Source organism: Fukomys damarensis, unplaced genomic scaffold (assembly GCF_012274545.1).
Source record: "Fukomys damarensis isolate Sample0158 unplaced genomic scaffold, DMR_v1.0_HiC HiC_scaffold_17, whole genome shotgun sequence".
In the NCBI taxonomy this organism is placed as follows: Eukaryota; Metazoa; Chordata; class Mammalia; order Rodentia; family Bathyergidae; genus Fukomys; species Fukomys damarensis.
The window spans coordinates 76,042,966-76,115,054 of record NW_022900929.1 but is presented as its reverse complement, the minus strand read 5'-3'; the positions used below and the strand labels follow the sequence as shown (position 1 = coordinate 76,115,054).

The following is a 72,089-nucleotide window of genomic DNA, read 5'->3' as shown; positions in this document are numbered from 1 at the left end:
ATTGAGCAAATGAAGCCAGACAGAGTAACTAAGCCCATTTATGGAAAGTCTCTAAGGCAGGTAAAAAGCACCTACAGTTTTCACTGGCAGTAGACTGGCATTCCCGAAGTGAGCAGAGTGCACTCTAGGTAAGGGTGCCATGACCACGAGGAATCTGTGACACGCTGACCCGGTTATTATGTCAGAACTAGCCAGTGCCCTGTCTTCCGGGAAAATGTGCACATGCGGTGCGAACAGGGCGCCTGGGTCCCAGAGTCCCGCGGGCAGCAGTGACTCCTCCCTGGAGGGCATTTCTCTGGCAGCAATGCCCTGGAGAGAGGAAGGGTGCCATGTTAACCACCCTGGTCAAACCACAATTCTGCTGCACAATAGTTATGTCACTGGGGCAACCTCCTGCGATTTCACAAAATGTAAAACGGGAATAGAAATGTCTGCCATAGAGCGCTCTAGTGAAATTTAACAAAATGAGCAGCAGTAGGCACTGTGACTGCTAAATGCATTCGTTCCTGGCTTCTCGCTTTCCCAGGCCGTGTGTTGCTGGCCTACCCTCGAGACGTGACAGCTCGATTTCCAAGGCTGGCACAGTTCCTGGTCCCAGCAAGGGTGGGTCGGTGGTAAACAGGCGCTGTTACTCGTTCCTGCAACGTGAGATGCACCAGTGCTGCTGCTTCTCCCTGGACGGCCCTGCCAGTGCCCGCGGTTGGATGTCAGTGGCTCCATTCCTGTTTCCTTTGCCTATTTTGCTTGTAGTCAGCCAACCGCGCACAGCACCATTATGTGACCTCCTTCATTCCTGCTCACTCTACAAATCTCGTCACTCTCCGCCAGGGGTCCAAACAGCAAGGCACGGCAGGCCTAGATGTGAGACCTGCTCTCCCCTAGAAACTAGTGCGGTTCAGTGAATGAGTCCCCATCTTCACAGAAAGATTCACCTACTGGAGGATATGAGAACCTTCAAATATTCTGGTTGACTGAAAGGTTCAGGGTCAGAGGTGAAAACCCCTGGGGTGGTGACGGAAACTAGGGAACTCAGTTGTGCACAGCTGGGGAAGCAGAGATAAAAGGGATGAAGTAGAAAAGACAAGTGTAGTGATGCACATCTGCCCTCCAGGCATTCTGGAAGGCTGAGGCAGGAGAATCACAGTTCCTCTGAGCTTAGCCTGGGAAACATAGCAAATTGGTGAGACCCTCATCTTAGAATTTAACAAGAAAGAAAGGCCAGCCGAGGACATAGCTCAGTGGTAAAGCACTTGCCTAGTTTGTGCAAGGCTCTGAGTTCTGTGCCCAGGACAAGAGAAGAAATGAGGCAGAGTGTGAACGTAACTTCTATAATCCTTCCCTTTGCCCAGAAGCTTCTCTGCAACTCCTGAAGTCTTTTCCAAATTCTCTCATTTCATTTTCACACATTTTACTCTTCTGTCCTATTCTCTGATTCTGATTCCTTTTCAACTTTTCTTAGCTTCATGTTTGTATTTCTCTATCAATTCAGATGTGTTATTATGTATTCACTGAGCTCATAAATAGAACTATACCCTGGAGAAACATCCAGAGGAATTAAATACATTGTATTCAATTTATTTTGAAATTAATATTACAGCAAGTGAACCAAGTTCTCATTTCTTTATATACTGGTTAATGAACCTACATCTTGGCAGACGCGAAAGCTCCTATTAAAGCTTTTCCCTTGTCTTCTCGCAAAGGCTTTCTGAGAAGTAGCTTTGCAGGGAGATTTCAGGTGGGGCGAGGATGGGAGCTGGATACTGCAGACCTCTCCTTTTCTCTCACATCCCAAGCTTCCCTTCTTTTGCTGACCATCTTCAACAAGCAGACGGATGTTTTTCCTCTTTTATTTTTTAATTGCTTCTGTTGATGTGCAAGACAACATTTTCAATGCAATGCCAAGGGAGCTGCCCACACAGCAATAAAGGGGGCTTTGTGGCCTGCCCAGCATGAGCTGTGCTTCTCCAAGCCTCTGGGTCCACACCACAACTCCACAAAGGGTCAGTGAGTGCATTTCTGCCTCGCTCTCTCCCATAGCAGAGACCCTGGTCTGTGAGAAAAACAGCAGGTAGAAGAGCCAGTCCAGAGCACCCCTTCCCCTGCCAAGCCCATGGCTCCCTTTCCTGGGCTGGTTTGGTATTACATTTTAAATAACAGCTGTACTCTATGAGGGTTTAATGAAATGCTGCCGTGATAGGGGAAACCAGAGCTGACTGAAAGCCATCTCACTTACAGATTTTTTGCTACTCAATTAGCTTTCCCTGTTAATACATCCAGATAGCAACTGTGATTAGAAAAAATAACATTCATTAATTTACACCTGAATGACATATAAAAGGTTGCTAAGTGCTTTGGAGGTATAACAGGCTTATTTTTTATGTAGGGAGTAATATATTTCCTGACTAAGGAGAGAATTCTAGCTAAAGTCCTCAGGAAGTGAACAAGCTAGAATTACCTATGTTAATTTAGGATCATTCTCAAGACTAACTTCATTTAAGTAAGAGTTCTACTCTGCAAAGAGCTACTAGAACTTTCAAAGGCTTTTATTTCTTCGACAATAACAGCACAAACCACAGGGTTTTGTTTTTTTTTTAATCCTTCCTGAAGTCTTTTTAACATAAGGTCTAAGTTCCAAAACCCAGGTCATCCTGGCAACTTCCACAGATGTTAGTTACTCTCTGGGTAATAAACTTCCTGTGAGTGCAAGATTTCTGTAGGACAAAGGAGAATCCCCAGTTCAGAAGAATTAGCTCACACTAGAAGTATTAAAACTGGAAATGAAGGGTGAAACTCAGAACCTATCTCCCTGAGGGCTCTGCAGAAGACCCACAGCAAATGTTGCACGTACACACCAGTGAACAAACAAGAGTGCAAAGCAGGATGAGTGTACAGGACTCTCTGCCTTGGGTAAGCACGTTAGACTTGAGGGGAATCAGCTTTGAAGGAGGAAGGGTCCATTTGGGCTCTGCAGTTAGAGGTTTGAGCCCATGGGTGGCTGACTCCGTTGACCAAGAGTCAACTAGGGAGACTCAGACATAGTCAAGACCCAAACTAGATCAGTGAGCGAGAAGAGTGAAGCATCTTAGGGTATGGTGGAGACTGTGAGAAGGGGAAATACACCCAAATTTACAGGTCGCACAGATGCAGTGAGGCAGTGAATTCCTGGCTTGGTTTCTCTTTAAGAAGCTTTCAAGAGTCTAAGTTAAGATTCCTTATGAAAATTTCCAGCAGAGCAAACGTAAGAATATCTACATGGTAAACCACCGTTCTTATGGCACCCACATAAATAATTAATGGGACGAGTTTTATTTTGTGATCAAAAGTCACTTTTCTCTGAGAATAATTTTGTTCAAAGTGACCAGAGTGACTAGAGAGAAAAGTGAGGCCTTGAGATGAATCATCGACCGCACACTTTTTGTACTTGTCAGTCTAGCCCTGTTCAGTGTTCTACAACCTCCTTGCAACTCTTTAGACTGCAAATAACTGATGGATATGCAAGCCCGGTGTTGTCTGGTAGAAAAGTTAATTGCCTTGCTCCCCCACAGTGAAAAGCAAACAAGTTTTGCTTCTTGGTCATAAATTGGCTTGGATTCTGCTACTTGCACAAATTAACAATCCTTACCACATTTTCAATTCTTTCAATTTTCTTCTGGCTTCAATTCTCCAGTTTAACTTTTCAGTGCTTCTCCCCTCTGCCTGACCAGGCTTCAAGGAAAGCTCACTGCCCTAATCCTTACCTGGGCTCGAGGTGGCTTTGCAGTTGGCCACTGACTCAGGATCTGAAGAGGTCCGGCGAGCTGCAGCCTGACAGCTCTACAGAAGCCTGGCAGAGATTCACCATCACAGAAGATTGTGCGTGCATTACACACGGCCCAAGTCCTCCCGAAAAATAAACTACAATGAGCCACTGAGGTCACAGTGCCTCTGCAGAAGAATGTGGACACCACTAACAGAAGTGTGGACATCCTGGCTCAGGAGCTGTGAGAGACACCATGAGCCGCTGCACAGCTAAAGATTTTCCTCCACCGATTCCTTCAAATGGATCAGGAACCCTTTGGTTATTCATTTAAATGCCACCTTTTACAGAACTAGTTTCTCTTATTCATTTCAGGCACCCAGTTTTCAAAAATGTCTGATCTCTAGCACTCTCAAAAAGCCTTTACCACCACCTCTCAAAAGATGATTTATCCGATTAGGTAGGACCGCCAACGAAAGCCCTTGTGACACTACATTCCACACCCCCTTTGTGCCTATTATGGTATTTATTGTGTCTCAGTTATACAGGAATAAATACCATTGTTAATGAACAAAACGGGAGATTGATAGTATTAGATCCATGGTCCCCAAACAGAGAAGAGGTTAAAAAGTTCCACGGCACCTCTCCTCACCTGCTGACTGTCACTGTCGCCTGCCCATGTAGGACCCATCTGGATTCTCCCTCATGATTCTGGAAGCCTGGCAGATAGCTCCCTGTAAAAGCTACCTCTGTGAGACTCGAAGCTCACTTCCTTTTTTTCGAGGTGGTCCTTACTAATTAATGTTTTTCCTACTGTAGTAGCATGAATAAGTGTCCTTGTCCAGTAAACTCTGTCTTTTACAGTAAAGTTTGGATTGCACAGCTGTGTGCATTACTCAAAAGTCATGAGATGATACGATTCATGTTTGACTATTTCATTAAAAATAGACTTCATGTCAAAAGAAAAATATTGGCACCAAAAATGAGCTAGGAACCGTATTAATGATGATTCCACTTAAGTGCTCAGGGATGAAATGAAAGGATGCCTCCTGCTTCGTTTCAAGGACATCTGCATATTTTTAAAGATGGACTGATACGTACAGGGGTGGACGGCTAAGTAATCTGTTATAAAGCAAATGCAGGGAAAGTAAAAAGTTCACTAAGAATCTAAGTGACAAGCTTATTAGTGTTCACACCAAAGTCAATGGCAAAATACAAATTCTTTCTCCCTATGCTTGAGAAGAAGGCAAGGATACTCTTGCCATTGTTTCTAATGACATTAGGTCTAGGGGACTTAGCCAGGAACTAAGGAAGGTAACGGAATAGCGACGTGAAGATTTATATACAGTAAGTTAATATAATTTAACTTATTAGATAGTAATACATGAATTGAATATGTAAATTTTTACATGAAATCAAATTTGTTTTGCCTTGTAAAAATCAAAAGGAGGTTTAGCACTCATATCTTACATTTATCTCTATCCATAATTTTGAAGATTTTTCTGTCAATGAGCTACTTTAATTCAGGTTTTAAATCAGACTTGTACATGCTTGGCTAGTTCTTTTTTATTGGAACATTTTAGGTATGCAGTACAGTTACACTCATCATTAGGGTCTTGTACCTTTATATAATGTATCTTGATTCTTATTTTTTCCCTATTCCCCTGGTCTCCCTTAACCCACTCCACCCTTCCCTATTTACAAAGACTCTGTTTCCATTTTTCCCTTTTCTCATATTTTTTCTTTTCCCTTTTTACCTTTCCCCTAACCCTCCCACTTCCCCTACATCTTTAGACCCTTTCTTCCTATTACACAATATCAACTATACATTTTGATCCTTATTTACACTCTTAGTTTATCACACCAGAGAAACTATTCAGCATTTACATGTGTGTCCTATTAATTTCACTTAAGAGTTATGTGCTCAATGTGCATCCACTTAGTTATAAATATCTCTAGTTTCTCATTGTTTATGGCCAAGTAGTTCTCCATTTTATAAAAACCAAACAAAATACCACATCTTCTTTATCCAGTCTCCAGCTGATGGGCAAATGGGCTCTTTCCAAGTTTTAGCTATTACAAACTGCACCGCTATAAATATGAGTGCACATATATCACTGAGGTATGATTGTTTTAATTCTTTTGGGAAGATACCCAGAAGAAAAATTGCTGGGTCAAATGGGACTTCTAATTGAGGTATTTCCATACTGATTTCCACAGTGGTTTCACCAGTCTGCACTCTCACCAAAAATGAACAAGCATGGCTAGTTCTTACCTGTGCACTGACAAAGGTATTGAAAGAAGCACTAAGGAATTTACAGGTAATTTTTTTTAAAATAAGTATTGTAGTGTATACACAGGGACACATATTCATAGAACTGGGAAATAAGCCTATCTTTCTTGAAAAAAAAACTAGCTTTCTAGAAACATATTAAAAAACATAACATGGGTTGATTATTCATAATCAAAAAATCTTGAAACCTGAAATCTGAAATTCTCTAAAGCCCCAAACTATGGCAGACAGAATCCCATTGGGGAAAATTCTATGCCTAATCTCAAGTGATCGATCACAGTCAAAACACAAAATAGTATTTAAAATTACCTTCGGCCTTTATATACAATGTATATGCTACACAAATGAAACTCTTGTTTAGACCTGGGTCCAAGATTTCTCATCAAGGAAGTGCAAATGTTCCAAAGTCCAAAAAATGTCCAGTCTGAAGCATTTCAGTTAAGTGGTACACAATTTCTATAGAGTATGTGTAAAAATCAAACATAAAAGATTTGACTTAAAGAAATTCTGACCAGAGTTAACTGTTTACTATCTAAAGTAGGCCCCAAATATCAACTATCTTTTACTTGAAACACTAATGCAAATTTAATTCATACAAATGGCCACATAGCATCTAGATGAATGGCTAAATTAAGCAGGGACTCTCCAGTTTACTAATTAAATGAAGGGGAAAAAGAGCATAGAAATCCACCAGTGGAAAAGGAGTTGAGTTAAGACAGAAATTCTAAAAACATTACAGAAAATTCAGTTAGGAAATGGCTAAAAATAATTTTTAACCTCAACATGAACCTGCCAAAGTAGTGGTAAGCAAAGAAGGTAAGTCGACAGATCCTAAGAATCATTTACTACTTTCTCCAGTACGGAAAGAAGCAGGTCCAGAAGTTGTGCGGGCATCCTAGATGACAAGAAGGACAACCCTTCCATAGTAAAGTCGGGTGTTCCGTGGAGGGCCCGAAGGGCTGCCAGTTTTCCAGGACGGTGCTCCCAGGAAGGCGACACATCCCTGGCTGCTAAAATGAGATGGGACCTCAGAAGAAAGAGCTGAGCCCAGAGCCACCATCCACAGCCCAACTTCCCCTTTCCTGCCACGGCCACCCTTAGACTGCATAAGAGCCAGAGGGAGTATCCACTCCACTGAGTGTGCCAAGGGGAAGGCAGAGTAGACACAAAATAGTATTTAAAATAGAGAGGTGGCAAACTAAAGGAGCTGAGAAGAATGTCTAAAGGAAATGACCCATTTCATGTCAGAAATAGACAAATGGCAGGTCTGGGTCAGTGGTTCTCAGTTTCTGCTGCATTTCAGAATAACTCTCATGGCTGGGCCATGTCCCACACCAATTAAGGCAGAATCCCGGGCATTAGTATTCATTAACTTCCTGTAGGCTATTTCTCTGTGCAGCAAAGTCTGAGCAGCCACCTCTGCACCATTAATGTGCAGTAGGATCACCTGGGGATCTTGTTAAGATGCAAGTTCTGTGCCAGGAGGTCCTGGGTGGGACCTTAGATTTTGTGTTTCTAATCAGTTTTCAGGTGTTTCTTGTCTGCAGCTCACACTGTGGGTAACCAGAACTGCTGTAGACAGATCTGAGGATGCAAAGTTGAGAAAAATCAAAGAAAGATAAGGAAAATGATGCACATGTATTTTATTTAAAAGAAAAAAGGCAAACCATGAAAGACAAGGGACTAGGAAACCGAAGCAGCACAGTAAGTCATGTGGCAAGAAAATACAACCCAAGAAAAAAAAATAGCAAAATCTGAAGATGTACTAATGTGTGCTCCGGAATTTAAGAAATCTGAATGGAGCAAAACATCAGCTAAAATTCCATAAGAGAGTAGACAAAGAATGCCAATATGAAAAATAAAATAGAAAACCAAAATAGTATCAGGTATCCAAACCTTTAGAAAAAAACAGATACGAACTGTGAAATAATAAGAGTAAACAACAAAGGTCAAAAAGATTTTTTAAAATACTGAAAAAAATGCTAGGTATAAATAAAGTGGGGACTTCAGTAAGACAAACTTGATCTCTGCACATTAAAGAATCCATTCAGTGGATCAGAAAAATATACTCACAGACTTCTGGGGAATATCCTCTTACATGAAGAAAAAAATAGATAAATAGATTAAAGGGACGTCATAGACATCAGGATATAAAAGAGTCAAGTTCAAATACATCCTCAATAAATTACTGAAATTCAGGAATAAAGAAAAAAGTCTGTGGGAAAAAAAGTTACTTCCAAGAAAGAAAAGAAAAAGAAGGGGAAAAAAACTTGGCCTGAACATTTCCATGACATCCTTGAATGCCAAAAGACAAAGGAGTAAAGGTTACAAAGTTCGACAGAAAACAAGCATACACGCCAAGTATACTTTAAGTGCCTAATCTTAGTCAAGTACAAATGAACGCATGCATATTCTTGATCACAAAAGAACTCAGACTACACTCATGAAGCCCTCTTGCTAAATCCTATGACTTAGTACCGGTAAGCAGCATCCCAAGTATTGCACCCAGCCAGAAAGCAGGAATAGCGAAACCATGCTAAATATCCAGGACCTGGTTCTGCTTCTGTAAGACACAGAGGAGAACTCTACAAAGCATGCGAAAATAATAATTTTAAAACACTTTAAATCTCCGGAAACTGTCTTATGTGCATAGAGAAAATAAGGAAACATTTATTCAAAAAGTCTGTTTGAAGTTCGTAAGCACACTGAGTCTGCAGTGTTTGAAAAGGACCCACACCTTCCCCTTGCCCTCCCAGGAAAGCAGGGTAGACACTCCAATCCCGATGGGGTGGTGCTGTAATGCCAGGGCTCCATCTCTCCCCTGCTCATGGTTACAGAGTAGTCTTGGGGAAGGGGCAGGACACCAGCATCCCTTGTCCTGGGCCAGCCCCTGTTGCTGAACAAAGGTGGATGGGAAGTGGGTGCACCCTCCTTCCGGCCACGCCAGCTTGTCTCGGGATTGGTGCCCAGCTCTCCTTACCACGGCTCCTACAATAGCGGTTTCACTCTGGCTGAGACAAATCAGAAAGACTCACGGTGCTGCCACACCACCAAGTACCCAGCTTCACACACAGCAGTGACAATCAGAGAGAACCGCACAGCTGTCTCCACCTGAGAATTCCTGAGCCACAGATTAGAAACTTCACCAAAGAAGAAAACAGTCCTAAAACAGAGAGCTCCTAATTTCCTTCACAAAGAATGGACTTCATTTTCAACAGAGTAGAAAGGTGTAAGACTAAGAAACACTGGAGGGAAAAACAAAAAACAAAGGAGTTGGGGTAAAAGGTAACTGGAAGAAAATCAATAGATTCATTGGTGACCCTGGAAAAACTGGGCTGCATTGTTTGCTAGAAGAGAAAGTGGAAGAAAGGACAGCTGGGAGGGGCTCTGGGTGTCAGAGTCTTAGAAACTGACTTCAAGAATGAAGCCCCAAAAAGGCCAAATTTGATTGGATCCATTTGTAGAGAATGTATGCCCCGGGGCATTGCTGAAAATAATGAAAGGATGAGCCGGCAAGGATTGGCACTTGACAGCTGGGTGTGCTCAGGCAATGACAGGCAGTGACAGAGAACACCGCTGCAGCCATTGTCACCCAGCGCAGAGCTGTGGGTATACCCTGTGAGGCTCTCCTAAGTAGCAATCGCAGGGTTCAGCACTGTGTGTGGCACACGGGCTTTGCTAAGTGGATCCAGCCACTCAATGAATAAGTAAACCAACCAGCAAGTAAAAATAGTAAGCCACACACTAGGGGACTGGGAACCAGAGGGACTACAATGTATCATCCAAAACAAAGAAAAATTAGCAGGCATGCAAAGAAACAGAAAAGTGCCATGCACAGACTAAAAAACAACCAAAAAAAAAAAAAAAAAAAAAAGGAACTATAACAAGGGGGCATTCCTCATAAAAACAGAAGACAGGCAAAAATATCCACTCTTGCCATTTTCTTCAAAGTTGTCATGGAAATTCTAGCTAAAGAAACTAGGCAAAGAAAAAAAATGTGTCTATATTGGACAGGAAGACCTAAAACTATTCACAGCAGACTTGATCTTATATGTACAAAATCTAAAGGAATCCACTAAAAATTATTCGTCCTAATAAACAAATTTGACAAGATTGTAACATATCATTACACAAAGTTATATTTCTGTCATTCCAATGAATAATTTGAAATGAAATTAAGATAAAAACTTCATTTGCCATAGCATGAAACAGAATAAAGTGCTTAGGGATTAATTTAACAAAAATACAATAAACTTGTACCCTGAAAAATATAAAATATTGGAGATTTTATGCTTGTGTGTTGTGGATTCTTCTTTTTTTTTTTTTTTTGCCGTGGTAGGGATCAAATCCAGGGCTTTGTGCATGCAAAAATACATATTCAACCACTGACCTACATCTCCAGTCTACAAAACATTATTAAATACAATTAGAGAAGATCAAAATCAATGAACAAATCTCATGTTCATGTTTTGCACTAAGTATGGTATTATTAAAATGATAATCTACAGATTCCACAAATCCCTAACAGAATCTCAATAATAAACTGCTTTTGTAGAAATTGAGAAGCAGATTCTAAGAAGCATATGGAATTGCAAGAGACCTATGATAGACCAAAAAAGTTGAAAAAATGGAACAGTTGAAAGATTTACGTTTCTGGATCCCAAAATTTAAGACAGTATACTAATGCAATGGGTAAACACAAAGCTCAAAGGAACAGAATTGAGACTAGAAGTAAACCCATTTGCCTATGATCAACTGCTGTTTTGATAAGGGTGGTGTGTGTGTGTGTGTGTGTGTGTGTGTGTGTGTAAACCCTTCAAAACCTCATGCACTCATATGTAAGTCTTTTAGGAGGTGACTGTGTCACGGGATGTGATACTTATCATAGATGGGTCCACAGATAAATTTACATCTAAATGTGATTTGGAAGGTAAAGCCTGCTTGGAAGAGATGGTCACTGGGGGCGTGGCCTGGAAGCTCCGTCTCCCTCCTTCCTCTCTTGTTCTCACTCTGCTTCCTGCCTGCCAAGCCATGAGCTGTTTCTCCTCTACCATGGCTGCCCTTCTGCCATGACGCCCTGCCTTGGACCCAGCCAACTATGGACTGAAACCTCTACAAACTGTGAGCCAAAATAGACCTTTGCTCCTTTAATTTGTGGATGTTAGGTATCATGCTGCACTGAATAGAAAGTAACTAAGATGGGTAACAAGACTAGTTAATGAGGAAAAATGGTATTTTCAATAACCAGTGCTGGAAAAATTAAATGTTCACACGCAAAAGAATAATATTGGACTCTTGCATATATCTCACACAAAAATTAATGGAGATCTAACTCTAAGAGCAAAAACTATAAAACTCTCAGAAGGAAATGCAGTGATAAATCTTTAAGACCTTAGGTCTTTAAGAACTTGCATTTGGCAGTAGCTTCTTATATATGACATCACAAGGATAAAGAGCAAGGAATAAAATAAATAAATTAGACTCCATCAAAATTTAAAAATTTTGTTCTTCACGGGCCTTTGTCAAGAAAGTAACAAGATAACCTAGAGAATGAGATAAAAATTTTTTTCAAAACTGTATTTATAAGAACAGGCAACATATTAAAAAAAGACTAACAGCCCAATTGAATAATGGACTAATAATTTGAATAGACATTTCTCCAAAGAGGTCCAAGCAGATAATATGTACATGAAAAAATGTTCAATATCATTCATCATCAGGGAAACAGGAATCCAATCCACAATCAGATGCCACTTTGCACCCACTATGATGTTATGTTAAAATGTGTACACCCAAAGTGAACAGGCACACACACAATGACAAATGTTGCAGAACAGGTGGAAAAATAAAATCCTAACACACTGTTGGTAGCAATGTAAGAGGACACAGCCACTCTGAAAATAATTTATTGGCTTCTTTCATGGTTAACCAGCATTACCACATGGTCCCACAATTCTACTGCTAGCTCCATAACCAAAAGAAATGAAAACATATTCCCACAAGAAACTCATACAAGGATAATTAGAGTAGCATCATGATGGAATAATGCTGAAAATAGCTCAAATATCTTTCAAAATGAATGGATACACAATAAAGTGCAGTATGGTCATACGACGGACTATCATTTGGCCATAAAAATGAATGAAGTATTGATACTTCCTCTGTAGTACCTACTATGAAATGACTGAATCTTAAAAACGCTACGCCAAATAAAAGTAGCTAGTCTGAAAACTATTATATACTTCCACTTAAATGAAAAGTCACAATACAGAAATCTTATAGAGACAGAAAACAGTTTCTCGGAGCTGGACATGAGATGATATGTAGGAAAACAAGTGATCAATACAGGTCATGGGATTTTTTTTTTTTTTTTGGCCTCCTGAAAAACTGATTGTACTGTTGTTTGCTCTTATTTGTAAAAACATGAAAAATCTACTGAAGTGGGCACTTCACATGGGTTAAAAATAAAAATAAAATTGAGCAAAGATCAAATACATTTAAATACTAAAAAATCCCTTAGAAGATTATAGTTTCCAAAGAAAAGGGAAAACAAAGTAAAGACAATGCAAGACATTTTGAAGAAAAAGAAGCAAAAGGAGACGAGGAGTCTAGGCAGGGTTACAGAAAGCACCAACACATCAGTGAGCAAGAGGGACAGGGCTCCTCCTGCCACAGGATCTTAGTAACACAGGAGGCCCCAGACTTCAGATAATTACAAAACAAAGTAACACCACCAAGATACTAGGATAACGAAAGTGCCATGTCTCCTGCAAATCAAAAACAGCATTGTGAACTCGTGATCAGTCTCATTTTTCTTTCTTCCTCCTTGCTTTACATAACCATAAACCCTCGAAATGATGCCAAAGGCCACAAAAGCTGTTAAGTGAATAGGTGTGAGGCACCAGAACTGAGTGGACAAAACAGCAATAAGGTATCTTAGGACCTTCCCCACAACAGAAACCCACGAATGCCCAGCATTTCCTGTCAAACTTGGAATAAAAGGTTCGTTTCTCCCATCTGTCCAAAAGCAGTTCTGCTAACACCAGCTGAGGCTGGCAGCAAAAGCTGGGGGATCCGTCAGGAACCTTGCTAGTAAGTGGCCAGGAAAATACCATCTTCTCTTTCCCCTACGAGCTACTAAGTAGAACTGTCCACCAACACAAGATAGGGACTCTTCCACTCTGAGCAGCTGGTTGGGGACTGGCTCCAATAAGGATGAGTCTGAGAAAATGCCACCATCTGCACTGTGTGCCGCCCGCAAACTGAAGAACTGTGAGAGGCACAGGGTTGAAGGGCACTCCCAGATTCCACAACCCTAACATCAAATGCTTACATTAGGGCTGGGGAATTAGCTCAGTGGCACCGTGCCTGCCTTGCAAACACAGGGTCATGAGTTCGATCCCCAGGATGATATCTGCCTATGTAAGGGAAGATTTTTATTGTCTTTGCTCAGACTACTGACTCAAATACTAACTTCTTCCAGAGACATCTCATGGACACATCTGAGAGCAAGGCTTCACCAGCTACCAGGCCATTCCTAGCCTGATCACACTGACACATGAAATTAACTACCAGAGTATATTAGATGCTAATACACAAATAAGTACCATAAAAGCCTGGTCTAAACCCTATCAAAAGAAAGAGACTGGCATTTGAATAAACTAATCCAACTATATACTACTAAGAAGAAACTCTTCCAAAGTTAAAATTAAACACTTTTGGTGAAGTGTGAAAATCCAACTTCAAACCAAAACTTAAAAGATGTCAAAAAAAAAAATCTACAAACACTGATTTTTAAACACTGATCAAGTGGTTAGGTTACTATCTGATAAAGTGGACTTGAGAGAAAGGAAAGCCATTAGAGATAAATGTAGTGATAAAATAGTTAATCAACAAGAAGATATAATGATCCTGAAAAACATTATGCACTGAAGGGCAGTGAGGCACAAGCTACTAAGCTGAAAGGAGAAATAGGCAAATCCACAAGTACAGCTGGAGGCTTCAACACTCATCTGAGTAAAAACAGAGGTGATCAGAGCAACACAACTGACAGATTCTAACTGATACCTACAAGTCAACTAACACCACAAGGGCGGAGTGCTCACTTTCCTTCAGGTTCTTTCGTAGCATTCACTATAAAGCACACCTCACAAATTTAAAAGAACTGAAATTACCACATTCCCTCCCCTCAAGAGTCAAAACAGAAAGACAATAGAGATATCTAAAGAACATACCTCCGAAGAATCCACAAGTCAAACAAGAAATCTGTGCAAAACACATACAACTGAGTAAAACTAACACTGCGGTGTGTCAAAATATGTGGTAGTCATCTGACACAGTGCTGAGAGGAAAGTTTATAACATCAAATGCTTACATTAGGGCTGGGGAATTAGCTCAGTGGCACCGTGCCTGCCTTGCAAACACAGGGTCATGAGTTCGATCCCCAGGAACCCCCCAAAAAAACTTACATTAGATAATGAATGTTCACAAATCAATAATCTAACTCCTATCTTTAGATATGAATCTTAAGTATGAATACTAGATATCTTTAGATATGAATCCTAGTTTCTTTAGGAACCAAAAGAACAAAACAAATGCAACGCAAGCAGAAAAAGGAATAAATAAAAATAGGAACAGAACCTATAGTTATTGACAATATAAAAACAATACAGAAAACCAATAAACCAATAGCAGGCTTTTAGAAAAAATGTGAAAAGTCCTGTAACAGAATTCATAATTAAAAGCCCTAGAAAAATAAATCCTTACACTCAGGAGATTTCACTTGAGACTTGCACAAAATATATACAGAACAATTAAACCAATTTTACCAATGTCTCCCAAAAAATAAGAGAATACTTTCCAACTCATGTAATGAGGCCAGACTTTTCCTGATATTAAAAAATAAACATAGAAGGGAAAGTATACACTGATACCTCTCATGAAATTAAACAGAAAAGATTTCAACAAAATTTGGAAAATTGAATTCAACAATATGAAAATAATTGTTATTACTAAGTAGGGTTTATTCCAGATATGCAAGTCTAGTTCAATTAGAAAGTTAAATAGTAATGTATCATTTCAAGTGACTAACTGACATAAACGTATCAATTACCACTGAAGAAGTATCTGACAAAATCTAGCACCCACTCATGGTGAATTTAAGAACAGGTACAGGCCTTAACACTGCACAAATAATTTTGGCATTAAAAAAAAAAAGTGAGAAGAACTAGTCTACCTGAGAGTAAGGATTTCTATATAGCTGTATTAGTCAAGACACTATAATATCAGTCAAGGTATAGACACTTAGATCAGTACAAAAGAGAAGAAAATTCAGAAACATACCTAACAAAAACAGTTCAACTGATTTTTTTAATGCAATGATGAAATGTTTCAATGAGGGAAAGATGGTATTTCCAACTGCTATAGCAACTGGATATTCACAAGTAATAAAATGAACTTCAAGCTAAACCTCAAACTTTATACAGTAATGATCTCAAAATGGATAATAGGCTTAAAAATAAAAAAATTAAAGTTTTAGAAATAAACTGGAATAAACCATCAAGATTTAAAGCTAGGCAAGCAGTCTTAGACTTGACAGCTTAAGGATGATCCATAAAAAAGAAAATTGGTAAAATAACTTATTTTAAAATGTTTAAAACTTTTGTTCTGTGAAAGACTATTTGAAGATGACAAAAAGACAAGCTATAGGCTGGGAGAATATATTTATAGATCATATGTATGCCACAGGTGAACTATCTAAAACATGCAAAGAAATCCCAAAGCTCAATGATAATATATTTGAAATCTAACTAGAAAAAGTACAAAAACATATGAACAGATATTTCACTGAAGAGAAAATAAAGATAGCAAACACATAAAAGGAAGTTCAACATGTTTGGCAATCAGGAAAATGCAAATTTAAACAAAATACGTGATGTAACTACACACCTATCAGAATGGCTATAACAAAAATAGAACTAATGGGCCAGGGATTTAGCTCAGTGGTGCCGCCTCCTGCCTCACAAGCCCAAGGACCTGAATTTGAACCCTAGCGCCAAAAAAAGAAAAGAAATAATAGCAATGGCTGAGATGAACTTTATTAATAGAGTCGTTGCTTTTTGTTCTAATTTGTACGCCATATGATTTAAAAGATCGTAGTTGTTAACCTGGAAAGAAAAATGAACGGTGAAATAAGCAAGGATCCGACTACATGAAGATGGCCAATTACTCTTGCACCTCTTCCATGTAACTATGGACGGAAGCTGGAAATGGCGATGCATTTGGAGGAGAACAAGTGTGACACCGTCGGGAGGCCTGAGCTAGAGTCTTTGGGGAGTAGGATCACAGTCATCTTTCAGTTGTCCGAAGGCTGTCATCCAGGTGGGAGAGTAGGCCTTATACATTATGCACAGAGTAGACACTCACAAATGTATAAGGAGTTCGCAAGCGAATCACAGGTAACACAGGCAGACCATCAGTAGACACGCCGACTGTCCACTGTCGGTCTGTCTCAGGTTTCTGAAGCTGATACTCAGCACTTGGCTCTGGCACTGAGAAGGACAAGCTTCAAATGCAGCCCAGCCAAACTTCCCCAGGCAAGGTGGCAGGCTGCCCAGCACGCTGAGGACACAATTACTCCACCCGCAACTCTGTAAGTATGCGTTTCTCAGGCAGACAAATGGCTGATTGTTATGTCCAACTTCCGGATTGTAAATCACTGAGTATGTCATAAAACTTCAGGTACCTGAGAGCAGAGTTCTCCAAACAACTCCTTGGTCGTTAAACTTTTAACCATTTTGAATGCATATCTTTCTAGAATAAATTATGTATATTCCGCTGTCTTGAGCAAACCCCAGCAAGCATAATTTAGCCCTTCTTATGCATACATTCATCGTCCCAGCCCATCTAAGCTGCAGTGCCTCCTGGGCACTTCGGGTTAAACTGGGCTTTTCCTGCAACAGGAAATGACCTTGACTGCTGAGATCTTCTTGACCTTCAAGCATCTGCCTTTCATTACCCTTAGATGTTTTCTGCGTAAACATCTTCTCACTGGCTGATGGATATGGGATATGATGCTTTGTTGGAGGATAGATGTTGTTTTCGTTTATAATTCTTAACATTTTTGCTTCTAAGTTGCCAAAAGCTTAGAATATGGAAAAAGGAGCTTCTTGTTTGATTCAGGAATAAAGAAGAAAAAAATCGTCTCTGGTTTTCATTGGGCTGATATTTTGACACTTGCCTTTGCTAACTAGAATGTTTACTTTGTTTCTTTCAGTTCACGGCTATTTGAAGTCTGTCTTTGGAGCTAGCTGTCAGACATGTATCGGCATGGTACTTTGCATTTTTCAGAGCAATGCCACGCCTTTGTACCATGGCTTCTCACACTAATTTTATTACTTTATATATTTATTAGTTTTAGAAGGCTCACATTCTTAAACTAAGGATTAAACTGCCCTTACTACTTGACCTCAAAGTCTGACCCAGTTCCTAGTATGTGACACTGTGTAAACAGTCTGGGCCACTAAAATCTTTAAAAAATCAGACCCCCAAAATTTAAAGACCTAATCCAAAACTGGGCATCTGAAATGAAGACACATTTTTCAGACGAAGTAGAAGCAGCAAGTAAACATGTAAGAAAAATGGTTATTAGCATCACTGGCCATCCGAGAGATGCAAATGAAAACAGTGCTGAGATTCCACCTCACCCCAGAAAGGATGGCTGCCATCAAGAAATCAGCCAGTAACAAATGCTGGTGGGGACGTGGGGAGTTGGGAACCCTGCAACCACTGTGGAAATCAGTACGGAGATTCCTCAAAAAACTAGGCTTAGAGGTCCCATTTACCCAGCTATCCCACTGCTGGATATCTTCCCAAAAGAATGAAAAGCATCCTACCACAGCGATACATGTGCACCCATGTTTATAGTGGCACAGTTTGTAACAGCAAAATCTTGGCAACAGCCCAATTGCCCATCAACAGGAGACTGGATAAAGAAGATACGGGTTTTTTACCTATAAAATAGAATACTACTCAGCCATAAAGAAAGATGAACTAGAGACATTTATAGCTAAATGGATGCACATTGAGGCCACACTCATAAGTGAAATAAATAAGACACACAGGTGTAAATACCAAGTGTTTCTGTGGTGTGAAAAACTGAAAAGTGTAAGCGAGGACCAAAATGCATAATACATATTGTGAAATAGGAGGAAAATGTTCAAAGGGGAAGGGAGGAACTGGGAGGGGCAGGGGGAAGAAAAGGAGGGAAAAAATGAAAGAAAAAAAAGGGAACCAACAAAGTTTGATAGTTTCACAGATGATGAGAAGGCTGATGGAATTTTTAGAGTGGGACAACTTCTTCTCATATATTTGCTATTTTTTTTTTGTTTGTTTGAGACAGGGTCTCACTATGTAGTTGAGACTGACCTGGAACTCACTGCGTAATCTCCAACTCACAGTGATCATCATGCCTCAGCCTCCTGAGTGCTGCCACCACGCCCGGCTCTTCTCATATATTTGAAATCAAATCTCAACAATTAATCCAAATGCACATGTAAACGGTGACTAGAAGTTTGGGAACTTGAAGAAATTAATCAACATTTAATGAGACCAGAAAGAAAGGAAAGAGTAGATGGGTAGACAGATGGTAGACACACAGAGGAAGTCTGTTTCCTAATGATGACTTCACGGTATTTCACTATCAGCAGAAGTAAATACTAAATATAACCCCTAAATAATTAATCAAATAAGAAACCCTAAGCTACTCTACATTTTATGGCCCATTTTATGACTGTCATTTAGTGGATTTTTAACATTTTTACTATCCAGCAGAAAGAGCAAATGCAAATTCTACCCCAGCATATTGTGCTCTCCTTTCCTGCATTATTGAAATGCTTTCTCCTTTCTGATAAACCCTAGTCACCCTCCAAAACTTAACTTTCTACTGCGATTAAATACCTTCCATAATTTCCAGAGAACTCATCTTCCTTTTTTCCTCTTTTCTCCAATATCTCCTGCCTCATTCTATCTGTATTAGTCAATTTCTTATCACTTGGACAGAGTCTCTAACAGCCACCATTTAAAAGAAGAAAGGTTTAATTCAGCTCATGGTTTCACGTAATTCAGTCCATGGTGCCCTGGCTACAAGGCATAAGGATGTAAGGGGAACAGATCTGCTTAGTTCACGGTGGCCAGCAGCACGGTGCCACAGTGCAAAGTGAATGAAGAAGCAGATACAGTACTCAAGGTCCATCTGTGTGGCCGACACAGATACACCCAGGACTGTGTGTTACTACTGTGCTAGGCCTTTCTTAATCCAATGAAGTTGACCAATCAGGATCACCAGTCCATTCTTATCATGGTTGTAGGCCTACAGCTCTTGACCTGGTTAGATGATAAGCTGCCCAGCTCAAAGAATGTATTTTGCATTCCTAGTGTAATTTTTCATTTGCAGTTGGCAAAAGTCTACCTGTATAACAGACTAAGAAAAAAACTAAATATAAAGTCAACAGATTGAGAGAATTAACCTGAACCAAGTCCAAAATATTTATAAAATTTATAAAATATACATGTCGAATTGCCTTCGGGCTCGCTATTCTTCGTCTTCCCCTCACCTTGTTCTATTTTCCATCTCTGTGTCCTGCTGTGAGGAAAACACACACTACAGGGACCACAGTCAAGACAGAATACTGGTCTCCAGAGGATGTCCATGCACTAATCCTCGGGTCCTATGCATATATTATCTAAGGGCCAAGGACTTTTGCAAATGTGACTGTAAAATGGACAGATTACTCTAGATTATGGGCTGGGCCCAGCAGAATCACAGGTGCTCTCCTCCCCGGGCTGTGGTCAGCGATGTGATGACCGAAATGGGGTCCCAGAGCTGTGATGTGAGGACAACACCCTGCTGAGACGCTGACCCTGAAGATGAAGGGAGGGGCCATATGTGGAGGAAGGCTGGTGGTTATCTTCGGATGAGGAAAGGAATGATTCTCCTCTACAGTCTTCAGAAAGAAACACAACCCTAGAGACATGGGTTTTCACCCACTGAGAGCCAGACTGAATTTGTGATCTATAAAACTGTAAGGTGCTGATGGGCTTCCTCTTTTCCCCCTTCCTGCTTCTGCCCTGGGCCTGTCTGTGTCCTCTGTCTCCCAAAGGATGGCTCTTCCTTCTCCATGCACCCAGCTCCCACTGGCCTCTGGTCATAATATTTTCTTTTTCATCCCCACCTTTAGAGACAGCACCGGTTGCCTATTGGTGGCTGGTTCTAAAAACATCTTGACACCTTATTTATCCATTCAGTCCTGCTATACTCTGCTCATAATTCCCCACTATGCATATTTTATTGGAGCCACCTGGGCAAATCTGTTTCCTGCTAGGACCTAGACTGGATAGCCTTGTTCCCTAAAAGCATTGTGAAAGGTCGCTGAAGGTTCAAGTATACTTAAGAAAGGAGTATATATGGCAGCAGAGAAGTGGGAGAGGCAGCAAGAGAAATCATCTGGCCCCTGAAAGAAGCTTCTGTTTTTCATGACTTTTCTGATCCCAGGAGGCACGTCAGGGATTTTTCCTTATTCTATTACATTCCTTTATCCTTTCAATCTACGAGCTCGCCTCTCCACTGCTGCCATAGGTGCTTTTCTTCTCTTGGTGGATATTTACTCTTCTCTGTTTGCCATTTCGTAGTAGGCTTACATCCTCTTTCACCTTTTCGTATTTAATGTTCAGGACATCAACAGATCTCTGACAACAAGAGGATCAAGCTCTCAGAATAAGCATCACAAAGATCATCAATTTGCAAATCTATTTTCCACATTCAGCAGGAGCAAAACTGACCCAATCCTGAGAAAAAGACTGCACAGAAGATTAACAGTGGACAGAGCACAGCTTCTTCCTTCTCAGCACAAACAAGCACGTGCTTCCAGTCATTCAGTGCTACAGCCAGGAGCAGCGCTGTCACACAGCCACTCTGTCCCCTGTAGCTGTCCCTAGCTTACTTCTCAGATGAGACCCTCTTTCTCACTGCGCTGTGCATCAGCTAATGAGAACTGAGGGAGCTGAATCAGAAAACGCTGTGTGGGTGCAGGCAGGTGTGGTGTAGGAGGGCTGGGGTCACCGAGTCAGATCTCTTACAAGTCTGCAGGGTAGCTTCATGACGAAACTGCAAACCTGGACACATTGCTTTACTTCTCTAAGCCAGCCCTTCCACATCTGTGTAATGAGGGTAGTGACACTGTCTACCTCAGAGTTGTTGAGGAAATTAAGAAGTATCTGCAAACTGATTATTAAAAAATGCCTATAGCTGGATTGTGAGTTGAATGTATTGAAATCAAAATTAAGCCCAAATATTTTCATGCGTGGTTGATTCTCAAGATCCTCACAGAAAAGATATTCTTTGCAGACGATGAAAGCAAGGCTCAAAGAGTTTATGCAACATGGTCAAAGTCACAAAGTTGATGTTTAGTGAAAAAGATTCCAATCCTCATCTCCCTGATTCTAAATCCCAGCGCATGCACACTTCCCCCTGCTGTGACTTCTTTGTACTGAACAGTAGCACTGACCCTGTTACTGACTAACCCTAAAATTCAGTCATTATACGACCCCATGATTCATGTTCCTTAGGTTGCTGTTGACCCTTCCTTCCCCTTGATTTCAAATCCACTGTCTAAAGAAACCACACTCTCTCCAATCCTTCCACTGGTTTATCTTTCTTCATACCTCTTTCACTACCTGTCATCATGCAAATGTTTATTTGCTGATTTTCCATCTTCCCCACAGAAATCATAAGCTACACATAAGGAAGGACTTTTGACAGTCATTCACCCTGCTGGAATCACAGCATGGAGAGTGTAGTCTACCAAGCATAACAGGTACTCAAAAAATATTTTTGATGAAAAGTGAATGATTGAATAAATGCATCAATGAGTGAAAAAAAATTCTCTCTCAACAAATACCAGACAACAAATGCATATTCAACAGGATCGTTCAGTACTTCTACTGCTTTCTTTTCAGGTTCAGTCCCAATCATTTAAAAGGACATAAACCTCCAACCACACAGATCGCCCCTCACTAGGCTCTGCCATTGTCAGCCATTTTCCCTAGCAAATCCTTGTCCACTGAGGAGCTGAAATATGATCCGCCATTTTGATTGTGTTCCACCTCTATTCAAAAAACTTAACTGCACTTGATACTTGTTAGCACACTGCAAACCCAACCTGCTAATCGTGGAACTCACTCCCGGCTCTTTTCTAGCTCCCCATTTTATTTTCAAACTAACTCTCCTCATTACCTGGTATGTCTCAAATTCTAATTATTATTGTCTGTTTTATATTGAATATAGCCCTACTGACTTGAATTTGCCTAATGAAACTTCCCTTTCTATCGCATAACTATTCAAGTTAAAATCAATTCTTCCTAAAGAGCTGGGTCCTGATAAAACAATTACAAACCATTTGTTTTTATTTCTCCATGCTACCATGAAAAAGAAAATTAAATTGTCCTACTTCGTGCCTTCTAGGCTCCTGAAATTGAACACAATTTGTGATGATGTAAGAATTTAGTATACAAATCACACACAAAAAACCAGTCCCTGAGCTGAAGTCAGGAGAGGTAAGGGCATCTGGAGAATAGATTCATACCAATTGAGAGACCGCCTGAGTGTGTAACAGTGAATTTTTCTAATATGTTTACTGTTTACTATTCTTCTGCTTTGAATCTTTTTCCACTTTTTTCATTAAGATTGCATTTTTCATTAAATAGTTTCCAAAAGTCCAAAACACTTAAAAGCTGAGAGACTTCAGTTTCTCATTGTGCACGTGTTTGTTCTTGTGGGAACCCCAAGGTGTTCAAAGGCTACACTGTGTGGCTCCAAGAACATAATATATACAGCTAGCACATCTTCAAAAAAGTCCACGTTTTGTTATAGATCATGGCTGTTAGATAATAGAGAATTTAACTTCAATTCTCCAAAACATTTTTATATAATATATATACATATGGTATACATAATATATTTGCTACTTGAGGAACCAAGGGTTATCTACCCTTTTGGGAACAAAAGTTACCTCCATTTGTCTAAACTTTCCCATTTTTCATAATGATCAGGGATTGTTTTTATAATTGGAAATCACACTTAAAAATCCAGCATGTAGTATATCATAAAGATACCAGTAACAGTTTCTCCTTCAGATCCCTCAGCAAATTGTCATTAATTTGTAATTTAACTCAATAGCAGGTTTTGCAGATTTAACAAAATTTCAAACCCGAAGTCCGCATATATTCATACGCCCTATGGCTCCTTTTTCATCACACACCAGCATAAGCCTTCCTTGACTGAGCCTGACCCAGAACTACAAAGCATTGGAACAACTGGGAGGAAAATTCTGATGAGAGGGTCCCAGAGCTGTTTAAAACCTCGGGAAAGCAACTGTACAAAGTAATTCTGGAATATCAGGCAAGGAGAGGTTGACGCCTCACAATATCCAAGTCCATTAGTAAGTGCCTAATCTGTGCCAGCCTGGGGATCGGCTGTTACACAGATTCTCTGTCACTGCCACAGTAACACGGTGAAGAAAGCACCATTTCTACACCACTGTAGATGCAGGGTTATGGTTCCAGGCTGAGAAGTGACTCTCCCCAGGACACAAGAGGGAATAAACTGCACAACACGGAATCCCACCCCTGACTGTCTGCCTCTGGGCCTTGGTTCCTTCTTTGCACCCAGCTGGCCTGACCCTGATGACCCTGTAATCCTGCCTGGCAATTGAGAGGGCCAGGGCCAAAAGTTCAAGAGGGGAGCTGAGGGCTTAGGGAATTTCTAAATAGCCCCTACATCCCTCAAGGTAAAGACTCTCGGATGAGGGAACTTAACAGGGAAGTGTGTGGTTCAGAGGACCCAGAATGTTCTCATGAGGTGGACACACACTTAACAAGCAGTGCTGTGCTTCACAGATTGATGTTAAAGAGTTTCTTTTTCAACATCTGTTCCTCTCCTTCCTTTGCACATGGAACACCCAGCCTTTCTCTCCCAGCATCCTTGAGGGCTCCGTAACCCAAATCGAGCCCCACTGTATTATGGTTGCAGTAGTTCCTTTTGATGTGCTGGGCCTCAGAACACATTAGCAACCAGCGGAACCACACAGAACACACAGAAATCAGAGGCACAGAAAGGGAGAGAGAGAGAAGAAATGTGCCAGCGCCGAGCCCTCCTATAGCTCCAGGCAAACAAAATCAAGCTTCCAGAGCTACAAAGTGCATGCCGGGATGCTATGCGCCATGTTAAGTGGTGACCACCTGAACACAGGTCTGGGTGGGGAACAGAACTTCCTTTCTTTCCTTCTGTAACAACAGTTTCCTTTGTGAAGTTTAGGATTTGGGTTCCAACTTGCAAGCGTCCTTGTATATGCTTGCTTGCCGTTAAATAGGAATGGATTTCTGAATAATAATGAAAAAACAGCTTCCAACAGAATCACTTAATTCCAGGAATGTTTTTTAAATACACATTTGGGTCTGCACATTGTTTTATTTAGATAAAAGTTACCTAGATAACAGTGCCATTTGCTTCCCGATCCAGGCTCTGTCCTTGCCTCTCTAGGAGATAGATGAATCTCTCATTCTTTTGTGTTTTAATTTCTTCAGTGGTTAAGCAAAGATGATACATCCAGTCTACCTTCCAGAACTTTTTAATGGATTACAGCAAAACCTTTCATAATGCTTTGGCTTAAAAGATTTCTCTCTGAACCATATTTATGTTCTCAATATTCTATTTTCCCCAAACAGTCATCAATAGGATTTACAAAGGAAATATATCCATATAATTGGATTAATTTCCCTAAATCCCTGGATGATCTCAAAATGTTTGGCCATGACTAATCAATGAATTTGAATTTCTGGCAAGTGGTAATGATTATGTACGTGCTTCAAATATCTGCTCTTCTCTGCATAGTCAGAACGATGTGGTTTAACTAATTGTGAGAGAAGAAATGTTAATATTCAACAGTATTAGAAGTTTATTTACTGAACTGAAATTCCCCTGATGAATGAGAAATCAAGATGCAAAAACCTCAGACAGATGCCAAAGCACCAAGTGTTCCAAATTCCATAATATCACATGGAGACTAAAGGCTGAGGTGGGGAATCATCATTAAAAAGGAAAGCCAGTGGGAAGGCTTGGCTTTATAGATGAGGAAGACAGGAAAATAAAATTTTCTAAGCACCTGCAGACTTTGTGCGATGTGACTTACTGCACCAATGTATTCAATCTCATCATAACTCCATCACCGGTCCACCATTTAACCAAAGGACGACTGGAGAGCCAGGGAGGCAGAACAGCCGATCGAAATTTAGTCACATGACCATGATCAAACCCCTCATCTCTACTGGAGTTCACAGTTTGAATAGCAAACCAAAAAATCTGTAAGTCTACTTCAGTAGCAAAATACCAACAAGCTGAGCAACAGATTTTCTTTTCAGGAGAACAATTCATGGTAGAAAGCAGACATAGAGACAGGAAAGGATGAAGCCATTTGTGTGCCCCTTTTGGGAGATGAAGAACTGCCATCTGCTTATACAACTGAAATCAAGATTTATAACAATCCTCGTATGCAAATAAGAGCTCCACATTTATTATTTGAGGGCCTCAAGGACATTTCAAAGCTTCTTATAACCTTTAGCTGTAAATATTGCAACCTTATTTTATAGATGAAGTAAATTAACTTTAGGTAAGTAACAGTACTGGTGTAGAATTACTGTTTTGTATAGGATTTATACGTGGCCAGGCACTGAGTCCTCAACCACATATTATTTACATATCGCACATATTACTAATTTTATCTTCAAAATAATCCCACGAGGCAAGTTTTAGTATCACCGTCATTTACCACATGGGAAACTGATACACAGAAAGGTTAAATAACTTCAGGGATCACATGACTTTCAGACACTAAATTCACATTTTAATCTCTGCTCTTCACAGCCAACAGCCAAACTCAAGCACTTCTCTATTCAGTGTCACACAAACAACAAGGGGACGCAGAGGGATTAGAGCTAAGGACTTGGAGTCCAAGGCCAGCCTTCTTCCTGTGTCTTTATGTCCTTCCTGTTCATTTATAAACTCTGGTTGTTTCTTAAAATAGTTATGTGGGCCATCTTGGCAATAGGACTTCTAACACTGTGACCGTTTTATCACAAGTATGAAACAAAAAGTCCTCCATTGAGGTGCCTCATTTGTAAGCGCTAGTGAATCCCACAGGAGGAGGTGAGCACCTTCCCTGCTGACTGAAATGGGAAGTTCTCCTCCTGACTCTCAGATGACTGGCTGATAGGCCTGAGGCAGTCCTTGAACCTATGGACACCGGCAGACTCAACCCAGAGAAGCTTCCTAGCTCCTGCAGAAGTGTTTCTAGGCACCAGGCTGAATTTTTGTCTATACCTCCCTTAACTTGTCACATTGACAAACATATATTAAACTTCAACTCTACAATGGGTGCTTTGGGGAACACAGTTTTCTTGTCCTCGAGGAAAGCAAAATCTATTGGGGGAAATACAAGCATTGGAATTCATGTTACTGTACCAAGGAGCACTCTTGCCTCGGTATCCAAGTTCAAGATTCTGTTCTAAGTGAGAAAATTAGAACTGGCTCACAACACTCCTGGGCTCAAGTCAAGGCACACAGAGGTGAGATATGGGGTTTTACAATGTGTTTTCCTCTCATGAATGAGTTTAGGTAACCCTGTGAGCTTCCAGTGTACCCCTAAGAATTAAGCAGATCATTATTATTGCTGCTGCTGCTATTTTATTCTCCAACTGTGAGTTTACGGCATCTTTTCCTCAGTGGTTTGTGTTCCTGAGAGCAAAATAAACCCAACACTTTCTGCCTGCAAACTCTCACGAATATGAATGCTGTCTTTATTTACTGTTCGGCAAAATATGACAAAAATAAAAATGTACTACAGCGAAAAAGAACACGAAAACACCAAAAATATCTAGCTACTGTCAAGGTACTTCTGTCATCATCATTATCAGTAAATACACAGTTGACAAGCAAGCTCCTTCCACCACGTTGGCCTATGATTCCTTCTAACTGCTGACCTCTCTTACAGGGCCCTGGCGGTTCTCTGATTACCATCGTGAAAGTCCCATTAAGCTCCTAGTTGCAGTTTTGGCATCCTTAAACCAGAAAGGAGGAGCTCAGTGGCAATGGAGACAGACACAACTGTTTTACAGGTTCCAGGGGCTCTGTATACCCAGAAGTTTAGATATATGAAACTAACAGAGCTTAATCGGTTCTGACTAATAGGAGGTACAGATGGAGTGCCACCCACACAGACCTAGCCTCAAGTCTGGGCACAGTTTGAAGCAACTCCAGAGGCCTCTGAGTTTTGCACACCACTTCCCCCAAACAACCCATAAAACATATCTTAGAAAGGACGGCCCAGGACACCAAGCCAATTGAAGCAGCTAACGGACAGGCAGACACAGAGCTGAGACTGACGTTCCCATCCCTTTCGCCCTGTTCTCGTGATCCTCTCCTGCCACTTCCTGTCTCCCTTTGGGGTACAAGTGGAGGAAAGGACATGTGGGATGACTTTCAAGAACTGTTTACGGTGTCAGTCTGTTCGGCCCTGCTGGTGAGATGGGATCCTCCAAGGGTTGCTTGGACCCTCCTGGAACCATAGTGTGATCCGCGGTGAGGTGACCAGTGAGCACTTACTCTGTGCTCTCAGGCCTAGGATAAATGGGGCATAGGGAATTTTTGGCATGAAAGTTCTTCTGCAAATGGGAAGGGGGCCAAGAGATAAAAGGAGGGGAGAGAGGGGAGAGGAAAGGGGATGTAGAAAGAATTAAGGTATGTTAGGTGTAGGCACCAGCTCCCCATGATGAAGGTGATTGTCGCGGACTGTAAGCATATACTGATAAACACAAAAGATAAATAAGTACATTAAATAAGTCCATTCCTGGGGCTCTGGAAGACACAAATAAATGTGGGCACACCGCCAACTTGACTGGGACTCTAGAAAGTACAGTGAGACCCTTCTCTGGTTCAGCCTCACTCCTACCAGCAGGGCTGAGTTCCAGGCAGTGCCATTCGACCCCTGATAAAATTCTGTTCAAGGCACAAGCAGCGATGGCAGCCAGGAGCATTTCCGCGTCTGGTCCATTTGACTGAGCAGCCGACGAGCATTATCCAGCACCGCAGATCCAGGTCACTGTCAGTGGCTTGTAACGTAGGGCCCAGCAAATCCCTGTAGTGGTTGTATGATGAATCGAGCTTTACAGCGCATTAAAGGCTCTGCGGTGAATCAGTGATGGTCACGACCGCAGCCACACCTTGAACCCCGGTCCAGGGCTCCTGCTGCTCCAAACTGCCTTCCCCATCCTTCCCAGAGACCTCCTCTGGCATTCAAGAGGCAAAGCGTTCCTCAGCATTTCCTCCTGCGTTTTGACAGAGAAGAACTGAACCTTAGCCCAGTCACATCCTTAGCAGGATTTTCTCCATATGGAGTGCACTGGAGCAATTATTCTTCCTGATGCCCTTCGGCAACAGCAGGATGTATCTGAAGGCAATCAGAATTATCTTCTCAAAAAAGTCTGCCTTTATGTTAGAAGGCTAGAAAATAGCTCTTTTGCATAGTATGATAGAGAGGAAAATAGGCTGATGACATAATGAGCAGTTACAATTTGTAAAACCTTGTATAATAAAGTCACGATGTGGTTATTAACTACATTATCACCTACGTGCATATAATGTCATAAGCCCTGAAGTGAAATATTTAGAGATCTACTGTATACAGCACTGGTACAATATGGATCCAGGTAGAAACCCACATGGGTCTCCAGTTATTCTGGTAGTACTGAGAAGTACCTAGTGTGTGTGATCTGTTTCTCAAGCTATCTAGGAGTTGGTAGATCTTATCCCGTTTCAAGAATTGGACTCACAGATGTTACAGAACATGGCAAAAATATGTCTCTATAGGCAAGCAATGAAAAATCTGACAAAACGATGTAATTCACCTTTCCAGAACTCTAGAAACTAACCAGAAGCTTGCAGCCATTGAGATAATATTTAGTGGGAAAATAACATAAGCAAACCAATCCAGCAAACAAAAAGCGGCTAATTCTCTGTAAGAAGTGCACATCTACATCTTAGAATACCTTAGTCTTGTCCCCGCTATGCACCCCAACAGCACTACTGAAGGGCCGGGGATTTAGCTCAGCGGTTCGGTGGCCTGCCTTGCAAGTGCAAGGACCCGAGTTCAATCCCCAGTACCAAAAAATAAAAATAAAAAAACAAAAAAACAGCACTATTGAAGGCCACCATCCACACTGCAAAGAGACAGAACATAGCAGAATGCAGAGAATTCTCATTGCTCAGCCTCCTGGCTCTCTGAACGGCCTCTTCGGAAAGCCCATCTTCATCTCCCCCGAGTGGGAACTTGCCCAGTGCTAATGAGGTTACCCCAGGAGACAGTGGTGAGAACTGTACTAGCAAACGCTTTAGTCTCTGCTTCTGATTTTGCTTCTCAGTGTCACACATCTGCAAGTCAATCTGAACTGACTTCTTTGGGAGTCTTAGATGCAAGGACCCGAGTTCAATCCCCAGTACCAAAAAATAAAAAAATAAAAACAAAAAAACAGCACTATTGAAGGCCACCATCCACACTGCAAAGAGACAGAACATAGCAGAATGCAGAGAATTCTCATTGCTCAGCCTCCTGGCTCTCTGAACGGCCTCTTCGGAAAGCCCATCTTCATCTCCCCCGAGTGGGAACTTGCCCAGTGCTAATGAGGTTACCCCAGGAGACAGTGGTGAGAACTGTACTAGCAAACGCTTTAGTCTCTGCTTCTGATTTTGCTTCTCAGTGTCACACATCTGCAAGTCAATCTGAACTGACTTCTTTGGGAGTCTTAGCAGGTATCTCCTGAGCTCTGCATGGTCCTGGGTCTGCATTTGACCTCAGAGGTCTTCAGAAATACGTTAGATCTCTGGCCTTATTCCCAAAGCACTTCACTCCCAGGCTGTCCTCTCAAGTGCTTTGGTTCATACATTTTTTTCTCCCAACTGTTACCTATTTGCTTAGAAAGCAGAGACGAGAGTAGGACTAGAAACTTTCCCCTTAAGATCGGGGACCCGGCATGCCCCCACATCACTCCTTGAACACTGCACTGGAACTCCTAGCTAATGCAGTAAGAAAAGAAAAGGTCTCCAAATCGAGAAGGAACAAGTGCAGTTATCACTCTTTGCAGATGACCTGAGGTTATTCACCAAAATCCCAAACATTCCATTAAAACAGTTAGAATAAATGAATAAATGGGTTTAAAATAAACACGCAAAAATTAGTTGCATGTTTACACACTAACAATGAGGTATCCAAAAAGGACATCAGGGAAGTAATCCCATTTAAAATAGTATTAAAATAATAAAATTATTAGGAATTTGACCAATGAGGTAAATACTTCTGCACTGAGAACTAGAAAACACTGCTGAATTTTTTAAGACTTTCACCATTCGACAAAATTTCATGTGTTCACAAACTGGAAGAATCAGTAACACTGAGATGTTATTACTGCCTCTTCATATTATTTACAGGTACAATCTTAACAAAATTCAAACTGCCATTATTTTAGAAATGCACAAGCTGAACCTAAAACTGACATGAAAATCTGAACAGTGTCAATTAACATAAATAACTTGGAAAGGAAAAACAAATTTTGAGGACTTACATTTCTTAATTTCAAATTTTACTGCGAAGCTACAGTGATACAGGCAAAAGGACAGACACAGAAGTCAATGAAACAGCATCTAGGAACAAACTAGCTCCCTACCGTCACCTGATTTTCCATGAAGTATGACAATAATGCTCAATTGAGAAAGAATAGCGTTTTCAATGAACGGAGTTAGAATAATTGGATATCCACATGCAAAAGTAAGAACATGGACCCCCACCTCAAAATACACACAAGATTAATTAAACATGGATTAAGTATCTAAACGAAAGCATAATATTTCCAGAAGGAAACACAGGTATAAATTATTGTGACATTAGGTGAGGCAATGATTTCTTAGATGTGACAACACAAGCAGTAGCAGGCAACAAAACATGAACAAATTTGACTTCATTATAATAAGTTTGTGCAGGTGAGTCCAAAAATGCTACAAAGAAAATCAAAGAACAACTCACAGAACAGAAGAAAATACCTGCACATTATATATCTCATAGGAATATCCAGTACCTGGAATATATAAAGAGTGCACACAGCTCAACAATAAGCACATTAACAACTCAATTTTAAAATGTTAAAGTACCTTCCTACAAACAAGACACACAAATGGAAGATAAGCACATGAAGAGGAGCTCAAGATCATTACTCATTAGAGAAATGCAAATCACAAACATAATGAAATACTACTTCACACACATCAGAATGAATACAATGCAATACAGGTAAAAACCTCATGAGAGCTTGGGGTGCTGTTCAGTGGCAGAGTGCTTGTCTCGCTTGTGTGAGACTCTGGGTTCAGTCCCTATACTGCAAAGAAACAAAAAACCATACGATGTGAAAGATGATGTAGAAAAATCAAAATTCTTTTGTGATGAGAATGTAAACTGGGATAGCTACTGTGGAAAACAGTTTCCTAGTAAATCAAAAATTTTAACATATGTCTCCACATGAGACAGCAATTCTCCTCTAAGTATATAAGCAAGGGATTTGTCCACACAAAAATTCAACACAAATGCTTACAGCACACTAGTAATTACAGCCAAGTAGTAGATGGCTTCAATTTTCATTAGTGATGAATGAAAACTATTAAAAAGTGCTATATCCTTCCAATAGATTATGCAGCCATTCAAACTAGGGGAAGCACTGATAGTACAATAAAGAAAATTTTCAAAGCCCTATGTTAAATAAAAGTAGCTGTATTAGTTACTTTTCTTTGTGCTGACACAGAATAACCAACATGTGAAGTTAAAGGATGAAAGGTTTACTTCAGCTCACAGCGTATAGGGGTTTCAGTCCATAGATGTCTGGCTCCAAGACAGTGGGGTATGGCAGGAGGGCATCACGGAGCAGAAACAGTTCATGGTTTAGCAGGCAGAAGGCAGTGAAGCAGCAGCAGAAGCAATGAGAGGCAGCAGCAACAGCAACAGCAAGCCTGCCTCCTTTCTGTCCCTCTGTATTCCATCCAGGCTACAAACTCATTGATTGGTGCCACCCATACCGAGCGTGGCACTTCCATTATCCACATCCTTAATCTAAATATCACAACCTTAATCCACATTCACACAGCCTAATCCAGCCATCTTCAAAACTCTCCACCTATAACTGCTTAAGACTGTTGGGAGTACATCTAGATACAAGCCATAACAGTACCAGGCATAAAAGGCAACAAACTATGAATCCATTTAAATAAAATCTCCACAATGCAAGTCTATAGAGAGACTGCATCAGTGCTTTCCAAAGGTTGGAGGGAAGAGAAAACTATAATTGATTGCTAGTAGGTAATGGGTTTCTTAATGGGGTGATAGAAATCTTCTGCAATTATTAATAATGTTAGCACAATATTACGAATATACTGAAAAATCACTGAATTTAATATTGGTTCAAATAGTTAAAACAGTGGATTTTATGTTATGTGTGTTAAATCAAGTAAAACAAAAATCATTTACCAAAGAGAAGTTCTAATGTTGGTCTACCCTAAGGACTAGCCTAAGATAGGTTGTTAGAAAGAACAAGAGTGGGATAAGAATTAGAAAATATTTCTTATTCCAACTGACATCTAAAGGGTAAACTGCTGGGACACAGTTTCATGTAGTGAGAAGTAAAAGAATTGTTCTATGTAAGAAACAAGGGTAATTATGAGTTACTTACAGAGAACCTTAGCAAACAGCCAACTGTGGAATGCACAAGAGACAAGTTTCATTTCTTCACATATTTGTTTGAGTTTAAAAGCATCCCTGCCTAGAAAGGGTGGGAGTAACACTGATGAGAAGTAGATTTTAGTGGTGGTAATGCATACATCAAACGGGATTGCTGCTGGGTACTGACATGCCAGAAAGCAAGTGGGAGCAGAGAGTCAAAGATAAAGGAAAAGAAGGCTGGGGATTTAGCTCAGTGGTGCCGCCGCCTGCCTCACAAGCGCAAGGTCCGGAGTTCCATCCCAGGTACCAAAAAAAAAAGGAAAGAGAGAAGTGTTCAGAGAACTGGGGAAGTGGATGTGAAGAAAAGTTAAGAGCAGCCTCTTCTGTGTGTCCAGAGGGAGCCTTAGCTTCCTCCGGGAAGAAAGTCTAGGGTCCCTTACGGGAGTGACAGTTAAGAGCAGGGGAACTGTCTGCTTGAAGAATTACACTGGTAGGATGGAAATCCTAAACAAATAAAAGAATGGGCAGGAGAGAGAGGAGAAGGAGAAAGAGCAAAGAAACGAGGACCAGCACGAGAGGGGAGGCGACAGAAGCAGCAGAACAGCCAGATCTTTTCCTCCCAACACGCCTACTTGGTAAAAGAGAAGAAAAAAAGTTTAGTTCCCCAGAAAGGAGACTACAGGAAGGGAGAGGAAAGGAAAGTAAAACAGAGGAAAAGCCTACCAAAGTCGATCCACTGACTTAGATTTATTTGCAAAGACATTAAGCAGAATGGTAATTACTTAGCATCAACATTGTTTTAAATCTCGAAGCCTGGTTTATTTTGTTTTAATTTTTCCTTTTATTAGTACATGTTTGCAGTACATAATCATGACATTCATCATGGGGAGCCGGTACGTGCACAAAACATATCTAACTCTGCATCTCCTTTCCCTCCTCCCTCCATCGCGTGTTTTACATGCAGAAAAATGGGAAACCACTGGTTTTCCTCGTAGTTCTTGAGGAGCAATCACAACCACCCGGAGGGCTGGTTGGCTCCACTCCCAGAGTTTCTTAGGCAATAGGACTGCAAGAGGCCCAAGACGGTGCCTTTCCCGGTGTGAGCCACAGTTACGCATTCGGTTCCAATTACACACTGAGTACTACTGACTTAGAAAGCAAGGTGCAGAGGGGGAAGTCCCGGGGACGTGCCACTGCGATGGGTGAGAGACGAAGAGGGAGGAGGATGGAGGAGTTGAAGACACACACCTGCCGCCAAGCCAGGACCAGAGCTGGGGCACAGCAGGGCCGGGCGGGCTTCGTCCTCACAGGGTGAGACACAGACATTTCTATGTGCAGATGTCAATTGTTGATGGTGCTTTTTTGTTTCAATTTTACATGCAAAGTGTCCTTAGAGGTAACCATGGAAATCTAGGATTAGTCAAAAGTATGTGCACCCATGAGATATAACTCTGCATAGATTATTCTTCTAGAAAAAAAAGAAGTGTATTACAACAAATCACATTAATATGTGAGACACAGGCAAGAACTAGAGCAAAAAATAATTCTGGTAGACTGGTGCTCTAAGGGTTAAAAAAATAAAAAATTTAGCCTATTCTTTAATCCCTAAGTAGTCTTTACTCCAAAGGAGAATTTCTTTTAGAGAAGCCTATAATTTTTAAAAAATCCTATTTAGAGTTGCCAGCTTTAGCAAATAAAAATACAGGACTTCCAGGTCAATTTGAATTTCAGATATTAAACAATGATTTTTAAAGTATAAGAATGTTTCTTGCACTGTTTGGGTCAGACTTACACTAAAATGTTTTTCATTGCTTATGTGAAATTTGTCTTTAACTGGATGCCTACATTTTATCTGGCAACCCTAATCCAAGGGCACTTTGACTAACGGCCGATTAGTGAGTGTTTTAATATGTTTCACAAGGAAGAGAGACCCAGAGCATATTCTATCCCCCACACGACACAAGAATGGAAGGGTTGTAAGGATGCAGCACTGGGAGACCAGTGGAAGGTCACAGTCGGGGAAGGGGAAATGTGACCTCAGCGGTCCTGCAGCTGGAGGAGAATGTCCTCACCAAGGGCCCGCAGAAGTGACCAGCACGTGTAGGAAGTGTAGGAGGGCCAGGACCACGGACAGCGGGCAACAGGGCGGGAGGGACAGCGCCGGTGGGAAGGACCCAGCCGGTTCCTACACACTGTGCACAAGCTGTGTAGCACAGGACTTCGTGGAGCACAAGCACTGACCCTCGTCAACATTTCATAAATATTCACAACCGCAAACTGCAGCTCCGTTTTTCTTCACATCATGAGCATGACACGGAAAGACCCAAAAAGCATAGCACACTGCAGGGTACCTAGATGCTGAGCTTTTAAGACAAAGAAGCAGCATCTGATGCTTGAAGTGTTTTTAATTAGAAAATAAATAGATCTTTGGCTCCCATGCCAAGACAAAGGTACCTGGGAATTTTCACCTATGGAGAAAGAGAAAGGCAGCAGCTGCATGGAGTCAAGTTTTTCTCTTATCCCAGGTGGACATGCAGGTTCTGAATCCAGCCCTAGCTGTAGCCTGGACTTGGAGTCTCCAAACTGGGCCACAGTCTCTGGAGTCCACTCTTGAAGGAGACACTGTCTGGCTTCCAATTCCCAGCTGCAATGCAAGAGTTTGGGATATGTGATCTCTTAGGGCCCTCCCTAAGAATTCAGCATTCAGTGATTTCCTAAGAAATCACCCTGTCACCAAACTTACTAAGAACCTGCCACAGGCAGGGCAGTTTCCCAGGAGCCATGATGGATGCAAAGAGAGTCACTATGTTTACTCAGCACTAGGTGGAACTGTGAAGCAAGCACCCGGCTCCTTTTGCCCATCAAGGGACCCAGGCGGTCACTGGGCCGTGAACTCAGATTGGCAAGATCCATTGACACCATCACTTCCTGGCCTTTTGGCTAAGAGCAAATGATTCATTGTAGCCAGTCTTATCTTTGTGTTACTTTTCTCCCTTACCTCCCCTCAAGGAAACACCACCTGTGTGCACTTCACTGTCCAGGTCTCCATCTTCCAGGGGAGAAGGAATCCATGCAAGCCCCAAACAAAGGAGGGGCCTACACCTGAGTAACAGATAAGCATGAGCTCCAAGCTTTCTTTCTTTCTATCATGACTCAGCCTGCAACTGATTCAGAGTAATGGACACAAAACAGAAAGAAAACAGTTACTAAGGCCTGCGGGCACTAGGACAGAGCTAAGTGCTGTCAGGTATTCTCTTGTTTGACTACACAGCCATGTGCAACAACAGTTTACTGTCCTCATGGACAACGCTGAGTCAAGAGAGAGGAGGGCAACTGCGTTGGGTCCAAAGTGTCTGCATACAGAACCAGCACTCTTCTTGTAAACCGCGGTCCCTAGGACTGGTTCCTGGGTGCCTGTGTGTTCCAAACACTTGTAAGGGACATCACTGAGCAAGCAAAGGCTTTCTTTTGTTTTTAGAATAACGTGGATTTAATTAACTTTTAAGTCAATCTCAGTGACTTTATTTCAGCATGCATTGCTTGCTCCTCAACAAAGAATGCCTGCAAGAAGCCCGAGCATAAAGGCTTGCACAGGACTCTCGCCACAGGGGTATTTGTGCACACCGTGACATGTGGCACTTCACACTGCAGCAGAGAAGAGGGGGCCAAGCACCTCGAAGTGGAGGACAGGATTCTTTCAGGCAGGTGCCTCATTTCAGACACCTGAGTGCAGGTGTCGACCCCTTACCTATCCACTGTCACAGCTGCATTCTTAAAGAAAGACTGGAACACAGAGAGGTAAGGAGAGAAGGGAAAGAGACAAAGAAGTACTAGGAGTGACTTGTGAATGTTTAAATTTTTAAAAAATCTTACACTTAAAAGACACACAGCCATTAATCACCCTCAAAACACCCCCCTCATTCTCCTTCATGTGCTACTTTTTCCTTTGCTTGTTTTTAAGACAAGGTCTCACTATGTAGTCCATGACGGCCTTGAACTCGTGGCAATCCTCCGGCCTCAGTCCCCCACTTGGGATTAAGGCCTGGCGCTTTGCCAATTTCTGAAATAACTCTGGAATTCTATTTTCGTGAGAGTCTTTACAAGGTGAAACAAAATACAGTAAATGCTGCTGCCAAGCACCATACAACAAAATGGCAGGCTCATAAAAACATGACAGAGTGTCCTCGTCTACTTTTTGCTCTGGATCTGGCCTCTGGCTCTTCCTCAAATTCCAAATGACCATGACAGGTAAATGTTTTGAACTGATTCAGGACGCTGAGGCGGCCATGAAAGCAGAACTAGATATTTATGAAAGAGGACTTCTAGAATCACTTCAGAAAGTGACAAGAACAAGGCCGGGGATTTAGCTCAGCGGTTTGGTGGCCTGCCTTGCAAGTGGCAAGGACCTGAGTTCAATTCCGGGTACAAATTCCAAATGACCATGACAGGTAAATGTTTTGAACTGATTCAGGACGCTGAGGCGGCCATGAAAGCAGAACTAGATATTTATGAAAGAGGACTTCTAGAATCACTTCAGAAAGTGACAAGAACAAGGCCGGGGATTTAGCTCAGCGGTTTGGTGGCCTGCCTTGCAAGTGGCAAGGACCTGAGTTCAATTCCGGGTACACAAAGGACCAGATGAGGGCCCTGGCAACTATAGGAGACTTTGAAGGGGGGCGGATATCTTACACTTTTGTTAAATTTAAATATTCCTTGTAGTTTTTAATTACACCTGGCAGATTGAGAAGGAGAGGGAAAGAACGCAAGACAAAGAGGCCAGGAACAGCTCTCTAATACTGTAAGGAGTTGTCACTGTTGTCACATTAAAGCAACTGAGCATTTAACCATTTAGACAACAAGTCAAAGCTCTTCTAACCTGCATTATGGTGAGTGCAGATATTTTAATGTTTATGACTCAGGACCATCGTGGCCGTGGTACAGTGTTCTGTCCAACATCCTTGGGGACAGATACTGACCAAGGATGGGTGCTTCCACCCCATTGAGCTCCTGAGCACTCTGAGCTTTGTAGTCCAAGCTGCAATTCCCCTTGGTGGGCAGACGTTTCAGGAGCAGATAGACAGCAAATCGTCAAACGTATCAGTCTGAAAATTCACAATGGAGAGCATGATGGAGCCATGAAGGACAATAACAAAAATAAAGCCAGAAAAAGAGCAACCACAATAGTTGATGTGAACCAAAACAAAGATACAGAATGACATGGAGAAAGGGCTCTAGGTCTTGGAGAAAAGAAGACTCCAAGGAGAAGTCTGTGGCTGATGAGTCAGGCCCTACTCATCTTGTTCACCTCTGTGACACCAGCAGCCCTTGAGCGTCTCTGACACCCTACGTGTTGATGTGCATCCCAACACACATGTCCTGCTTCCCAGTAATGGACAGCATGACCTTATTTGAAGTGGGGTCTTTAGAGATGACCTAAGATCCTAGTCACTGTGACCAAGTCCTCACAGAAGGAAAAGCGGGCCCAGAGGTCCACAGAGCGAGAATGACCTCAAAGACAAAGCTGGCGTGTGACCTGACACTTCCACAAACCAAGGAACACCAAAGAAAATTTCTAGCAAACTACCAGAAACTAGAAAAATGCCATGCCATTCAATAATTATTTCCACACAGCCAGAAAGGGAGCAGCCCTGCCAACAACCTGTGCTCAGCTTTTGGGCCCCAGTCCTGTGGGACAATTGATTTCTTTTGTTTAAGCCATTCAGTGTACAGCACTTTGTTATGGCAGACCTATAAAAGGAAAGCAACCATCTATGCCAATTTCACCATCTTCTCCTGTAAAACATGCACAAAAGCCAGAAATCCACCGAGAAGGTATCAGAGGAATAGATGTTAGAGAGGCCAGAGACCAAATTGGAGTCTCCACTGCAGGCAGCAGTCAGATCCTGTTAATTCCTTTTAAATTCACAGTTCTGTCAGCCATCCTGCTTTTCGGGTGAGAACAGCAGCAGGTACATGAAGGGCCAAAAGGAATCCCCAGGCCAACACGGACCGTGAGAGGCAGAAACACGCACTGGCGAAACGGTAGCAGGGCACAGGACCAAAACTGGAGATGCACAGTCAGTCAAATAAGCACACACAGGAGCTGTAAACCCCAGAATCAGGTGCTGCAGGACACTATCTGCTCTTGTGCTAGCTGCAGTTCCACTTACCAGGCCAAATAATCCACTTTGTATACCAAAGAGTAGAGTGCAGACACAGAGACCTCATCCCTATGCCTGAACTTCGAAGCCAAACGATAAATTTGGAGTCACCTGCTAGCAGGTGACAGCACGCAAGTCTGAGGCTGGAAGACTGGCCATGTGACACACAGCTGGAAATTCCAACCACAGTCTCAGAATTCTTAGAGCACTGCCACAGGTGACAAAAAGCGGAAATCAAAGGGAGAAAACTTGGCGAGAACTCAAACTTCAGTGAGGCCTTTAAAAAGCTGCAGCAGAAAAGAGATTTTAACTGTCATGGGAGGACAGAAGAGACAGGCTTAAAACAGAGAGAGCAATGAAAAGTAGAAAATGCTCCAAGGGTGACTGTAGTGGGAAAATTAATGTTTTAAATGATGAGAATAGTTTGTAAATTAAAGCATCATGTATGATTTCTCATGCTTTAATATGATAATTATAAAAACAGACTCTTGCATATTTCAAATAAGATTAAAAGGGTTTTGGGAAAATGGGGAAAGACGGTTAATCACTGGGAAAATATATTTAAGATTCTGGATTATTTATGTATAGCATAGTACTACATATATTCAAATACGTTCCACAAAAGTAATTAAAAGGGTGAGTGCAAATGGGATTCCCGCCGCCCTGTATTTCTTAAAGTATCAAAAAATCATCATCTGCAAGCCTGGTTTAAGATCACTAGGTTTTACCACTGACAGGACCAAACAAAGATCAAGAAAGATATCCACACATCCACAATCTTTGTAAATAACTGCAGAACAACAATATATTCAGGGGGCATGGTCAGTGTAGGGGGTTTATCTTTCTAAAGGGTAAATGCATTAGTGTGAGGTCTGCCTTTCAGGGTTACCGGATGAAATCAGGGATCACGGCTATGTCCATAAGCAGCCAACAGGACCCACATGGCCCTTAGTGGCTCTAATGATGAATAAAACATGAATGCTGTCCATAAAGTTCGTTCAGCATGGTTCTCCAGTCACTAGATCTGTTGACAAAGCAAACCCTCCTTGCCCTAGTTTAAATTTGCATCTCATTTATTCAACCAATATGCATAATTGAGCTCTTGGTATTAGGACCCAAGAATACCAAAGTAAACAGGAGGAAAACACTGCTCTCAAAGAACACAGTCAATGGAAGAGAGCTTGCATTGCATTATCACGGCAGTGGGCACCTCCGTTTCTTCATGGTTAATTACGAAGTAGGGAACCAGAGGTAAATAGGAAAAACTCTGCAAGTCCAGCGCGACTCCCCTGACAGGACTAAGTCATGTGTTTTCAGTGGCAAAGGTAACAGGGCTGAGAGACCAGTCCCAGGTGGAAGATGAATACAGCCTTCGGGGTGCTGTGAATCACTGTTTTGTTTGCTGCACATGTGGCTGTCTCAGACCCTGTGCCCCAATACTGCGCCCTCACTATGGGGATGAAACAGAGGGCCATGGAACTGGGGCTCAGGACTAGGGGAGAAGGTTTTCAAACAGGGACAAAGGGGAGAGATGCTGAGTGGCAGAAAAGTGTGTGGAATCTGGGAAGGAGAAAAGCTCGGGAGGACACGTGGCAGCCAGGGACCAGAAGGCACGGTCCTGTTCTGCTCCATGAGCAACACTTCTGTGTCTGGAGATCGCCCACCATGGGCTTCCCCTAGGATGCCAGCTCCTCACTGCATTTCCTGAAAGCCTCGTCCCATCAGGCACTCATCCATGAGCATGAAAGATGATTTCCCAGCCAACAAGGTGGGAAACTTGTCTTCTATGAGTCATGGCCCTGCAGGAAATACGATCCACTCAGATAGTTCAGAATTTCTGCAGTGTGTGAGTGTGTGCGCACACACATGCCTGTGAGAGAATGGTGAAACTTTGGAGTCTGGTGAAGTCAATGAACCCACTTAGAAAATACAGAAAATGTTAAAGAAAATGGTAACAAAAGGATCCCAATCAAACAAATTCACCTGACAAGGTATGTTTTGAAATAAAAGTTTAGTGTAATAATAAATGTGCTCATTTATTTACTCACATTTAAACAGTAAGCCTCATAACTAATAGAGTTAAAAGCATGATAATGATGAAATCTTTCAAAATATTGTAATATCTGTAAGTAATATCATTCAAAAATATCTATGATAGCAGAGGTACTGACACTGGAAATACTTTCTTTTAGAGGTTAGTGCAAATAAGAGGGCTATTTCTTCCCTAAGTAAGTTGACTTATTTTTTCCCTGGTTAAAGTTACCAGCTGTTGGTTTTACACTGATAGATGTCATTGGGGGTTTTGGCCCCGGGAATGAGACCCCTAGAAACACGAAGTGCCTGAGGCAGAGCCGGCAGGGTTACTCAAGTAATTGTGGATGCAGACGCACTCAGGGGAGGAGGATACCACATCAGGAAGCCCTGCACAGCCCTGCATGGGCTCCCAGAACCCTGGGGACTGCAGCAGGCCCAGAAGGATGGAAAGTTGTCTCAGGCTTGGGGCGGGAGGGTCAGCAGAAGTAGCCCACGCAGGAGCAGATTTTCCCAGGTGTATTCCAATGTGTTAATGCTCACTGTTGACAAACTGATGCAAGTAATAATTATTAATTTAATAATTGTGTATCAAACCAATCTCATCCCAGAGTCAATTTCTCAAGGAACAACAAAAAAGATCAATATTCCACAGAAGAAAGTTGGCAAGGGCTGCTTTAGGATTTCTGGAGATGCGTGTGTACTGCCTGTATCTAATTATTCAGCCGTCTAGCCGGGATTGCACATCACTCAGCAAACACCTGTTGAGAGACCAGGATGATCTGGGTTCTGTAGCGGCTACAAGTGTTTGGCAGCAGTGAGAGCTGCGATAAACATGGAGAAGGAAAATGTGTATGCAGCCTCAATGACCTGTCCTGTGTTTATGAGAGCCGGCTAGAAAGTGTCCCTGCACTACAGCAGTTTGGGGCCCAGCCACCCCCATGCCCAACCCAGGATCTCCAAACTCCTCTGACAAGCAGTTCTAGTACCAAGTGGTCGCCCCGAGCCCTGGGTGGACCGTAGAATTCTACGGCTTAGCCCCAGGACTTCAGCTTCTAGTAACATCTCTCTTCACAATTTTTCTCTCAGATCTTACAAGTACACCAGGGTTCACCTGTCGTTGGAGATATCAAGTTCATGGGCACAGTACCTCAGCACTGATTAGCCAGGAGCCAAAAGCTACTTTGGAAGAGAAAGAGAAGCAATAAAGAAGGAGGCTTTGGTGTGCTTCTTACAGAAAGGACCCCAGCCGTCCATGTAGCCCTGTGTCATATAAATATGCTGTGACACAGACTCACAGCTGCTCTTTTAAGGGGCGGAGTCCCTTTCTCCAGCTCCCATGGAGATGTAGAGTCTTTATAACTTTCTAGGGCCATGCACACAGTGGAGATAATGATGTAATAGTTCTGAGTCCAGCTACAAGAGCCCTTGGCTCATCTGCTGACTCTCAGAATGCACAGCCAGCTGGAGCTGGCCTGCTGGAACACGAGACACTGTGTGAACCAGCACTGAGCCAGACCATTTGTCCCCGACAAGCCCTACACACGTGAAATCCCAGCCAAGCTGAAGGAAGATGGTCTAGAAATGATCTGAAGTTGACCACAGGTTTATCAAGAAGTCTAGCAAAGACTAGCAAAAGTATCTGGCCAACCAGATCTTACACCACTGACCCACATGATCATGAAGTAAATAAATGGAGATTACTTTCAGCCATTCCTTTTTAAGGAGATTTGTTATGCAGCAATAGCTAACCCATACAGTAAAGTATAAAATAACTCTATCTAACCCAAGTGTCTCAAACATAAGAGCAGCAGGTTTCTTATGCATGAAACATAAACGGAAGATACTGACCAGAAGTGGAGATCGAATGTTGCACCAAAAAGCCAACTTTGAGCCAGGAGTCATGGTGCACACTTATAATCTCAGCATTCTGGGAGGCTGATGCAGGAGGATCACAACTTTGAGGCCAGTCTGAACAACTTGGCACAATCTTGTCTCAAAGTAAAAGGATAAAAAAATGGGCTGGGGTTGTAGCTCTGTGTGAAGGCTCTCAATTCAACCCCCAGAGCCAATAGCTAAGCAATCAATCATCTCTGAACACTTCATGTTTGTGTGTAGATCTAACGCTGAAGGAAACAGCAACGGACCAGGCACAGCACGATACACCAGGGCAATGACACCCTGTAGAGGGAAAGGGGCAGTGAAGAACATATCATTAGGGTCCCACCTCACGTGTCTCAAACCTATGCAGCCCCACCAGCAAATCAGCACTCATGACCAGACAAGCTGTACCACGCTGACTGGATAGTGACTCCGCAAAGAGGCAGAAGTCTTAGGGGGATGGTCCCCCTCTTGGCTGTGAAGAGCAGGAGCTCTGAGACAGCCCACCAATGCAAAGTCACCCCTTCAATGAGCAAATGCTACCACCCAGGCAATAATGTCTCCTGCCAGCAAATGGTCTCATAAGACAGTCGCCAAAAAATGACTCCCCAGAAGTCAAAAGCACGTCACAACACTCCCACAAACAGGAAGTATGTATACGGAGCTATACATGGGTTACCTGTTGTAATGCCAAGGCTGACAGAGAGACATGAAGAATAGGTTTAAAAAGGAGACATAAAAGTCACTGGAGTGGTAAACTTCCACCAGTTAGCAATCAACATAGGAAGTAGGAACTTTGCCATGAACTGGACTTGGATTTGAACTTGGATTCTGCCATGATTGGAACTTGACCTTGACCATGTTGCTCAACACATTGGAGCCTATTTCATGTTTAGGAGATGCAGAGAGTCAGATTTGAAGATTAAAACAGACAAGCATAGCAGACAGTGGGCACAGTGTCTGGTATACAGCAAGGAATGATGAACTGACATCTCCAGTTCCCCGTGTTGAAGGTGAACCACACGCTCGGTGAGTACCGGGCTTCAGCTCTCAGTATTTAAACTGAAAGGATTTTTTTCCCCAAGAGCTACATCACACTCTTTAAAGGCAGAGGAAAGCATGACCAAGTCCTAGATAATAAGCAAAAGGGAGAGAGAATGCATCTTGGTTTGCTGCTTGTTAGTCACAGCCCAGGCACCCTCCAATTTTCAACTGACTGTGTTCCAAAACCTAATTTGTGAGTCGCTTATTGCAAACAACGTTACAGATGGTGCCCTGGTCCTCCAGCCGCAGCTGAAGGTATGTTTGACCCATAATCTGGTTAGGTAAAGTACTTTAACTGCAGGGTTCAGGGAGCAGAACCTCATGTGGTAGAGAGAAAGAGGTAATGAAAAAGAGAAGAAGGCACTGAGGATGGGGGGGCAAAAAAAGCACTGGGTAAATGAAAAATAACCTTTTTGGCGTGAGCTTTTGGGTCCAGGCATCGACTATGTGCATAGCTATGTTATCACTTAATCCTTACAGCATCTGTCATAGGCATTCACTTATTTTACCAATGAAAACAAACAATAATGGCCTCGAAGACAAGTTAACTAACTGGTTAATGTCACGTAACAAGCAACTGACGCGAGCAGAATGGAATTCTGCATTACAGTTGTGACCAGACAAGAAAGGATCAACAGCTATAATTTCAGCTAGAAGACTTCAAATGGTACACGGGGAAGTCTCCTTTATTTACCTAAAGAATGATTTAAAAAGTGTGGGTGTTACGTGTATATACACATATACACTGCATATGTATGCGTGTGTGCATCTGTTCAAACTTCCACTGCAAATGAAATGAAAGCTAGGCAAGTATAACATGTTTTCAAGTGTACAGAGAAAGGTGAACTACAAAGGACACTTGTATTTTTAGGGTAAATCCTGAGCGGTTGCATTGCTGAGTCAGGGGTGCTGTGGATTAATTAAACTAATTAAAATAATAGCAAATCTCCTTTCAGAAACATTTGCAACTCCACCCGCATTGTCTGAGATGGCTTCTTCTTGGCCTCTTCAGGCTGCGGCAGCGGTGGTCAAGCTGTAGGACTCGACGCAGGCTCAAAGTTTCTTTTTGGGCCAAGTGTATGGCTTTTGATTTCACATGGAGAAGAGTCAAGGATTTTCGCTGGGTCTCTTTCATCAGCACTCTTCTCACGCATGAGGGCCTACACCCTCCTGACCCAATCACCTTTTGAAGTCCCACTTCCTGATGCTTCCTCACCTTGGAAAGCCAGCATGTGACTCAGGTGGGATGTGGATCGACATTCAGACCACAGCTACTTCCTTCCCCATGTCCTCACCAGCACTGAGTGGTGCTGGTGGTATCCAATTTTTTATTTTGCCAGATCCATTGGACAAAAATTGTGTGTGTGTGTGTGTGTGTGTGTGTGTGTGTGTGTGTGTGTGTGTGGTACTGGGCATTGAAAACAGGGTATACTGAGCTACTCCCTCAGCCTAGGCTGGGCTAGAACTTGGGATCCCCCTGTCTCAGCCTCCCAGAGGGCTGGGATTATAGGTGCCAGCTACCACACTCAGATTCATTTCTCTTACTATATTTATCAGGTTCATGTGAACTTGTTTCTCTGTGGGTTGTTTTTATTTGCAAGATATCTATCTTTTGGCCCAAGTATTTTATTGTTTTGTAAATACTCTTCAAAAATCAAGGAATTGGCTGTTTTTGTTATTGCCTTTTTTTTTAAGAAATACTTTTTACCAAGGATCCACTTGTTTCCGATTTCATCTTTTTTAAAAGAAAACTTTATTATGAGATGGTTTCCTCTTAAACTGGCTTAAAAAGACTGTTTTTGGCCATGCTATTAGAAATATTCTGGCACATAGAGCAGTTAAATTTCCTTTTATGAAATAATAAATTGGCAGTCTGATTTTTAAATATACTACTCCCAGGTCTACACGTTTGAGTCCACATTTAAAAAACTGTGTTGTTAATTTGCAGTGTCTTTGGAAGACAGATCCACTTGCAGGGGCTAGGCACAATGTCTGCGATGTCTCGTCAGGAGGACGAGAGTGACGCAGGAGGTCACTGCTGATTCCAGAACCCCCACTGGTGCGCTCGATGCTCCCCGTCCCTGTGCCAACCTGTGAGCAGCCGCCATTTCAGTGCCTCCCTGTCTCTTCGCTTTAAATTTTATGGACAATTCTGGGCACCAACAGAGGAAAAACTTTAAAGGTAGAGCTTGAGTCATTTATTGATCTTTGCTAACCAGCAAGAATTCTGGAGAGATGGATGGTTAGGGAGGTGAAGACAGCTCCTCAAAGTTAAGGAAAAGATTAGCTGCTGAGAGGGAGGATTCGGGGGTTTGGAATCACGATGTCTGAACTCCACACCCCGAGGACACCCTTGGCGAAAGTACGCATTTATTTATCTTGATTAAGGGTTGTCAATGATTAACCGGATTGTATAATTTGGGATATGAAAACCATACTCTGTCAAATTAATAACTAGTAAATAAATGTTTACACAATTCAAAGATCTTGATGTCTTTTTGATATCAAAATCTTATTTTATATGTTAGGCTGATTTAACATTAAAATCTTCTCAGATAATAAGGTATATCATCCTACTACTATATCTGAAAAGTGACCTTTCAACAGTATCAGGTGCCAGGTCAGGGTTGTAAATTAGATATGAGGACTAATTTTAGACACAGAATTCCCTGTCATTTTACATATTTAGACTAAATACTTTGGGGAGAAATGCCAGTGCTATGATTCAGTGATTTTAAAAGTAACACCTATCAATGGGTTGTCTGTGTCTTCAGCCACATTCTGTAGAGACATTGGGGCAGTGACTCCACCCCTCTCCCCACACTTGTCAGGTGACAAAAGGACAACCCTCCTCAGGCATGGGGTGACATGTGCACACCTGGCTCCCTGTCATCTACAACCTCACCAGTGCCCTGCAGGTGATGCCATTTGTTCTAAGGAAAGCAAAATCCCCCAAACTATGGGCCACAGCTAATTATTTCCAACCAGGTTTGAAATCATTAGAAAACTAATCTCATATATATCCATATATATCCATATATCTCATATATATATATCTATATCTCATATAGAGCACACCTGGCTCCCTGTCATCTACAACCTCACCAGTGCCCTGCAGGTGATGCCATTTGTTCTAAGGAAAGCAAAATCCCCCAAACTATGGGCCACAGCTAATTATTTCCAACCAGGTTTGAAATCATTAGAAAACTAATCTCATATATATCCATATATATCCATATATCTCATATATATATATCTATATCTCATATAGAGATATTATGAATACGTGGTTGGTACATATCAAGGATAGCTAAAAATGAATTCCTGCATGAAAAGAGTGAATACCTCAAATTTAAATTCTCTTATGAATATATATGAGTGAATTCAATAGAAGACAGTATCAGAACAAAAATACAGGAATAGCATATGTGTGATTCACTCATTCAAAACACATTTAAAATTTGAAAAGTGTCCAACATTTTTAGCAGCCCCCTTTGTAGCAAAGTGTGCTTGGGCTAATTTGCACAACTTTCTTTAATACATCTGTGGACAAAATAAAAAGATATTCTTCATGTTCAAGGGCAATGACAAGTTGGATTCAATGAGAAGGGTTTACAAAATACTCTTTTTTCCCTTAAACTCTTCAGAGAACAAAGATTCTCCAGCCACACATCTTTAATTCTTTAATAGCTTCTGTCTAGATTCAGGTAGATTGCACGATATAAAGTATAAACAGCAGATGTTAATTTGAATGTAAATGCAATTGAATTGTCCATCAAAAGGAATATCGTTCCGATTTATAATTAGTCTCTAAATAAATGAAAACCCATTCCTGTCTAAAAATGAAGCCCTAGCCTGTTTACAGCACAGTCATCAGATTGTGTGCCTGCACTGCTTACAGGCAGAACGCACTCTTCTCTAATGGGCTTTTAAATCCATGTAACCGTCAGCGAAGAAAGTACAGACCAAACAGGCAAATTACTCTACACTGGCCAAAATTCCCTCTTCCCCCGGCCTCACAAGGTCTGATGGGCTCTGGGTGCCCACCTGCCATTTTCTAAAATGAACTTAGCAGACTTTATCCTGACAAAACCAAGAAGTGTACATCTGATGCAGTTTATCTGAGTAATAAGCTGAATTAGAAGTGATCATAATTTTCCTTCTGATAGAATTTTGTGTAGATGGCCATTTATTTGTATCAGGACTAAAAGATTACAGAGTCCAGTGATTTTCTATAACAATTTTGTTCTGCCCATAAGTAAAGGAGCTGGACAAGAACAGATGCCAAATTCCCTCATTATGTCTGTTCTAAACACAAGTGGCTTCTACAAACAAAAAATTAAACACATTAGGAGAGCTCAGTTAAATAATCATTCTGCATGCTGCTGACAATATGTTACTTCCTGACCTTCAGACGTGTCTTGGAGTGACCTTTTCCTCCTTTTCCATTAAATGTTTAAACCTCTCTTTGCTTGTGAAGCCTTCCAGACTGTGCTTCTCAACTTCGTCCTAATCCCCCCTAATGCCTCTTCCAATGCATTAGCTTTCCCTTCTCTCTGTCAACAAGATGAATCCTGGACCCTATTCCACCTTGACAACACGTTCATTTAAGGCACCCTTCTCACACTTAGAACAGCCTAATTACCAAATGACAGTCATCTGCTTTTTTTCTTTATACAAGATTCAGGCAGCAAGAGGAGAAATGATCAATCTGCATGACCCGGCATCAGGAGAATGTATTACTTGACATCCTAGTGCTTGTGGTGCTTTTCAGTTCTCTCCATGGTGACACACATGGATGACATTCTGATCAATCACCCAATCTCCCCAGTCAGCCGTCTGAGAGCAACCATGTGTGCCCAGCCCCAAATCCACACCACCTTTCTTTCCCACCCTAGCAAGCGTGCCGGAATGCAAATGAATGAACCAGACATTATTACCCCGGTAACTGAGACTGTTTTAGTATCTCACAATAAAAGGCGAATCATCTGTAAAAGCTGACACTTTATCAATAGCAACAAATGACTCGCAGCACGCCAGCATGTTGCATGTCTATGGTGAGGCCCTCCTGCGACAGGCTGTCATTTTCTTGCACACTTTCTCCAAACCTTGTCACTCACCAAGCAGTGTTGGGCAGGCATACCACAAAAAGTCCTGTATTGATCTGGACCCTTGACGGAAGAATAAGTGAGGCTAGTTATATCCAGTGGGAAATATAAGAGTTTTCAAATTAAAAAACTGAAGGTAGCCAAGTGTGTGAGCTCAACAAGTATGGGCTGATTTAAGTGCAGCTAGAGTGGGAGAAAGGGAATGAAACACACATCACAAATACTCAGAGTGGACAAAATCATCTGCTCACACCTCGGGGCCAATGGCATCAGATAAGAATCACAAGATTAAAACCTGCAGGGCTCGTGAGGAATACTTGTGGAAGTCTAGAAGTGTGCTGTCCAGTGCGGTAACCAGAAGCCACCTGCCAGCTGTGTAAATTTAACCTAACAAGGTAACATTCGAGTTCTGCTCTGAAGCCACACAAGCCAGGTTTACACCTTCTTGTCTGAGAGCAACGTTATCCCACAGAACTTCATGCAAGGACAGAAAGAGCCTGAACGTGAGCAGTTACGAGGGCTTGAAGTCTGGGTAGTCCAACTGGGCAAGTGAAATTTCAACGCGATATAACTTTACCTTAAATATACACAGCCATGTGGCTGGTGTCTTCCCAACTGCAATCCCATGCCTGTAGAAATTCTCAAGGACAGTAATTCTGTACACTCTATCTGCCAGGCCCTTCGTCACGTGCTTTATATTTGACTTTACTTCATCTCTACAACCATCACAACTGCTCTTTACCTAAGAGCGGAGGCTCAGAAAACATTCGAGTCCACACCTTCCTGGCTTCTCCAGCCAGGAGCTTTTCACTACTCCTTAACATCTATAGCATTCTGAATGAGATTCGTACGGTCACTACAGAGTTATCGGAAAAGAGGAGATTAAAGTGTGGTGTCCTTAAGACATGTAAAAAGATGTTACTTTATATATTTGGCAGCAAACATAGGAAATGTGTTACTGTACTTTCAGGGATGATATACACTTAAAAGGAAATAAAATTATGGCACGTAAATGATTGACAGTTTTGTTATTAAGGTAAGCTAGAATGTCTTAACTGCCAATAGGAAAACCGCATTAGTAGTGATCATCGTATCAGTGTTGAACCCTTCCTGTTCTCAAAATTTCATGCTTATAATAATGCTCCCTTCAAATTTCAGGTGAGAACGTCACTGGCAGAGATAAAATAATGGTGCAGAAAGCAGAAAGGTCTGACTGATTAACCGCCCCCTTATCTTCTGAAGTGAAATTTCCCAAAGTCTTCTCAGAGGCACACACCTCTGAGTGGTGGGAGAGGAGATAAGGAGGAAGTGCACTGCCATTGTATCAGAGGCTCCCAATTAAATTACATCACAACTCGCCTTTTTCTTAATTATCCTTGCATATGTCCTAAAGCTCTTTAAACTTTATACCGGATGTCCAAATTATTTGCAAAGCCGACATTAAAACGTGCTAGGTTGTTCCGGACATGGTGGCACATGAGAGACCAAGGCAAGAAGGTCACATGTTCCAGCCCTGTCTAGGCAATTTAGTGTCTTAATAAGAACCTATCTCCCAAAAAAAAAAAAAAAAAAAATTAAAAGGGTAGGGATGTAGCTCAGTGTGAAGGCCCTATGTTCAATCTCCAGTACATAAATAAATAATTATTTGCTACATAGATACGTTTGACTGAAAAACTTAATTTTCATATATCTTTTACAGATGTGTGGAGGCCCTGTGAGCTTACTGTTTATATTAAAGAAAATATCAATTGATCATTGTCCTCTTACTTTATCCCCTTTCTAGTAGCTTTCATCATCAAAGGGACAGAATTGCTACAGACAAGAGTACATCACAGAGAGAAATAAAAATTTTGAGCATCTATAATATCTATTTCACAGTGGATGGAAATAACTTCAGGGCACTTAATTATTAAACAATCAATAACAATAATCTTTAGCAATAATGTATGTGTTAACATCTAACCCAATTCTTGGCAGAGAAAACCCACTCAGTAATTGTCTGTTTCCCTTTTTCTCTTTCCTAGTTGTGACAATGAAGCTAGACTGTCAACTTGTTGGCTTGAGAGGATTTAGAAAGGCAAACTCCGGGTGCATGGCTCTGGGGACTACGGGTGATCCACTTTTCCCCTGCTCTCTTCCTAGCCGCCATGAACTAAGCAGACCAACCCCACTCAACCTTCAGCCATGCTGTTTCTGCCTTGGAGCTGGGGGACCATGGATCGAATACTTTGAAACTGTGAAGCAAATTAAACTCTTCCTCCTTTAAATTGTGAGTGTCACGTATTCTGGCCCAGCAACAAAAGGATGATTAATGTATTAGTCACGTCTTTGAGTATCAGGCTACAATATTAAATTGTGATTATAAGAAAATTTGGCCAAAGATTTTAGTCTCTGATGCAAGGTCAAATCAGAAAAAGAAAGTTTCTATTTCAAATCATATATAAAAATGGCTTTAGTAGAATAACTGCCAGTTCTGACTTTTAGATACTGTATCATTTGTGCTAAGGAATACTTAGCCAAGAAACATTTCAAGATTTTTAAATTAGATGTATATAACTAAATATTTTACAGTTTTCAATACAAAGATATACATCCTTGGAAATACGCTGTTTGTCTTATCAATAGATTAAAGTAAGGTCAGAAAAACACACTCTTATTTGTGCAGAAGGTAATGTTAAAAATTGACTGAATAATTTATACAATCAACTTTGTGTCAGAATAGTATCTATCCTTTAAGGAGAATGAAGTAAATCCATAAATATAAGCAAGGCAGAGACCCAAGATATATAGTTATATGAATACAGGCAGGTGTTTGAGTGTATGTGTGCTAGGATTTTCTTAAGAAAACTGTATGTGAATGATTTTCAATTTGATAGATTAGAAATACATGAAATGAGTGATGAATGAATGATGGTATTTAATATCATCATCATCATCATCATCATCATCAGGCATTGCACACATACACAGAGTTTACCTCTGAGCACGATGGGGTGGCAAGACATTTATGTTTTCTTCTGTACTTATAAGACAACTCAAGTTTCCTGATTATATACATATTTTTAAATGCCTGGCATCATGGTCACTTCTGTTTTTCTCCTTCACTTTATTAAAAGAAAAATGCACAATATTGTTTATAAGTTATTTTTAAATGATCATTAGTATTATAGTATTGATGAAATGCTTAACTGTGCTGACATGTTTTTCAGCAAATTTACACTGCCAAGTAAGTAGGCCTCTTTCCAAAGCAGATGAACCCTGTTCTGAATACTTAACTTGGTCAAACCATACCAAGAGGCCAAGTGTGGGTATTCTAAAAGATCCCAGCTTGCATCTCCACAGAAGAGGAAGCCACAGAACAGCCTCTGCTTACTTGTACCAACTTTCAGGAACCCTGTTCTCTTTTGTATGTTCTCCTGGATTCAAAATCAAACTGGAAATGAGCAAATGTACCAAAAAAAGAAATCCCAGCTTCGATGAACGATATGAAACACATTCAGGTTTCTACTGAAGTCTGGATACAGTCAAATGCACGAACCCTTCCTTTAAGAATGTGGTGCAAAATTTATTAAGTTAACTACACTTGAAACATCTCGGTTTGAAATAATGTCACAGGGTGCACAGACAACTTTCTTCCAGAAACAAGCTATCCACCATAAGGGAAGACTTTGTCTCATTTTGTAGTCCCAAACCCCACCCATCTGCTGTTGCTGAGTGTCATCAAGAAGAAAGGTGGCATTTATACACAAGGGAGAACTACTCTGCCATAAAGAAGGATAAATTGAGCCATTTATAGGAAGATGGATGCACCTTGAGACCATAATGGTAAGTGAAACAAAGACACATAAGCTTAAGTGTCATATGGTTTCTCTTACATGAGAAGCCCAAAGTAGAAATAAAAAGGAAAACAGATCTGCAAATGCGAAGAGGACCAAGAGATAGAAGAAATGCAGAAGGAAGAGCGAAGGGGAAGTAAAAAGAATGATGATGTGAACGTACCTGTACCAACTCCCCACAATAAACACAATCATTATGTACAAATAAACATCTTCTGAACTTTTCTTTAAATAAAGAAAGAACATGTAGCAGGCTGTCTTTCATTCAGGACAAACCCTAACAGTCACAATGGAACAAACATCGCCAGCCCTTCCCTCTAAGGGCTTGAGGAACCCTTCCCAATGCCTCCTGTGGCCCAAAGAATCAACCAGGAGCAGGAATCTCAATCTTTCTCTTTCTGTCCACAAGGACCAGGTCAGCAGAGACAATCTTTGGGAAACTGGGTGTCACGAAGTCGAGCCCAGTAGCTTAGGATCAGCACACAGACTTGAAAAGCACTAGGGACCAAGAAATAACTTAGGTTTCAGATTTCTTCTCACATCTCACATTTGTATAAACTCTCAAGTGAAATACCCAGAAAATGTGCATTGCTCCTGGGACTGTCGGACTGGAAGGATGTTATAGTTTAGTAGTGGATAAATAGATTTCAAAATTGCTCTTTTCAGGGAATTCCACAAGTTATGTTTCCTCATTGAAACTCAAATAGAAAACTTGCTTATTATGTTGTTGACTTGTGTTTTAAAGCCAAAAAGTGGTAAAGACTCTCTTGCGTTTGAAGAACACTATTCTATGCAATGCTAATCTCTTGAAGTATTTCTTGAAATTGCAAGTTCTGCAATCAAAATATTTTGGAAGCATTTCGTACTATATTTTCCTACTGGCAATTCAGCATACACTCACCTATTATATATTTTGAGTAATCAAAAAAGAACCAATTTGAAATCAACACACTGTGTGTCGATCTTTATCATGGAAATATTTTTCTTAGTTACTCATTAATATTTTGTTGCACTGATATTCTCTACCAGTGGTGGTGAATGTATGGCACATGTGTTATTTGTTTCTCTTTTGAGACAAAAGATGTTAATGTAGAGTTGTTTTTTTCTAAACTAAAACCTCAGTGTTCATGTTTCATTGCACTGCTGGCCCTGTGCGGTAAATAAGTTGGCTCTCTGGGTTGCAGTTTGGGCACTCGTCTCTAAAAGGTTCTACATCCCTGTCCTATACAGGTGATAGGGAAGCGCTAGATGATTCTACCTGTTGGAAACACTGTGAAAGCTTTGGTCCCTTCTACCACAGAAGACTACTGGCATTTCAAGGAACAACAAGAAACCTCCAAAGTCTCCAACTGTAGCCCTAAAAATTGACCAACTAGACTCCTTCTTCTAAGCAGAAGTTCTTGCTTCTGTACAACTCAAATTTAGACAAGGGGCAGAATGATTGAAACTCATACCTAGCAGTCAACCCAGACTTATTTATTTGTAAGTGAAGTCATTAAGCCCAGAGCTATGACACAACACGCCTAAAGCCACCAAGCATCCAGGAGCGAAAACTCAGTCCTCCAAATCCGATGCCACAGTACTTCCTACGGTCCACAACATCTTCCGCCCAGTTAGAAGCAGAAAGGTTATTGATTGTCTGAAATATAACTGAACATTAATATTACTTCTGGGCCCTCTTAAGGCCATGATGAAAAATGGACAGTTGAAGACTGTTAATGTCTTAAAAGTGTTTAATGCTTCTTCTATGATTTATAAGTTCTATTGTGCCTAAGACACTGAACTGAAGAAACAGAAAGGATAGCATTGGGTATAGAACAGCATGAGCACACTGGCAAGGAATATTACCTGTCTCCTGAGAACAAAAGCACAAAACACTACTCTATGGATGAGAACTCTAGCAAGCCTACAAACCTCTAAGGAAACACAGTCAAAACTCACCTGGTGTTTACAGTCTTGTATATCAGGAGTATTTTGATCTATTTATTCTGGGAAGTTAAACAATGAACCCATGTCTCTCACCTGTGTTTTCACAGATATTAAGCACGTACTTCCTTATCATAATAATGTTAATAATTTTTGATAATATTTATTGGTTGCTTTCAATATCTCTGACACTGTTCTAAATGCTTGAAATATGTACATTCATTTAACCTGTATCACAGTCCTACAAAGTAATATGATTTTTCTCAAAGAAAACAATGTGGGAACTAAAGACTAGTTAAATATTAAAATGTCCAAATCTCAGCTATACTTGGCAGAGGCAGGATTTCAATCCATGGAATCTTTAACAATTACCCTGCAAGGGTCATTTAGTGTATCTGTGTCCAGGGTCTCTCCCTAGTGTCCCAAATTGACAGCTCCAGCGTTGATTTCACAACCTGGTGAAATATCAGAATTACCCAGACAGCATCTTTAAAATAGGCATCTTAGTCCTCTTCCCATGACAGTCTGATCTGGTACGAGGTTAAGTAGTTTCTAAAAGCACAAGGCCAGGGATTTAGCTCAGTGGTTCCACTGTCTGCCTCACAAGCACAAGGTCCAGAGTTTGATCCCCGGTACAAAAGAAAGAAAGAAAAGAAAGAAAAGAAAGAAAAGAAAGAAAAGAAAGAAAAGAAAGAAAAGAAAGAAAGAAAGAAAGAAAGAAAGAAAGCAAGCAAGCAAGCAAGCAAGCAAGCAAGCAAGCAAGCAAGCCAGCCCAACAGATATTCCGGAGCTCCTGTCTCAAGGACATGTGTCTGAGAGCCCCTGGTCTAGATCCTGTCTCTCTTGGAGGACTGACATTCATCAAAGATCCAACTGCATGGAGCAAAAAGGAAGGACAGATAGACTAGCTAACTCATCCCTACCACACACTGAGAAATCCTTGAGGACAAGAGCATTGCTCAGCTCTGGACTTTCCAAGATGGCTACAATAGGGCCTGCTCACAAGAGGTGTTCAGTAACATTTACTGAGTTTCTGGGTGAATGTTCCAAGAAGACAACACCATCACGGTTTTTCAAAAGACTCAGAAGTGTTTTCTAAAGACCCACTGCTCTGGCGATAAGAATTCTAAGTTGTTCCACAACGCTGTAAGTGGGGAATGCGGTAGGAGGGCTTCTCAGCCATACTGACACAGGAAAGCAGACGGTCAAGCACAAAGAGCAAAAGAGGACACGTTTCAGTGCTGTCTAGCTGGGAAACTACACAGCAATGGAGGGAAGAACGTAATCATTATGTTCGTTTTACCACATTCATTAAACCAAAGGGCTGTATTTTTTAAATGTTCTCTCAAGGATGGCTCCATAGGACCCTCAAGTGAATGTAACCCCACTGCTGCCTAATTCCCCTGCCTGAGCTGGTGGACAATCAGGTCTCCACAAAGAAGGTACCTCTACAGTCTTCTCCTAGGTCCCCCTTCAGGAGCAGTGGTAGGTTCTCCTTTGAAGCTCTTCATTTTCTCCCTTGTTTGTTTTGTAAAGCATTTTTGGAGAGGCTTCTTTGCTGTTTGTTTCTGAAACAAATCAGGAACACTAATTTGCTTTTGTTGGTTTTTGGAAGCCACCCCAGTGGGAGCCGTTTGCTGTGACCAGGGCTCCTGCCCACGCAGATGGAGGGGAGGGAGCCGCAGGAAGCCTGTTGTGACAGACAGGGCTGATGGTAGCTGGGTGAACACAACACATGTGGCCTGCCACATCCTGCACACAGCCCTGCACTCGGCCGACCTCCGATCTAAAATTTTTAAATTGTTTCTGTGCTGAACATGTACGGGCATTTCCTTCTTGTCATTTTTCCCTAAACTATACAGCACAACAGCTATTTACATAGTATTTACATTGTAATGGGTACTCTAGGAGCTGAAGATGGTTTAAAGTATAAGATCAGGTTGTCTGGGTTATATGCCTATACTGCAGCACTTTAAATAAGAGACTTGAGACCAGAAGTTTTGATATTTATGAGCAGTCCCATAATCAGCTTGCCCCAGACAACAAGGAATTGGACAACTGAACTGCAGATTAAGAACAAAACTCCAGGTTTTTGAGATGAACCAATGAGAACATGCAGATAAGACTACCTAGAGCCATGCACCTCCTAAGTCTGTGTGACTGCACACGAAGTAGAAACTGCTTTCTAGGCTGGAAACTCCTGTTTTCCTTCAACATGGGGCTGAATCAATCGGGTATGTGATGCTGTAGACAGAGGAAAGCCTTCACAGGCCAAGCGGCTGAAAAGAAGCTGACAGCTTATTTCAGGGGGACGGAAACAGCCCTGAAGATGAGAGGAATGGACGAGTTCTGAACTTACTCAGACATGTAAATGTCAGTCCTGGCTCCACCACTAACTCTCATTGTGTCCCTGTCCTCAGCACCACCTCCTCCTCTCTGAGTTCTCTCTGTAAAATCAGCAGGACCAAAGCCTCAGCCGAGAGTTCCTTTTTCTTACACTGTCCTGACTCCAGATTAGTAAGGACGCCTATCAGGGGTACATACTGACTTTCAGCACATACAACAAAGTATGTAAGAAAATGAATGTATAGTCAGGATTTTTTAAAACAACCTTCAAGGTGTACAACCTGAGGTCAATATTATATGCATTTAATCTGGTGTTCATCTGTGTATTCCAAAATTCCAGCACTAAAGAGATGTCAAGAGAAACCAATGATGAGTCTCAGGCCCTTCAAGAGCAGGGAATTATCAAAGGAAAAACACATAATTGTGTCCACATTCTTAGGGAAAATTTTAGAGGTGGCTTAAAATGTAATATATGATATATAATTGTTATTATGTAAAAATCACTTATTCCTTTTTGGCAATAAAAACTGAAACTACTATTTTTGTATATGCCTAACACTTATATGCATATTGTATTTATAATGTAATAATGCTATATTTCAATATTTTTACTTGTATTTTCTCATAACTTGATGTTTCTACTTATTACTCTTACAGCTTCATATTAAACTATTGACATCTCATAATCTATAAAATCATTATTTTTCATAGTTGTCTCTAACTTTTTCTTGTTAAAATTGATTGCAATGAAAATGTTTGTGTTTGGCTTTTTTCAGTGTGTTCATTCAAGTCTTTGCATAAGAGACTTCTAAGGCAATAGACATGAATTTCTGTGGTTTTCCTACGGACAGCCATAGCTTTGAAAGGATTTGTCAATTAATAATACTGCCAGCAAGGAATATACACTTCACTTTTCTCCAAAACATCACCATTTTTTGGAGTAATCATTTTTATTATGCAATACTTTAAGCATTTCAGAGCTTAGCAAAATAGCACTAATGTTTCTAACAAAAAGTCCTCGACAATTATGCTTTTGATTCTGCTCATAAAAACTCTGGGCTTGGTCTGGAGATTCATTTATTCATTCAAAAACTTTTCAACTATGTAATGATAATGTTAGGCCCCAGCTTTACAAAAGGATTCTTTTCTTTTCGGGCTCACTTCAGCAGAGAAATACATAGAAGCTTTTACATGGCCATTGCCTCTATCACAGGATGCTGAAAGAGGATAAGGATGACAAGGAAAGAACAGCTCATTAGTTTTCCTTAGTAGCACATTTTCCAGAAAATACAGTGAGTCACTGTAATTATCAAAATGGGCCTTTTTAATCCAAGTAATAGATGAGCACATTGCTTCTAGAGGTACACCTCAGATTATTTTAGACACAGAGAATTGTGCAAAGGAATGGGGAAGATTTGTAATCAGATGCAAGTTAAGTTTGATGTTCTCCAGCTTCCTCTTGTACGTTTTCCTTTGTGCTACCAAAGCATCCGAAACACAGTAAGTTCTTTAATATACTTGTGATTTATGATCTCGTTCACCCTCATCCCTGGCCCTGATTATATTCTTTAGATTCAAATCATTTCATCTGGAAAACTCCACACACACCTACTCTCCAACAAGTTTACCCATTCTTCAACAGTAATCCTCTTTCAAGAAATCATCAAGCGTCATGAAGTGAGTGCTTGAAAAATGCTATACACCATAATAGGTGATGTACATGTATCATTCTGTTCTTACATAATTTTACCCATTTATCACAGAAGCTCTGTAATTTGATCAAAGTCACAGAATTCCACCTGGTTGATGACTAACCTCCTCTTTGAGTCCACGCTGCAGCCTTCTCCCCTTCACCTCTGGACAAAGGCCCAGTCCCACACCTAGTGTCCTACAGTGTCACCTATTGACATGGAGTCTATGAGACGGTATTCAGGGAAACCAAAATGAAGAAAAGGAAAAATGAGATGAATGTGTAAAGCAGATTTCTCTATGATTAAAAATCCATAGTCAAATCTGCCAACTCAATCCAGACCTGAACTGAGCAGGCAGGACAGAACTCTCATCAAACAGTCACCATTGCAGAGTGATTAATTTTAATGGGTTATTATCAGTTTTACCACAAACAATAACCTCTGTCACGTTATTTTTACAGTGGCTCATTGATGGTGCTTCGCACAAACAAAATGGTCCACAGTGAGAGAACATGAGTCAATGCATTTTCATACCTGACAGGGGAAAAGAACCAGGTCCCTGTGGATACTGCATGTGGAAGACAGAGTGCTGCAGGGGTTAAATTATTTTGCACTGAATTCGGCTTTTGTCCTCATGAATATCTCAAGATGATCTTCTCTGGACTGGAGCCAAGATTAAATAATGCTGAGAACTGAAGTGAAAGTTCCTCACAAATCACCTTGAAAGACCATCTATGAGAACAGAAGCTGAATTTTTACAATGATTCGACCCTTCCTTTCTTGAGGTCTTGTCAAGTTCCAGGGGCCCCAAGTGCCACGACATCCTCTTCTCAAGTAGAAAGGGGTTTGCTATTAATAGCTTATGGTCACTGCCCGACTCTCTATTTCTAGAATCTTTTGTCTTATCTACTCCATGAGTATTTTCTTTCTAAAACAACTACATTTTGTGCAAAAATATATGTGACACTGATGAGCACCATTTTCAGTCTTTGAAATTAAATTGCAAATATAAATGTGTGGGTCTTTATCTCCACAAAACGATTAGAGTCACTCACTAACAAAATACACAGAGTATTTTACTTTAAATAGCAGAAAATGTTAGTAACCAAGTCAGTTCATGTAAGGCAGGTCTTGGTTCTTGTTTAAGAACCAAGGGTCCAGATTGTTTAGGAAAATGACATTTGTTAATACTTAAGGACCTAATTGATATATCTTTATCACTCTCCTTTCACTACAGGGAGATTAAATAGTTACTCTTGTATGGGAAATGTTATTAAGATATATTTTGCATACCATGAATGCATCTTAGAAGAAGTCTTTGGTTATAGCATTTTCTGCTGTGCCACATTTCTTTCCTTTGAATTAGGAAAAGAACCGTCTACTCGAAGAACTGATACAGCCAAACTTCTGTTGAGATTGACTAATGACTATACGACTAAAACAGCCATTTGGATTTAACTCTTAAAAGACAATGTAAAAGAAAAGACAGAAATCAGGGTCACAGGAATGATTATTAATGTGGCTTTTGTGTTTACTACATTTCTATTATTTTCTTTGGCTTCAAAGCATTATCACTCCACTTAGGTAAAGTAGTGTCTATGAATTTCATAAATGAGCTTGGTAGAACAGTACCATCAAAAATATGGCAGAGAACTCCATAGTGCACACCATTCATCCTTAACGCTTTTTATTCTGAAATTCTCTTTGTAGAATGCAGTGTTACTTCATTTTACTTCACGATCATCATGTATTGTTCTCTACAAAGAGAGCAGCATAATGTAGAAACAAATTATTTGGAAGTAAATTTAAAAAGACTAAAGATTCCAAAATGCAAATCACACAAGCTTTCTAGTGAATAGATGAATAAGCCAAGACACTATCCCTTTACTTCGCCAGGCCGGGACCACCTTGGTTGTCGCTTCCATTTTGGCTCCTATTCCCCTCTATCTTCTCCTCTCTTCTCTTCTCCTTCCATGAAACCATGCAGGTCTGGTAAAACAAGGAAATATATGTTCATGTTGTTCTGGTGGCTTTTTAAAAAATATATATAGAATTATGTTCTTAGGCATAAGAAAAAGGAAACTTTGGGACATTCTAAGATAACAGTAGGAAATATATCCCCCCCCCTTTTTTTTGGTACCAGGGATCACACTCGGGTCCTTGTGCTTGTGAGGGAGGCAGCAGAACCACTGAGCTAAATCCCCGGCCCGCAGATCCCTTTTTAATACTTATATAAAATATATTCTCATGATGTTCATAGAACAATTTAAAAAACGGCCCTGAATTTTTAACTCAATCTCAAAATGTCAGCACAAGTGAAATGACAAAATTGTAAATTTATTATAGTGTCAGGTTGAAATTTTTTAGTAACTTCACTCCAGAAATGTGAAGTTTCTTAGAATACTGTAACTATTCTTTTTTTAAACTATTCCCTAAGACAGAATAGTTAATAATAGTTAATACTAGCTGAAATGTTAAAATTTATATATTTAAAATAGCACTTCCAATTTACCCAAAGCTTATTTCATTTTTTTTAGTAAAATCTTTGTTTCCAATACGAGAATGTCATAAAAGGTGTTGTCCTAACTAAAGAAATTCTAACTTCTCATTTAAATTTGCTTTTTTTGTTGGTGGAACCTTCTTTCCGTGCCCTTCATAGCCTCATAACACTTCACAGATTAGCTGGTTGCTACTGTTTGGATCTAACATTCTCCTTCCCCAAAATCTCAGATGTTCAGAGGTGAGTCTTCTGCGAGGTGACTGGATCACGAGGGAACAACATTCATCAGAGGCTTAATCCATCCATGAGTTCACAGTTGAATGACAAGTTAGGAGATGGAGGGTAGGGGAAGAAATGGATTACTGGCATGTGACCTCATAGTCTTGTCCCTGGTTCCTCCCTTCCTTTTCTCTTCCTGGTTGCTATAGGATGAGCAGCTTTCCTCCTCCATCCTCTTCCATCACTTTTATCTGGCTTGAAGCCAGTCAACCATGGACGAATCCTCTTAAACCATGAGCCAAATAAAGCTCTCTTCCCTTAATTTGTAGGTATCAGATGTTTTGTCCCACCTACAGAAAGAGTGATCAGTACGCTGGTCTTCCCAATAACCCAGTTAACTTACTACAAGAAGCCACACAGAGAAAATGTAGGGGGAGTCTTCGTTACTTTTTTTGTTGCTGAGAAAAAAAGACCCAACACCCACAGTTAAAGGAGGAAAGGTTTATTTAACTGGCACCTTGTAGAGGTTTCAATCCATCATCAGCTGGCTCCACGGCAGGTGGCGTGGCACACAAGCATTGCAAAGGAGAAATAATTCATTGAGAGCAGAAGATAGCAAAGCAAAGGGAAGGACCACAGCTTTTCTATGCTTTTGTCTTATCCAGTTACTTAGGGCAGGTAGCACTAACACCGTTAGTCCGAGCATTGCACCATGATCCTAGTATTACACCATAAATCAGTCCCAGTATCACCCTCTCTTGAACCAGCCACCTCTGAAAAAGACCAACCAATGACCACATGAGGCTTTGGGGGACACCTAGACACAAACCGCAACAGGAGGCACCAGATCAAACTCAGGTATTCCAACTTACTTTCCTCGTCCCACATCAACGTAAGTGCACAGAGAGCCTTCTCTGTGTTCCTTCCTTGACAGCTCTTCAGTTAATGATATTCACTCTCATAATGACAGCTAAATGAAATAATGTATGCAACTACTGTCGCTAACCGAGAACAGTGCAAGGGACACAATATGAATTTAGTAGATGCCAACTGTTTCTATCTTAGATAGCTCAGCTCATATACACACAATGCTTTACAATAAAACTTGTGATTTGTTCTCTGAGAAGGAAGAGAGAAAAGGAAGTAATTTTAGTACATTTTTTAAGGGCAAAAAAATGATTGATGGATGTGACCTAAAACATGATGGTCAAATTTACTAGATCAAGGAACCTAGCAGCTTAGTAAAGCATACTGCTGGGTGTGTCTGGATGGGTCATGGGAACACAGCCTTGGGGAATATGTTTGGCACCTCAACCTTTCATCTCTGGTACTCATTACTTCCTACTATCCTTTCTGACTGCTATGAAGTGAGCAACACCTTTCTGCCATGATGTTCCTGCCTTGGACTGCCATAAACTGACATGGACTGAATGCTCTAAACCGTGAGCCAAATAAACCTCTCCATTTTTAAATTGTGTTCCAGAGACCCAGAAGCTGACCCATACAAGGTATATTTCATTGGAGCAAAGCTGAGCACAGATTACGATACAGAAAATAAGTTAATTACTAACTGTTTTATAGTTAGGTTTCGCATGGGGATTACATTATTTTCTTGAAGGAACTACTAAAACAAATGCACACGCATGCACACACATGCATACACACAAGAGAATACCAACTTAGATATTTAAATGTTGGTTCTAAAATAGATTGGAAACAAAAAAAGAATGTCTCTATTCTCATCACATGGGGCTGTGGGGAGTACTCATACACACACTTCCTAGGGTATGGTTTTGTGTATGGCTTACAGCTTTGCCTTGCTTTACCACAAACATTCTCTGCTCACCAACACTGTTTAGCAAAACACTTTGCTGGAAAAGTATTGTTAATTCACAAGAATTGTGGAGATCTCCAGGTGGTGCAATTCATGTGGGATAATGAGAGCAGCAGAAACCATCTGTTTTCATAACTTTCTTTCCCACCTTAATATAAACCTCTTCATTAGCCAGTAGGTCCATTTAACTATCCTAACAGATTTTCTACCTCAAAAATATTTATGGAAAGATTAGAAAGAAAAAGAGAAAAATAAATAAACAAACAAATAACTGGACTTAGAGATGGAAACTTTCAGTGACTCCTGGAGCCAAGTACCTGCTCCAGATGCTTAGGGGAAAGTGTAGAAAAGGTTAATGTCTTTATTTTCATGTCTTCCTTTTTCCTGTTCAGTCCTTGGAGCTATGCTTTGAAGGCAAATTCCTTCTGAGGGAAAGGACTCCAGATTGTATCCACTGGAATTACCAAGTAAGTGTTTTAGGGAGGGACAAGGGTATACACACATACAGCTGCCATCCCTCCTGCCAGTATTTTTGTCATCAGCAGGTTGTCAAATAACAGTCCCAAAGAAGTGGAATTAAAATGTGGGTCTTTGGAGTTAGAGAAAACTGAGTTTGAATCTTAGCTCTCTTTCTTGGTAACTTGCTAACTCTTCTCCCCAAGCAAAACAAAAGCTACCCTGTCCAAAGGTGAGCATCAATCCCAGTCTCTGCTTGGACACTCTTAGTGTTAAAGACTAGCTTTTGGGTTAAGCAACACCAGTGCCCTTCTGGCAGTGGGAGGAAAGATAAAGAAGATACCTGAGGAATTGCCACTCCCACCTGTCTCATCTGTTTTAGAGCATAACTTTCAGGGAACAACAGGACCATAGACACAATGGGGTCCACATTTTATTTCATTAAATTGGAGTTTTTTAACTGAAAAATATAACTATATATTTATCAGGGACAATATGACATCATGAAACACATACACATTAGAGAATGATCAATCCAGGCCAGCCTACACACACACTGCCTCACATTTAACTGCTGTTTTGGTGCTAAGAACAATGAAAACTACTCTATCAGTATTTCTCAAAAATATAATATATTGTTGCTAAGTATAGTCACAATTTAAATTATTTGACAGAATCTTCTTAACCTTTTCCCACCCTGCACCATCTCTGACAACCACCATTCTAATATCTACTATTATGAGATCATCTTTTTTAGATTCCATACTTGAATGAGATCCTACTGTGTGGGTTTTCCTGTACCAAGATTTCCCTTAATTTAGTATCTGCCCAGTTCACCCATACAGTTGCAAATGATGGAAATTCATCTTTTGTAGGACTCAATAGTATTCCAGCATGTAAAAATATCACATTTTCTTTATCAATTCATGCATTCATAAGCACTCAATGCTAACATTTCTTAAAAGGAAAAAGAATATCATAGACATTAAAAAATGAATCCAAGGGTCGGGGATTTAGCTCAGCGGTTCCTCTGACTGCCTCACAAGCACAAGGTCCCAAGCTCAATCCCCAGTACCAATAAATAATTAAATGAATAAATAAATCCAAGAAATAGGTATTAACCAGATTTGGAAACAGGTACATTCAGGGTTATTAAGATAATTCATGCGTCTGGAAGAAGAAGAATTAGGAAACTAAAGGGGCTGAGGACCCTGACTGTGCCTTAGACTTGAAAACATCAAATGCTAGTGAAATCCTTAAAGCAAAATACCGACATTTTTTTGTAAGCATGTGAGACAGAAGAGACACACAAAAAAAGGAATTGTGAGTCAGCATGGGCCAGAGTTCCAAAGTAACTGCCCGGGAAGAGGACTCAGCAGGACTATGCAGAATATGAGAGATTAACTTATCCTATTCCACACCACGGAAAGAGCATATAGTTTCTTTATTTCTCTGACTTGATTCTTTTTTGAGTTATCTCATGCCACTTAATCACACTAGCTCATAGTAAATTAATGCCATCAAGACTAAGAAAACAATACAAAGAATCAATGAATAGAAGAGTTAGTTCTTTGAAAGATTAAATAAAATTGACAAGCCCTTACCCAACCTTAATGAGAAAAGGAAAGAAAAGACTCAAACTCATGCAATAAAGAATGAAAAGGGTGAAATCACAACAGATCCTGTAGAAATCCAGACCATCAATACCTACTTTGAGAACCTGTATTCTAATAAGATGGAAAACACAGAAGAAATGGACAGATTTCCAGATATATATGAACCACCAAAGCTAAGAAAATATAAAAATTTCAAATAAACCAATATCAGTCAACGGAATTGAAGACGTAATTAAAAACCTGACAACAGGGCCTGGGATTTAGCTCAGTTGTTCTGCTGCCTGCCTCACAAGCGCAAGGACCCGAGTTCAATCCCTAGTACCAAAAAAAAAAAAAACTACCAACAAAGAAAAGCCCACATCCCAATGGATTCACTACTGAATTCTACAACAAATTTAGAGAAGAGCGAATGTCATCACTCCCCAAACTCTTTAAGGAAATTGAAAGGGAAGCATATTCCCAAACTCACTGCTGGAAGCAAGCACTACCCTGATACCAAAATCAGAGAAGGAGATAAACAAAAAAGAGAATTACAGGCCAATCTCTCTAATGAACATAAAAGCAAAAATCCTTAATATGATACTGGAAAACAGAATGCAGCAGATCATCAAGAAGATTATACACCATGACCAAGTGGGATTCATCCCAAGGATGCCAGTATGGTTCAACAAAATCAAATCAATGAATGTAAAACACTGTATTAACAGAGCAAAGGACAAAAACCACATGACCATACCAATAGACAAGAAAAAGCATTTGACAAAGTCCAACCCTCATTCATGATAAAAATCCTATAGATAATTGGAATAGATGGTCTTTATCTCAATCTGATAAAAGCCATCTATAACAAATCAACAGCCAAATCATACTAAATGGTCACAAACTTAAAAACTTTCACTCTAAAATGAGGAACAAGACAAGGATATCCACTATCACCACTCCTATTCAATGTAGTTCGGGAAACATTAGCCAGAGCAATCAGACGAGAGAAAGAAATAAAAGGAATAAGGATAGGAATATAAAAAGTCAAATTATAATTATTTGTGGATGACATGATACTCTACATAAAAGACCCAAAAAACTCCACTAAAGGGCTTCTAGATTTAATAATCAAATTCAGCAGCAGAGTTGGATACAAAGTTAACACTAAAAAGTCAATAGCATTCTTATAGATAAATAATTTTGTTTTTGGTACCAGGGATCAAATTCCGGTCCTTGCACTTGCAAGGCAGGTGGTGGAACCACTGAGCTAAATCCCCAGCCCAACAAATAATAATCTTAATGAAGGATAAATAAAGGAAACCACACCCTTCAAAATAGCATCAGAAAAAATGAAATACTTAGGAATCAATCTAATGAAGTAAAACATCATATATTGAAAACTACAGTACTCTGAAAAAAGGAGATCCAAGTGAATGTCAGAAAATGGTAAGATAACCCTTGTTCTTGGGTAGGAAGAACCAATATAGTGAAAATGACTATATTTCCAAAATTACTATATAGTTATAATGTAATATCAATCAAAACACCAAGAGCATACCTGACAGAATTAGAGAAAACAATTTTAAAATTCATTTGGAACCAGAAGATACCTAGACTAGGAAAAGCAATCCTGAGTACCAAAGCCAAGGCAGGGGGCCATCACAGTCCCTGACTTGAAATTATACTACAAAGCTCCCATGATAAAATCAGCATGGTACTAGCAAAGAGAGAGAGAGAGAGAGAGAGAGAGAGAGAGAGAAAGAAACAGGCCTAAGGATCAAGCGAACAGATTAGAAGAGGCAGAAACAACTCCAAACACACTTGATCTTGACAGAAGGGCCACACACCATCACTGAAAGATAAACAGCCTCTTCAATGAACAGTACCGGAAAACTGGCTGTCTACATGCTAAAGACTACACCAAGACCCACGTCTCTCACCACACACTAAATTAAAACTGAAATTAATCAAAGACCTAAATATTAAAACAGAAACCCTAAACATATCAGAAGACAGAATAGGTAAAACTCTTGAAGATTTAAGTGTAGGCAAAGACTTTATGGAAAAAAGAAAAACCCAATTGCAAGGAAATAATGCAAAGAAATCAACAAATAGGATCTCATCTTATTAAAGAGCTTCTGTACAACACAATGAAAAGACAACCCACAGAATGAAAACAAAAATTTTTTGAGCTGTTCTTCAAAGGGCTAACATAGAATATATAAATAACTCAAAAATATACCCCCAAAGTTGAAGACACAATCGAAAAGCACGTGTTTGAAGGGCCTATGTACTTCTAAGATGAAGAAGTACCAACAGCAAAAAAATATGAAAAATATTCAACATCACTGGTCATTCAAGACATGCAAATTAAAAACAACAATGAGATTTTATCTCAACCCACGAGGAAGGCCTATTGTTAGGAAATCAACCAATAACAAATGCTGGTAAGGCTATGGGGGGGGCAAGGAACCCTTCTCCATGATTGGTGGGAGTACAGGCTGGTGCAACCACTATGGAAACAAATAAGGAGATTCTTAAAAAATCTAGGACTAGAGGTTCCATTTGACCCACTGTTCCCCTTCTTGGTATGCTTCTTGAAAGCCTCACACTGCAGTGATCTATGCACACCCATGTTTTTTGTTTTGGGGATTTTTGTGTTGTTGTTGTTTTTGGTACTGGGGGCTGAACTTGGGCCCTCGCACTTGCAAGGCAGGTGGCAGAACCATTGGGTCAAATCCCCAGCCCACGCACACCCATGTTTATAGCAGCACAGTTTGTAATAGCTGAATCTTGGAAACGGCCCAAATGCCCATTAACTGATGAATGGATAGAAAAGATGTGGGGTTTTTTTTATACAATGGAATTTTAATCTGCCATAAAGAAGGATAAACTTGAGACATTTCTAGGTAAATGGATAAACCTTGAGATTACATTCTTAAAGTAAAATAAGTTGGACACACGTGTTTAAAGATCACATTGTTTAATGTGAGAAAACAAAAGCATAAATAAGGACCAGAATGTATAAGAGATACTGAGAAATGGGAAGAAAATATCCAAATGAGAAGGGGAACAAGAGAGGAAAGAGGTGGAAAAGAAGGAAAGGAATAGAAAAAAGAGAATAGAAGAACAAATGGAGACAAAGCTTTCATAAATAAGGAGAAGACGGGCTGAAGGAAAGGGAGAGGAATGGGAACAAAGAACAATCAAGATGTATCAGGTACAGGTACAAATTCCCTACGATAAATGTTAACTCTATCTATCTAATGTTACAATACAATGAATAAAAAATATTATTTTTTAGTTCGAGCAATCTCCGAAATTTGAATAACTGCATGAATTCAAAATAATGCCCTTGGTAGGGCTGTCTAGAGAGTCTTTTTCTGAAGGACACAGTGTTTTTATGGTAAAGCTCAGGCTTTCAGAATTCTTCCTTTCTTCTCTAAGCTAATCCTACCCTTGATTCTCGTCTTAGCGCAATGAACAGCAGGCAGCTCCCATCCATGCAGCGCAGCTGGAGATGCGATCTGGTGCTGGACAGAGAAGGATGGGCGGCCCACTCCCTGCACTCTGATAGGTAACTTGGAGTAATATTCACAATGTCTGCCAGCCAGGGAGGCATGGCACGAGCCAAGCAAATGGATGCTGGTCCAATAAAAACGAGCTGAACAGACACCGAATGAAATGAATCCTACACATACACCACTGCAAACCCGATAACCACTGAAATCTCACTGTCTTCTCCTCCAGCGCTTGGGAAGGACTTGCCAGTTTCTGGTGCCCCCACCAGAGCTCATACACAGGGACTTCTCTGAGTCCTTCATGCCCATCTGTGCCAGGCAGCTGCTCTGTCTGAACCGCTGCCTCACTAGTCCACTGGCCACTGCAGAATCTCCGTTTGTCCTCCCTGGGGTGTGGCTTCTGCTAGTGGCCCACTAACGAAGCAGACCATCACCAGCACCACTCTCACCCATCCGGTGGCGGCTTCTCCTAAGATTCCCGTCAGGGTCTGGGAAGACCCTCACTACCACTCCTGCTCCCTACCCCTCCATATAGTTAGACTTTTGATGCTCTTGACCAAAGAAGAAAAGTCAGGATATTATACAACCCATCAGTTGATGCCCTCTTATATTCAGAAAAATCTTTTCCTTCAACAACACCTGACTTTTGAGCTCATGCTCAAGCTAAAGCAGAGATGTCAAGGAGTTGCACTGTGAAATGCCGAGTTGACTGTGGGCCCATTTCAGACAGCACCAATCCTGTCCTTTTCTAGGACGACAAGCCTCTTGGTTATGCAAGAAAATGATTTATATGTATCCAAAAATCCTTCCTTTTCAAATCTGAAGCAGATACTGACACCAAAAAAAAAAGTTGTAATCTATTTTTGAAAAACTAGTTGAAAGGCAAAAATTGTAAATAATAAACCTGGAACACTATGTTGTATTTCTATATTAAACAGTATGTTGGTTGAGAGCAGCATCAAAATATAAATCTGTGTATCCAGGGATCAAATCAAGACATTTGTGATAAATTGCCCATGGCCTCCAAAGACACAGAAATTGGTACACTGGGAAAATCTCTTCAATGAGTTGTGGGTCACGCGACGGAAATTTGGACTAGGTTGAGATTTTCCCCACTGCGTTTTTTTATGCTAGTTAAACCAGAGGCTATGAATCAGCCATTGTGCATTTCTCTCAATTTAGCACCCTTCTCCCATCCCCGACTTTCACTCCTCAGCCTAGGTGTGTCCTCACCACAGACAGCCACCATTGCAAATCCAACCTTCACCATGAACTGTACAAACAGTAAGACAGAAGAGCAGCCCGTGCAACGGCTGTGATCTAATCTGAAAACAGAACCCTAGGGGCCGTCCTACTCAGTCCTCTCTTTCAGTCTACTCCAAGTATCCTAAGAGACCAAGTTCCCTGCCTGCTGAAGCTTAAAAATATCAGTTAAGCCTGGCTCCATAACCTCTCTCCCACGTGGAAGGCAACTCTGGATCACCACAGGCTTCCACGAGAAAAACCTACCTCAATGGGCAGTCAAGTCTCACAGCTTTAGAGAAGAACATGCATTCTTAAAAGCCCCCAGAGAGACACTAAAAAATCCACCAAAGAGGCTACAAACCACTGCTTGCAACTCGCTTCGGAGGAACGTAAGTCCACAGGACAGGAACATGGCAGTTCACAATCCTCACTTGGCCACAAAGACGAACAAATACTTTCCAAATTCCTAAATGATTTCTTTCATAATAGTGCTAAGATGTACAAGTATATCCTAGTCAAGACACCATTTTCCAGTATTTAGAATCTGGCATTTTTCCCAGTTACTAAAAACTCTGATGAAAAGAAGCAGCCATACAAATCCAACCTGACAGGCTTAAGATCTGTTCTTGGTTGTCTCCTGTAATTGATATTACATGTATATTTGGAATAAACGGACCCCATAGCCCTGCCAGCAGCTCTTTCCAACATGTTTCCCGTTCTCTTGAATTGTGCACAACTTCAGAAATTTTCCAATCATCTTACTTTTAAATAACTCCTTTTACAATATGAAAGAACTCAGAGCTTATTTAAATTAAGACATTTTACATAGTCTGCCTGCACTCTTTCAAAATACTCAAGTCAATTAACATAAGCTACTTTCCAAAGGATTTGCTTTAAGTCAGGTGGAAAGGTGTATTACTTCAGAACCAAAGAAAGAAAAAAGGAGTATGGAATGCATAGCAAATCAAATAACTGGAAAAGTTAAGTTTGTTTAATTCTTCCATATTTTAGAGGAGAGGATCCTTTTTCCTCCTTTAAAACATTTTTGCCAAAGAGGGATTTCCAGGCACCACAAGGCCTCCAGGATGCCTCGAGGATCCACTGTCCAAAGTGTGGCAGCCCCACACAGAGGCCACACAGCGGCCCAAAGTCTCTCTGCAGCCTCCAGAATATCGCAGGCTCAATTACCCTGGGGTGCAGTGAGGGCCAAGACCACTCGTCATTCCCAGGGCACCAAACTCCCAGAACTGTCCTGACGCAGCACTCAAGGTGTCCAAAACCAGAGCTGGCTCCTGACAGCTGGGCCATGCTGCCACCTGCAGGACAGCAGGGTCCACAGCCCCTCTGATGCCCGTCAGGCCCACCGGAGCTGCTGCCCATGGCTGGGCGGTGCCAATGAAGACCCTCTCCTCTGAGCACACAACTCGGTTTCTCTCACAGCCCACTCCGTTGTTAAGCGGCTCCTGGTGCAAGTGGGGTCAGCGGTGGCACGAGAAGGCAGGTGCCTTGCATTCCCTGCTTTCCTCCTCCTTGCCCTCACCCACATTTCAGATGTGCTTGTCCCTTACTCACCCCTCACTGATTACCACACGGGGCCTCGCAGTCCATCCCAGACACAGGGCAGCACCCCCACCAAAACACCTGCATTGGAAGAGCCAGCTAAGAAGATGAAGGCTGAGCCCTGCCTGTGCACAGGGTGAACACGAGGCACTCTGTGTGGGGCCGGGGCAGGGAAAGCTGTCACTGGGGTGGAGAGGACCTCAGGGAAGTCTCCCACTGGGGGAGTCTTCAGAAAGAACAGG

At 41.0% G+C, this 72,089-nt stretch overlaps 1 long non-coding RNA gene across 1 annotated transcript; it reads right to left on the bottom strand.

Moving 5' to 3' along the window:
* Nucleotides 1–56,382: 56,382 nt before the first annotated feature.
* LOC104867928 lies at nucleotides 56,383–60,602 on the bottom strand. The gene is made up of 3 exons (XR_781892.1): nucleotides 60,547–60,602; nucleotides 59,039–59,138; nucleotides 56,383–56,445 (listed from the first exon to the last, which is right to left on the bottom strand). It is a non-coding gene; the product is annotated as an uncharacterized LOC104867928 (long non-coding RNA).
* Nucleotides 60,603–72,089: the final 11,487 nt, after the last annotated feature.